Source organism: Pleurodeles waltl, chromosome 7 (assembly GCF_031143425.1).
Source record: "Pleurodeles waltl isolate 20211129_DDA chromosome 7, aPleWal1.hap1.20221129, whole genome shotgun sequence".
NCBI lineage: Eukaryota > Metazoa > Chordata > Amphibia > Caudata > Salamandridae > Pleurodeles > Pleurodeles waltl.
The window spans coordinates 821,384,268-821,456,356 of record NC_090446.1 but is presented as its reverse complement, the minus strand read 5'-3'; positions in this window follow the sequence as shown (position 1 = coordinate 821,456,356).

Genomic DNA, 72,089 nt, shown 5'->3' with positions numbered 1-72,089 from the left:
GGCCTAGCGCCCGCGACAGGATATGCCCCAAAACACAAGGTGGACATATCACAGAAAACAGAGCTGTTTTTAGCAAAGTGACTACCTGTAGATTTTGGCCTCTAGCTCAGCCGGCACCTAGGGAAACCTACCAAACCTGTGCATTTCTGAAAACTAGAGACCTAGGGGAATCCAAGGAGGGGTGACTTGTGTGGCTCGGACCAGGTTCTGTTACCCAGAATCCTTTGCAAACCTCAAAATTTGGCTAAAAAAACACATGTTCCTCACATTTCTGTGGCAGAAAGTTCTGGAATCTGAGAGGAGCCACAAATTTCCTTCCACCCAGCGTTCCCCCACGTCTCCCGATAAAAATGATACCTCACTTGTGTGGGTAGGCCTAGCGCCCGCGACAGGATATGCCCCAAAACACAACGTGGACACATCACAGAAAACAGAGCTGTTTTTAGCAAAGTGACTACCTGGAGATTTTGGCCTCTAGCTCAGCCGCCACCTAGGGAAACCTACCATACCTGTACATTTCTGAAAACTAGAGACCTAGGGGAATCCAAGGAGGGGTGACTTGTGTGGCTCGGACCAGGTACTGTTACCCAGAATCCTTTGCAAACCTCAAAATTTGGCAAAAAAAACACATGTCCCTCACATTTCTGTGGCAGAAAGTTCTGGAATCTGAGAGGAGCTACAAATTTCCTTCCACCCAGCGTTCCCCCAAGTCTCCCGATAAAAATGATACCTCACTTGCGTGGGTAGGCCTAGCGCCGGCGACAGGAAACACCCCAAAGCGCAACGTGGACACATCCTAAATTTTGGAAAAAAACAGAGGTGTTTTTTGCGAAGTGCCTACCTGTAGATTTTGGCCTCTAGCTCAGCCGGCACCTAGGGAAACCTACCAAACCTGTGCATTTCTGAAAACTAGAGACCTAGGGGAATCCAAGGAGGGGTGACTTGCGGGGCTCGGACCAGGTTCTGTTACCCAGAATCCTTTGCAAACCTCAAAATTTGGCTAAAAATACACATGTTACTCACATTTCTGTGGCAGAAAGTTCTGGAATCTGAGAGGAGCCACAAATTTCCTTCTACCCAGCGTTCCCCCAAGTCTCCCGATAAAAATGATACCTCACTTGCGTGGGTAGGCCTAGCGCCGGCGACAGGAAACACCCCAAAGCTCAACGTGGACACATCCTAAATTTTGGAAAAAAACAGAGGTGTTTTTTGCGAAGTGCCTACCTGTAGATTTTGGCCTCTAGCTCAGCCGGCACCTAGGGAAACCTACCAAACCTGTGCATTTCTGAAAACTAGAGACCTAGGGGAATCCAAGGAGGGGTGACTTGCGGGGCTCGGACCAGGTTCTGTTACCCAGAATCCTTTGCAAACCTCAAAATTTGGCTAAAAAAACACATGTTCCTCACATTTCTGTGGCAGAAAGTTCTGGAATCTTAGAGGAGCTACAAATTTCCTTCCACCCAGCGTTCCCCCAAGTCTCCCGATAAAAATGATACCTCACTTGCGTGGGTAGGCCTAGCGCCGGCGACAGGAAACACCCCAAAGCGCAACGTGGACACATCCTAAATTTTGGAAAAAAACAGAGGTGTTTTTTGCGAAGTGCCTACCTGTAGATTTTGGCCTCTAGCTCAGCCGGCACCTAGGGAAACCTACCAAACCTGTGCATTTCTGAAAACTAGAGACCTAGGGGAATCCAAGGAGGGGTGACTTGTGTGGCTCGGACCAGGTTCTGTTACCCAGAATCCTTTGCAAACCTCAAAATTTGGCTAAAAAAACACATGTTCCTCACATTTCTGTGGCAGAAAGTTCTGGAATCTGAGAGGAGCCACAAATTTCCTTCCACCCAGCGTTCCCCCACGTCTCCCGATAAAAATGATACCTCACTTGTGTGGGTAGGCCTAGCGCCCGCGACAGGATATGCCCCAAAACACAACGTGGACACATCACAGAAAACAGAGCTGTTTTTAGCAAAGTGACTACCTGGAGATTTTGGCCTCTAGCTCAGCCGCCACCTAGGGAAACCTACCATACCTGTACATTTCTGAAAACTAGAGACCTAGGGGAATCCAAGGAGGGGTGACTTGTGTGGCTCGGACCAGGTACTGTTACCCAGAATCCTTTGCAAACCTCAAAATTTGGCAAAAAAAACACATGTCCCTCACATTTCTGTGGCAGAAAGTTCTGGAATCTGAGAGGAGCTACAAATTTCCTTCCACCCAGCGTTCCCCCAAGTCTCCCGATAAAAATGATACCTCACTTGCGTGGGTAGGCCTAGCGCCGGCGACAGGAAACACCCCAAAGCGCAACGTGGACACATCCTAAATTTTGGAAAAAAACAGAGGTGTTTTTTGCGAAGTGCCTACCTGTAGATTTTGGCCTCTAGCTCAGCCGGCACCTAGGGAAACCTACCAAACCTGTGCATTTCTGAAAACTAGAGACCTAGGGGAATCCAAGGAGGGGTGACTTGCGGGGCTCGGACCAGGTTCTGTTACCCAGAATCCTTTGCAAACCTCAAAATTTGGCTAAAAATACACATGTTACTCACATTTCTGTGGCAGAAAGTTCTGGAATCTGAGAGGAGCCACAAATTTCCTTCTACCCAGCGTTCCCCCAAGTCTCCCGATAAAAATGATACCTCACTTGCGTGGGTAGGCCTAGCGCCGGCGACAGGAAACACCCCAAAGCTCAACGTGGACACATCCTAAATTTTGGAAAAAAACAGAGGTGTTTTTTGCGAAGTGCCTACCTGTAGATTTTGGCCTCTAGCTCAGCCGGCACCTAGGGAAACCTACCAAACCTGTGCATTTCTGAAAACTAGAGACCTAGGGGAATCCAAGGAGGGGTGACTTGCGGGGCTCGGACCAGGTTCTGTTACCCAGAATCCTTTGCAAACCTCAAAATTTGGCTAAAAAAACACATGTTCCTCACATTTCTGTGGCAGAAAGTTCTGGAATCTTAGAGGAGCTACAAATTTCCTTCCACCCAGCGTTCCCCCAAGTCTCCCGATAAAAATGATACCTCACTTGCGTGGGTAGGCCTAGCGCCGGCGACAGGAAACACCCCAAAGCGCAACGTGGACACATCCTAAATTTTGGAAAAAAACAGAGGTGTTTTTTGCGAAGTGCCTACCTGTAGATTTTGGCCTCTAGCTCAGCCGGCACCTAGGGAAACCTACCAAACCTGTGCATTTCTGAAAACTAGAGACCTAGGGGAATCCAAGGAGGGGTGACTTGCGGGGCTCGGACCAGGTTCTGTTACCCAGAATCCTTTGCAAACCTCAAAATTTGGCTAAAAATACACATGTTACTCACATTTCTGTGGCAGAAAGTTCTGGAATCTGAGAGGAGCCACAAATTTCCTTCTACCCAGCGTTCCCCCAAGTCTCCCGATAAAAATGATACCTCACTTGTGTGGGTAGGACTAGCGCCCACGAAAGGAAAGGGCCCAAAACACAACGTGGACACATCCATTTTTTTATAAAAAGCAGTGCCTACCTGTGGATTTTGGCCTGTAGCTCAGCCGACACCTGAGGAAACCTAGCAAACCAGTGCATTTTTGAAAACTAGAAACCCAGGGGAATCCAAGATGGGGTGATTTGCGGGGCTCTGACCAGGTTATGTTACCCAGAATCCTTTGCAAACATCAAAATTTGGCCCAAAAAACACTTTTTCCTCTCATTTCGGTGACAGAAAGTTCTGGAATCTGAGAGGAGCCACAAATTTCCTTCCACCCAGCGTTCCCCTAAGTCTCTCGATAAAAATGGTACATCACTTCTGTGGGTAGGCCTAGCGCCCACAAAAGGAAATGGCCCAAAACACAACGTGGACACAACATATTTTTTCACAGAAAACAGAGGTGTTTTTTGCAAGGTGCCTACCTGTGGTGTTTGGCCTGTAGCTCAGCCGGCCCCAGGGGGGGGGGGCAGAAATGCCCTAAAATAAATTTGCCCCCCCAACCCCCACCCTCCCCCGCCGGGAGCGACCCTTGCCTACGGGGTCGCTCCCCCTGCGTGACATTGACACCAAAAAACAAATCCCCAGTGCCTAGTGGTTTCTGCCCCCTTGGGGGCAGGTTGACCTAAACTCAGCCAATCTGCCCCCAAGGGGGGCAGAAATGGCCTAAATACAATTTGTCCCCCAGGGGAGCGACTTTTGCCTGATGGGTCGCTCCCCATCTCTAAAAAAAAAAAACAAAGAAAAAAAAGAAAAATTCTCCTGGCGCCTAGAGGTTTCTGCCCCCCCCTGCCCCCCGGGGGGCAGATCGGCCTAATAATAGGCCGATCTGCCCCCCGGGGGGGCAGAAATGGGCTAAAATAAATTTGCCCCCCCAACACCCACCCCTCCCCCGGGAGCGACCCTTGCCTACTGGGTCGCTCCCCCTGCGTGACATTGGCGCCAAAAAACAAATCCCCGGTGCCTAGTGGTTTCTGCCCCCTTGGGGGCAGATTGACCTAAAATTGGCCAATCTGCCCCCAGGGGGGCAGAAATGGTCTAAATACAATTTGCCCCCCCAGGGGAGCGACCCTTGCCTGATGGGTCGCTCCCCATCTCTAAAAAAAGAAACAAAAAAAAAAAAAAAAACACAAAAAAAAATTGCCCTGGTGCCTAGAGTGTTCTGCCCCCCCCCCCGGGGGCAGTTCGGCCTAATAATAGGCCGATCTGTCCCCCGGGGGGGCAGAAATGGCCTAAAATAAATTTGCCCCCCCAACCCCCACCCCCCCCCCCCGGGAGCGACCCTTGCCTACGGGGTCGCTCCCGCTGCGTGACATTGGTGCCAAAAAACAAATCCCCGGTGCCTAGTGGTTTCTGCCCCCTTGGGGGCAGATTGACCTAAAATTGGCCAATCTGCCCCCAGGGGGGCAGAAATGGTCTAAATACAATTTGCCCCCCCAGGGGAGCGACCCTTGCCTGATGGGTCGCTCCCCATCTCTAAAAAAAGAAACAACAAAAAAAAAAAAACACAAAAAAAAAATTGCCCTGGCGCCTAGAGTGTTCTGCCCCCCCCCCCGGGGGCAGTTCGGCCTAATAATAGGCCGATCTGTCCCCCGGGGGGGCAGAAATGGCCTAAAATTAATTTGCCCCCCCAACCCCCAAAGGGAGCGACCCTTGCCTACGGGGTCGCTCCCCCTGCGTGACATTGGCGCCAAAAAACAAATCCCCGGTGCCTAGTGGTTTCTGCCCCCTTGGGGGCAGATTGACCTAAAATTGGCCAATCTGCCCCCAGGGGGGCAGAAATGGTCTAAATACAATTTGCCCCCCCAGGGGAGCAACCCTTGCCTGATGGGTCGCTCCCCATCTCTAAAAAAAGAAACAACAAAAAAAAAACACACAAAAAAAAAAATTGCCCTGGCGCCTAGAGTGTTCTGCCCCCCCCCGGGGGGCAGTTCGGCCTAATAATAGGCCGATCTGTCCCCCGGGGGGGCAGAAATGGCCTAAAATAAATTTGCCCCCCCAACCCCCACCCCCCCGGGAGCGACCCTTGCCTACGGGGTCGCTCCCCCTGCGTGACATTGGTGCCAAAAAACAAATCCCCGGTGCCTAGTGGTTTCTGCCCCCTTGGGGGCAGATTGACCTAAAATTGGCCAATCTGCCCCCAGGGGGGCAGAAATGGTCTAAATACAATTTGCCCCCCCAGGGGAGCGACCCTTGCCTGATGGGTCGCTCCCCATCTCTAAAAAAAGAAACAACAAAAAAAAAAAACACAAAAAAAAAATTGCCCTGGCGCCTAGAGTGTTCTGCCCCCCCCCCGGGGGCAGTTCGGCCTAATAATAGGCCGATCTGTCCCCCGAGGGGGCAGAAATGGCCTAAAATAAATTTGCCCCCCCAACCCCCACCCCCCACCACCCCTGGAAGCGACCCTTGCCTACGGGGTCGCTCCCCCTGCGTGACATTGGCGCCAAAAAACAAATCCCCGGTGCCTAGTGGTTTCTGCCCCCTTGGGGGCAGATTGACCTAAAATTGGCCAATCTGCCCCCAGGGGGGCAGAAATGGTCTAAATACAATTTGCCCCCCCAGGGGAGCGACCCTTGCCTGATGGGTCGCTCCCCATCTCTAAAAAAAGAAACAACAAAAAAAAAAAACACAAAAAAAAAATTGCCCTGGCGCCTAGAGTGTTCTGCCCCCCCCCGGGGGCAGTTCGGCCTAATAATAGGCCGATCTGTCCCCCGGGGGGGCAGAAATGGCCTAAAATAAATTTGCCCCCCCAACCCCCACCCCCCCCCCGGGAGCGACCCTTGCCTACGGGGTCGCTCCCCCTGCGTGACATTGGCGCCAAAAAACAAATCCCCGGTGTCTAGTGATTTCTGCCCCCTTGGGGGCAGATTGACCTAAAATTGGCCAATCTGCCCCCAGGGGGGCAGAAATGGTCTAAATACAATTTGCCCCCCCAGGGGAGCGACCCTTGCCTGATGGGTCGCTCCCCATCTCTAAAAAAAGAAACAAAAAAAAAAAAAAACACAAAAAAAAAATTGCCCTGGCGCCTAGAGTGTTCTGCCCCCCCCCCCCCCCGGGGGCAGTTCGCCTAATAATAGGCCGATCTGTCCCCCGGGGGGGCAGAAATGGCCTAAAATAAATTTTCCCCCCCCAACCCCCACCCCCCCCCGGGAGCGACCCTTGCCTACGGGGTCGCTCCCCCTGCGTGACATTGGCGCCAAAAAACAAATCCCCGGTGCCTAGTGGTTTCTGCCCCCTTGGGGGCAGATTGACCTAAAATTGGCCAATCTGCCCCCAGGGGGCAGAAATGGTCTAAATACAATTTGCCCCCCCAGGGGAGCGACCCTTGCCTGATGGGTCGCTCCCCATCTCTAAAAAAAGAAACAACAAAAAAAAAAAACACAAAAAAAAACTTGCCCTGGCGCCTAGAGTGTTCTGCCCCCCCCCCGGGGGCAGTTCGGCCTAATAATAGGCCGATCTGTCCCCCGGGGGGGCAGAAATGGCCTAAAATAAATTTGCCCCCCCAACCCCCACCCCCCCCCCGGAGCGACCCTTGCCTACGGGGTCGCTCCCCCTGCGTGACATTGGCGCCACAAAACAAATCCCCGGTGCCTAGTGGTTTCTGCCCCCTTGGGGGCAGATTGACCTAAAATCGGCCAATCTGCCCCCAGGGGGGCAGAAATGGTCTAAATACAGTTTGCCCCCCAGGGGAGCGACCCTTGCCTGATGGGTCGCTCCCCATCTCTAAAAAAAAAAAAAGAAAAAAAAAAAAAAACACACAAAAATAAATTGCCCTGGCGCCTAGAGGTTTCTTCCCCCCCTGGGGGCAGATCGGCCTAATAATAGGCCGATCTGCCCCCAGGGGGGGCAGAAAAGGCCTTCCCAAAAAATTGCCCCCCCTGGGAGCGACCCTTGCCAAAGGGGTCGCTCCCCCTGCGTGACATTGGCGCCACAAAACAAATCCCCGGTGCCTAGTGGTTTCTGCCCCCTTGGGGGCAGATTGACCTAAAATCGGCCAATCTGCCCCCAGGGGGGCAGAAATGGTCTAAATACAGTTTGCCCCCCAGGGGAGCGACCCTTGCCTGATGGGTCGCTCCCCATCTCTAAAAAAAAAAAAAGAAAAAAAAAAAAAAACACACAAAAATAAATTGCCCTGGCGCCTAGAGGTTTCTTCCCCCCCTGGGGGCAGATCGGCCTAATAATAGGCCGATCTGCCCCCAAGGGGGGCAGAAATGGCCTAAATATATATTGCCCCGTAGGGGAGCGACCCTTGCCTAAGGGATCGCTCCCAACCTAAAAAAAAAGAATTCATCACAAAAAAAAAAAAAAAAAAAAGGTCCCTGGTGCCTAGAGGTTTCTGCCCCCCCTGGGGGCAGATCGGCCTAATAAAAGGCCAATCTGCCCCCAGGGGGGGCAGAAAAGGCCTTCCTAAAAAAATGCCCCCCTGGGAGCGACCCTTGCCCAAGGGGTCGCTCCCTTTTGCCAATTTCAAGAAAAGAAAAAAAAATCCCTGGTGTCTAGTGGGGTTTCAAAAGCCGGATTGCAAGCAATCCGGCTTTTGAAACCTGTGAGAGACTTCAAAGGGAAGGAAATACATTTCCTTCCCTTTGAAGCCTCTCGGGGCCTCCCCCATGGGATGGAAAAAGAAATGCAAAAGCATTTCTTTTTCAATCGCGCTGGAAGCTCTGCTTCCAGCGCGATGGGGGAGACCCTGTGACTAATCAGCGCGCGCTCGCACGCTGACGTCACAGGGGGGGTTGGGGGGGTCGGGGGTGGGAGGGGAAGGGCTTCCCCTTCCATCCCTGACTTGGGGGGGTGGGGGGGAACCCCACAGAGGGAGCGAGAGCGCTCCCTCTGGGCTCTGTGCACAGGACGTAATGGTTACGTCCTGGGCACAGCAGCACTGTGCCTCAGGACGTAACCATTACGTCCTGGGCACAGAAGGGGTTAAAAAAACAGTTCGTCCTTCATGATGACAACCCGTTCCTGGAGCAGATGAAACTATGGAAACGTTACATAGATTACATCCTACTTTCTGGACGGGCACCAGGGATCAGGCTTATGCTTTCTCTAACTGGCTTAACACTGCAAACCCCTTTTTGAATTTTACCATGCCCATAGGCGACAATCAATTGCCTTTCCTGGATCTACTAATCTATGAGAAAAATGGATTATTGGCCACAGAGGTCTATTATAAATCTCCAAATCGCAATAATCGACTTCAATTTCAGAGCTTCCAACCGAGGTCACTGCGGGAGAACCTCCCAGTGGGTCAGTTCTTACATTTACGACAGAACTGCTCAGATCTATCAGACTACAAAAAACATGCCCAAAAGCTGTCCACCAAACTGCAAGAAAAATATTACCCCACATATCTTGTCAGGAGAGCAAACAAAAGGATGCAGAACAACAATAGAGAACAATTGTTGCAACCCCTTGAAAACAAACCTAAACCGGAACAGATAGTGTGTGTGACTACATTCAACCCCCTATCTAACAAGATCCAGAAAATAATCGGAGATGACTGGAAATTCATGACATCTGGCAGCCTCCCCTTCCAACAACCAGTGCATACCTATAAAAGGGCCACAAACATATGTGACATCGTGGTGCACACAAAACCCACCAGGAAACCTCTCAATAAGCAGACAACACTATGGCATCTACCACCCCCAATGGGGCACCACCCTTGTGGCAACTGCAGCGTTTGCCGGTTCACACAGAAATCCACCACAGTGGACCTTGGTCTAAAATATCATGGATATTGAAATCACTCACAAATTGCAACAGTAAAAATGTATTTATATGATAAAGTGTCCCTGCCAGCTTAAGTACATTGGAATGACAACCAGGAAGGTTGGCACCCACATTTGTGAACATAGGAGCACCATCTGGTGCAAACGTAACGCCACTAAACTTACGAGCCACTTCATCTCAAGTAACCATTCCCCAGAGGAATTGGAATGGACAGTTCTAGAGCAACTACTTCCAACAACAAATAGCATGAAACAGAAGCTGTTTTATTATGAACAACGATGGGTCTGGAGACTACACTCAGATACCAATGGATTAAATGACAAAATTCCGTGGTCATCACTTAATAAGGGACATCACTAACGAGCATCATGACATACACCAGCACTCATTATATACCCCTACCAACCCTTTCTTTCACTTTTTCCCCCCTCTCTTTTCCCCCTTTACCCCTTCCGTTCTGTCTCCTCTATTGTCCTTCTCTCCCCTTCCTTCACCCTCTCTCCTCTCTTCTTTTTCCCTCCTTTTTTGTTTGTCTTTCCTCTTGTTGTCCACTTTTTGGTTCTGTTTCCCCCTTTTTTTGTCGTCCTTCATGTTCACTCTCCTCTTTTTGTCCCCTCGTCCCCTCTTCTCCTTCCCTTCTTTCTTTCTTCTCCCCCAACATTAGTATCATTTTCACTTTTCCATGTCTATTTTTATATTTATGTACTAGTCCTTTCATTTCAGTTTTATTTAATTACTTCCTTTCTCATTTTTTCTACTTTATTTTCATTTTATTTATTATTATTTTATAACTATGTTTCCCAGCTGGAGCTCGTAGCGGATTCACGTGTTCAACTCACATTGACGCCACGCCTCCCGCCGGCCCTGGGCCGCGAGATCCAGTCCGAGCCGGCGCCGCGTCACGCGCGCCACTTTCTCTTCTGTTTTTCCAGTCAAATACCGCCCTCACTCTTGACCGAGTACCTCAGGCGGTCCAGTGAGGGGACAGAGTAGGTGCAAAGCAAGCGCCTACTTTGGAGTTGTGAGTCAGCCTCCCTCTTCGGCACAAAGTGGTAACCTCCACGGCACCGAAAAGATCTTTTCATTTTGCTCTGCATTTCCGCAGCCAGTCTGTTCCCCGCAGGGGTTATCTAGCATATTCTGGCCATTTGTACGATCTATGGGATGCATGCATGATGTAACCAACTTTGTCATTTTTGTCTATATTTGTCTGTATTATAGACCAGTTCTCTATTTGTCTTTCACTGTTCGAGTTGGACTATAGATAAACAACCAGGCATTCATTTTTTGGGGGCTCACACCCCAGTGGGCCTTGACTGCAACCTTTCTAGTGTTCCCTGCTTTATCATATATTTCTATATTCTTTTATTAACTGCCTTCTCCTATTTTACCATATCTCATTTCCTTAGTGTGTGACTATAAGTGGACATTCCCCCTCCTGGCGACCTGGGGCCAGTAGCCTTCAGGTATAGGGTAAGATATTCATACTTCCCTGTAGACATGTGTTCTCCACGTACACATTTCATGACTTTTTGCTTGCTGTGTCACTTCTACGTGTGTTTTGCTGTGCAGTGTTGTGTCTCACGTATATGCCAAATTTCTTGCTCTTGTTTCCTTTAGGCCTCTATAAGGTAGTTCCGTTCTCACAGGTAGGTCATATATATATATATATATATATATATATATATATATATATATATATAATCCTCAACAGATGGAACATTATCCACCTGACAGCTGCACCAATCCCTTAGTCAAATCCAGATCATAGGGATGAAGTAAAGTTCAACAGTTCAGAGTTAATTTGTATCAAATTTATTCTGTATAATAGTTTCACAGAGTCCTGCAACGAGTGTCAATGCGTTTTGGCAAAACGCCTTCTACTGGACAAACTCGGCCATAAAACCAGCAACACATATATGAGTTAAACTTCATCATTTGTTTTCATTACATTCTAGTGTGACCTAATGTAGCAGCCATCTTTAAACATGCAAGAAACTTGAGTAGATCAGCACATAAATGCCCAGTTTTAACTCAACAATATTAAAATAGACTACTTTCAATAATCTGGACATTGAGCTATTACGTATCCCGCACATGTTTCATTGTTTCATAATAAATACCAATACTATGATAGAAACTTAACAAGTAGTTCTACATTTCATTAATATATTTACCTAATGTGCAACAAAGTCCTTACATGTGAGTCTATCATCATTATCTCAATGTCATATCAAAATACACATTTTAAAAGGCTTATATTATTGCACTTTTTAAACTACTGTCATCAATTTCTCTTAATTAACGATTTTCAGTCCAGTTTACCAAATAGTTATAAAAATTATTCTTCAATATTAGTTTTTATATAAACATTTTAAATATTTTAAAAAGTTTAAATATTTTAAATACTGTAAAATGTTATAAATTGTTGTTAAATACAATCCTATCAGCAAAATAGCTTAAATTCTATAATTAGATGCTAAAATCACATCCATTATTATTACAATTTTACAGTAAATGGAATCATAATCGTTGTTTAATTCATGATCCAAAACCAACAATAAAGTGTCAAGTGCAATAGATATATACAAATAGTCACGATATATAGTTAAACCTTGCTAAAAAATATTTTTTCCTTTCTATTTGGCCTCTATTTTTAATAACATCCTATATTTTGGCCCCCATATGTAATCATTCTGTTCTTTAAGTACTAAATTTACCTTAGCCCTTCAAAATGTCTAAAATTACTGACCTAGGAGAGATAAAATTATTTTGTAAGGCTGATCTACTCTATTTCAATCTTTATTACAGGATTATAATTTATGCACGCATTAAAGATAAAAGAGCCACAAGATAAAGTGCAAAGTGCTGATTGGACAAAGCCACTTCTATATTAAATTATGTGTCTATCACAAATGAAAAAAACAGTGATGGAGACTTATATCTATACATCTACTCTCCTATAAATTTAAAGGGAAGAAAAAATCTAAAGGGAAGAAAAGTCAAAATCAAAATCAATTCTTCAAAATCACATAAAACATTAAAATCACCCCTTGTGAATGGCGATTATGGAAATTATATTATATACAAAATTCAATGGAAGCAAACTTATATAACAATTTAAACCCATCTCCTAATATTTCATGAATGGAATACATGTCCTATACTTTATCATAAATGGACATGTAATTACGCATCAAGATTATGCCCCCAGGGAGATTCTGAACCAAGTAGTAAAATCATCTTATATATATATATATATATATATATATATATATATATCATTGGTTGCAATGCATGACTATGAGGGTTCCTAGGCCCTGAAAATGCCCCCAGACCTCCCTTGGCTCTTTTTAGTGGGCAGAAACATGTTGGCCAGTAACTTTTAGATAGGTGACCCAGTGAGTCCTTGTTCTCACAGTGGCGTCCCATCCTTGCTCTTAATCACACCAGCTGACACCACTAATAAAAGTGTATGCTTACACAAGTGACTGTCTAGGTGTTTTTATCTCTACCCTAGTATAGCTGGATCCCATATTTTTCCAGACAAATTTAATTTACGCACTCCCTCCTGTTCTTTAACAGAGAGGTCGAGTCCGCCCAGGTGGCATTGTCCTACCTGGGTGGGGCTAGATGGTCATATGATGAAGCATGACACTATATAGTGTGTGAGACCACCTAGTCCGTAAAGGAAACCCCTCCAACCCTACCCCTCACCACCACCACACAACCCCCCACAGCATCCAACACTACAACTCAGAGTGAGTTCAAGGAGCCCCAGGCAAAAAAACCCTGTCAGCGGCTCCTCAATATAAGTGAACCCCATACCTTTGTGTTTATGGTTCTAGTTATAGGGAGAAAGTATGGGTTGGTTCCTTTTGTTTTGTTTTACTTGTTCTCTCCCTGACTCTCTGTATGTGTTTAGATACATACACATAGCTGCATTCTCTGTGCTAAAGAAGCCATTTATTGCACCCATGACAAAACGGTAAGGATTCATAAAAAAGTTTATGTGTGAAGGCCTGAAGGAAAGATGGTTTGGATTTAAACTGATGTAGTCTAGTAGAAAGAGCCAATTTCTGCCACTGGTTTCCTGGTGTCTGCCCATGACTTTGAGTTTGTTATTCAAAGGAGGAGGTAAAACGGTGTGAATTGTGTAATGTGTAATGCATGGTATTTTGAAGTCAACTCTTGCTTCATGTGGTAACCAGGAAAAAAACGTTTGAATTGATGACTGCTGGTAATAAGATTGGGTTTCTTCACTGGTGCAACTAGCTGAGCAGTCACAAAGTTATAGATTGAAACAGTGTGGTGGTGGATTTTGAAAGGCTTCCAGGCTGCCATGAAAAATGAATCATGAAGAAAGAGATAATTAATTGATTTTGGGAGGCAACAAACATTTCATGTAATGAGATCAAGAGCTAGGCCTCTCACACCTTCTTCAACAAATAAAATCCATTCAGTTACCTTCAGTTGCTGCCCCTTGTTATGCGAGTATGTGTACAACTATAGACAAGTTCATTTTGAGGTACCGGTCTGAGTTGGAGGCACAGTGTAAGGGTAGTCCCAATTTTTCCATGCATACAAATAAATACTAATCATAGGATGTAGTTTAGTCTATGAATACAAACCCTCCTCTTACTGCACTAAGTAAAATGCCATTTTTATAAACAGTGGAGAAATATGTGAGCACAACCACATAGCCACTAGCCAGACAAAAATGTAATTATATTTTCATTGTCAAGGTATATAAATCAACAGTTAGTGGACCTCTAGCCGTGGAGCCTGATTATGACACTTGGGAATTTCCCTGTGTATACATGCATAACTGGTATTGCTAATTGTAATGCATTTTATGGGATGGTTTGGGGATTTTTATAGGACATTACCTGTGATGCATTAGAGTCAGACAGTAAGGGATAGTGGGGAAGGATCTTGCTTGATGTTTATCAGTCAGCGCCACTCACCTATATGTAACTAAATTTTAGGCATGTTTGTAAAGTGTATGTAGGAAATTGGGTTAAAAGTTGTGCGGGATTTGAGAACTACAAAAGTAATAGATCTACAATTTCCCCTTACTTTGAACCAAGCACATAGGAGAGATAGGTTCAGAAGTTCCGCTTTTAAACACAGGTGCCTATGGGGCTCCTACAGTCCTCAGGCAGTTTTTTCTTTGTAAGGTTGTATCGACCATGCCTATTTTAGGGCCACCACAAAACTAAACGATCAGCCAATTCAGGAGCGGAGAGCATTATGGGGAGTTCCCTCTGAAGAAAGATGAATGCTGAGTAAGGGGTCATGACTGTAGTGACCCCATGCATGCGGCTCTTTGCTGCCCAACTCTGTGATCTCTGGGGATTCCTGGTCTCACTCGGAGCACCCAAAGGTAAGTTCTCCCACTTCTTTGTGAGTGAAACAGAGAGAGGAGCCCACCCTGGTGAATCCAGGCTGTTTGTCTACTCAGAAGACACAGAGGTGTGTCGGAACAGGAGTCAGCATCCTTTCTCTCCCTTGGACAAGAGTTTTTATATGAGTGTGGGACCTGGCTCTTTTTGCAGGGTTATCTCCAAACTTTTTGCCTTCTTCCTCCTATCTTTTCTGACCTGGTTTTGTTGTCTTTAGGACTCTGGGCACTTTACCGCTACTATCCAGTGATAAAGTGCAAATGCTCTCTGTCCAAAATATATTGGTGAAACGTTTCTCCATGATTGGCATCTTTGGCTTACTAGTAAGTCCCAAATACAGGGCACAGTGTGTGCCCAAGGCCTGTAAATCAAATGCTACTAGTGGGCCTGCAACACGGGTTGTGCCACCCACAAGTAGCCCTGAAAACATGTCTAAGGCCTGCCATTGCAGTGCCTGTGTGTGCAGTTTTAAACTACCATGTCTACCTGGCAAGTGCACCCACTTGCCAGGCCCTAATCTTCCCTTTTATTACATGTAAGTCACCCTTAAAGTAGGCCAAAGGAAGCCCCATGGGCACGGTGCCGTGTATTTAGCAGGTAGATGTACTGGAGTGCTTTACATGTCCTGATAGTGAAAATACTGCTAAACTCGTTTTTCACTATTGCAAGGCCTATCTCTTCCATAGGGCAACATAGAGATTGCCTTGAAATATCTTTTAAGTGTAATTTCCTATTGGCCGCAGACAGTGGAATAGAGTTTGTGGGCTCTGAACACACAATTTAAGAATACATCTTTTGGTGAAGTTGGTTTTTTGAACTAGAAATTTGAAAATGCCACATTAGGAAGGTGGGCATTTCCTTTCTTAACCATTCTGTGCATCTGCATGTCTGCTGAATGCACATCTGGGTCAGGATGATAGTTGGGCTGTTTGTGTATTCCCTCTAGGCAATCACACAATGGGAGCTGAGGTGTGCCTTGCATATTCTTATGGCCCATCACCAGGCTGGTGGGTCTTCCTGAGGTAGAGTGGTGGGACGAGCTGACACCTGCACCTGAATAGAACTGTGTCTGCCCAGAGCAGAGAAAGGCAGTGACTTGTGCACTACAATGACTTTTCTTTGATGTTTGCCTACTTCAAAGATAGAAATGGGTATAAATACTGGACCTCTGACACCACAAAGTTAGAACACTTCTGGACTGAGGACATTTTGCAAGGAAGACCTGCTAGATGCTGTAGAAGGGACTGCCTGTTGCTAGGCCTGGGCAGAGCTCATGGAGTCCGACTCCGTGAAATTCAGCAGAGTTTTAAAAAAACTCTGTGGAATTCCATGGAGGCAGAGTTCGATGACCCGCGGAGTTCTGAATGTGTCCAATCTCAGTAGCGCTAAGCAGGGTCAGGCCTGGTAAGCCAGGCCCGACTCTCCTTAGCGCTTCCAAGATCGGGCGCATTCAGGAGAGGGCCTTGTCAGTATATTATGCCATTTCAGGCCTCTTGTGCACCGGACTGTCCTGTGTGCATTGCACACGGGGCAGGCCGGTGCACAAGAGGCCTGTAACTGCAGCTTTCTTTTGGTGCCTATGGCCCAGGCTTGAATTCCGACCATGGCCGTAGGCAGTGAAAGCTGCCTAGTCTCTTGTGCACCGGCCTGCTCCGTGTGCACTGCACATGGTAAAGGCCGGTGCACAAGAGGCCTGAAATGGCAGCTTTCACTGCCTATGGCCTTGGCCTGGGCCATAGGCAGCAAAAGCTTCCATTTCAGTGCTTGTTTGTGCACCAGTGTGCATAAACAATGATAAAAAGAGACTAGGACTTACCTGGGTCTTCCTGGGGGTCCTCCTCTCCTCGTCGTCCGATGGCAACAAGTGCCTCCCTGCAACGGCTGCCTCCCTCTGTGCTCTGGTGCGCACTGAAGCGCACCGCAAGCACAGACTGTCTGCGCTTGCGCTGTGCAGCCCATACTGGGGTGCAGCACATACCAGGTGAGCACCGCTCCACTGAAGGGGCTAGCTGAGTTTTTTGACTTACTCTCCCCTCCAAGCAGACCCCTGAGTCCCAAAACCTCCATTACCTCCGCCAGCAGAGCAGAGCTCCCTGCACAGGCCTACCTGTTGCTTTGTTGTGCTGGCCAGCTGCTTGAAGCTTCTGTCCTGCAAATGAAAGGACTCAACTTTGCTTTTTACATCCTGCTTTACAAGTTCTCCAAGAGCTTTAACTGAGCCAGCCTCCTGTTAAAAATTCTCAGGGACATCAAATCCTTCATCTGCCGGTGACTGGGCTCTTTTGTTGAGAATCCACACTTGCCAAGTGGTGCCAAGGCCAGCCCCTGGGCCCTTGGAAAAGTAAGCTGGTGACCTGAAGGAACAAAATTAACACACTGACACACTGCAGATGAAAAATCAATGCAGCATCTGCCCGGCCTCTGGAAAATTGATGCAGCTCACATCACACAGCTGCAGAATCAATGCAGCACCTGTTTCACCATGGCTCCATTAACAGAGTGCATCTGGATTTTCCACACATCGTTCCTAGAGCAAAAATTAATTCTTGACCCTGAACCACAGTAAGTAACCTAGGCTGCATGTCCAGAAATCAATGCAGTGACTTTCCTGCAAGGAAAGAATCGATGCATAACCTCCCTTGCCAGTAAGGAACTGACACATTGCCTAACCTGCGAGGAAAGAATCAAATTACCTCCCCTGTGCTGTAAGGAACTGATGATTCACTTTGCTTTTCAGCACCTCACCTCTTCTCTGTCCTGAATCACCTTTGTTTTTGACGCATCCCAGTTACTTTGTGCTAAAAAGATACGACAATTCATTCCAATGGATTGACTCATTTTAACCTTTAAACAGTGCTATCTTTACTTGAGTATGTTGGATATTTGTTGTTTTGGTCTTGTTTTACTCAGACAAATATTGTTACTGTGTGTGTGTGGGTGTGTGTGTGTGTGTACAAATTCTTTACACATTGCCTCTGAGATAATCCCGACTGTTCCTGCCAAGCTTCCAAAGGGGTGAGCAGGGGTTATCTTAGCTGTGTGACTCCCCTACTCTGACTAGTGTGAGGGTCCACACTTCCACGGAGTGCAAACCACTGCCAACTAGAGACCCTATTTCTAACAATGGAGTAGACGGTTCTAGAAGGAAAGCACCCCTGGCCAATCCTAGGGTACCACATCACCCCTCAACCCCTGTCCCAAACATCCTTCACAGCATACTGGGACATTTCACGGTGGCCAAACCAGAAGTCACTGGTCACATCTCCTCTGGGAGCCTTAGCTCTGCCCCTATCTGACATCATTGTCAGTGTCTTTCCCATCAAAACTTTAAGGCGGAGTCCTGTCCTGTGTTTTCTCCAATTGCCTTGGCTTCCCTCCTTTGTTCAGTGGCCTGGGTTGTCCCAAGCTATGGTACTATGTGACAGCTTTTTAATAGATGCAGATTTTCTTTACTACCCCTTCCTCCTCAGGAGGTAGAAGCACTATTATTTACTCCTATTATATTATATGGGGAGGCCTTTGTTCCCTGTGCTGCAGAGCAAAACTATGAACTTTGCATAGCAAGATGACAAAAGGCCTGGACCCTGATGCAAAGATGAACCAGAAAAATTCAAAAATACAGAATAACCCATATGATGTTCATATATCTGTTCGTGACTTGCATATTTGAACTGGTGAGCGCTTTTCACCTTTTCACTTTGTAGGCCTGAGGAAATCAAAACAGCATTTTAAGGTAGATTCCCCATATATGTAAAAATCAGTGTCAATGAAGAGAAAACAGAAAAGTCCTACTGACTTTACCTATGAGTGCTCACTAATATTACAAAGGCCTACCTCAAGTTAATATCCAACTCTGGAGAGTACCCTGCATTAGGCTACCTGTGCACAGTCAATGGCCTTACCTTGAGGAGAAGCTTTCATTTATTGAGAAAATATTCCAATATAGTGCACAGTGGGAGTCTGGGTAGTGTAGATATTTTGGATTTTTCTCTCAGTAAGACTCATGGACACTGCAGGTAACTCTAAATGTATTCTTTGAATCTTTCAAGAGACAATGAATTGCTTTTAATACTGTCTTAATGTGGTTGCAAATATAAAATTGCATGCAAATTCTGGCACAAATGTGCGACCAATTTAGACTTGGTAAATGAGTTTCCTTTCACCCCTGCATAAAGGACATTGGGTAGCTCATGTATGCCATGATAGGCATTCTTTTGAGCTCTTCTCTGTGTTCTTTTTGCAGAAGAGGATGTTTTTTATGGCTAAGGTGAGGTATATGTTGACCCATTTAACGACTGTCTCAAGTTGAAACATTAAAGTCAATTGTGAGGTTATTTACCTTTGATGAAGCAGAAGGACTTGCTTCTTGGCCTGCCAGTCGCAATGTGCTATCTTGGTCTCTGTTACTAATATCAGGATTTTGGTAATTAAATTGATATTGCTTCAGTAGCTATGCCACAGGGCTATTTCATATTTTGAAGAGTAGGCAAGATGAGGTAATACCTAAAGTACACCAAGGCCCGAATTTATACTTTTTGGTGCAAAACTGCAGTAATGTAGTTCTACACCAAAAAGTATAGCGCCGGCTTGCGCCATTTCTGAGTGCCAGCTGGGTGCCAAATGGAATGTTGCACGCAGGTGCTCAGTTTGGGCTAGCGTCAGCTAAAAGTATGCTAGCCAGGAGGGGGCAGTAGGGAAGGAGGAGGTTGTGCCCCAAAAAATTACGCTAGCCTGGTTAGAGGCAAAAAAATGCCTCTAACCAGACTAGTGCCATTACCTGGCACACAATCACCAAAAACATGACTCCTGTCTTAGGAAAGACAGAACTTATGACCACCTCCCCAATGGCCAGCACAGGGGACAAGTGTCCCCTGGGAATGGCCATTGCACCCTGTGCCATGCAGGGGGCCCCAAGTTAGGGCCCCAGATGGCGCTTTAAAAATAAAAAAAAACATGCTTACCAAACTTACCCTACTTGCCTGTAATGGGGTCCCCATCCTCTGGTGTGCCTCTGGTGTGGGTGTGGGTGTTCCTGGGGCTTGAGGTGGGCACCTGTGGACCTATTCCATGGTGTCTGACCATGGAAATGTGTCCACACGTCCCCTAGCGCCTGGTCTGACCCAGGGGTTAAACAATGGTGCTAAACAAGCTTTGCACCATTATTTAGCCCCTCCTCCCACCAGTGTATCATTTTTGCACAGGGGGATAAATATGGGGCTAAGAGAATAGCACCATTTTTTGGATGGGAACGCCTACCTTGCATCTCATTGACTCAAGGTAGATGCATGCATCCAAAAAATGGGGCAAACTGCTAGATTTTGATGTTAGATGTGTCTAACGTCAAAATGTAAATATGGGGTTGAGTTTGCACAAATTTTAGTTAAAATAATGACGCAAATCTGGCACACATATGGTATAAATATGCCTCCAAGTTCCTTGATAGTCAAGGTAATCTTGACCAAAATACTTCTTATATTTGGGGTGAGGTTGATTTGAAAGTATTAAATTAAGCAAGGGGAATTTTAGGCACACATATTGCATGTTCTAGATCATGTTATTGAGGCTTTTTGTGTGTGCTCCTCAATGGAGTGGAAGAGATCGTCTTTGCTGCTGAGGATTGATTCTTTGCCCCTTCATGATTCTGAGTCCTGACTAGTGATCATAAAGAGGTGATTTGTTTTCAGTTGGAGCCATCTCTTACCTGCTTTCTATTATTTTACATTAGATGGGTAGATTATGGATTTGTCATTGTTTGCCATGGTATTCAAATCTGCTGATGTGTTTTTTCAGGAGTTTGGTGACAAAAACATGATTAAGATAGTTAAAAGATATTGGGCCTGATTCTAACTTTGGAGGACGGTGTTAAACCGTCCCAAAAGTGGCGGATATACCACCTACCGTATTACGAGTTCCATAGGATATAATGGACTCGTAATACGGTAGGTGGTATATCCGCCACTTTTGGGACGGTTTAACACCGTCCTCCAAAGTTAGAATCAGGCCCATTATATTTAGAAAGGCATATGTAATGTTAGAGCCTTGCCTAATATGCGAGGTAAGGAATTTTTATTAATATGTCAGAGGGCAGTTCTCTATGTACTACAGATGCTTTAATCTAATGTGGCTGACTGAGACCTGATTCTACAGAGGTCTCATAGTTCTGAAGTTGAAGAGATGGAGGGGATTGCTGTGAGTTGGTACTGAGTTGTCAAAGGTTGAACCATAAATGTTTCATATTTTGGACTCAGAAATATAGAAGATTGTTTCAGGCTTATTGTGATTGACAGGGATTGTTCTGGAGAATGTCTAGACGAGATATGTGTTGCAAAAAAATAAGTATATCTCCCTTACTTGGAGATATCTTCAATTCATTTTCTAAGGTATGCATTTTAGGTTACATCAATAGAAAACCTTCCCCCAACTTTTTGCCTGCCTCCCTCCCTTTTACTGATCTCATTTTAGGACTCTGCACACATTCCCACTGCAGACAATATTCAAGTACTTGTGCTTTCTCCCATGGTAACATTGGCTCAAACCTAATAGTCATCTTTAATTTACCTGTAAATCCCTAGTAAAGTGCACTAGATGTGCCCAGGTTCTGCAAATTAAATGCTACTAGTGGACATGCAGCACTGATTGTGCCACCCGCATATGTAGACCATTAACCATGTCCCAGGTCTGTCATTGCTAGCCCTGTGTGTGCAGTTTCACTGCCACTTTGACTTGGCATTTTAAGATACTTGCCAAGCCTTAAATGTCCCTTTTCTTCATAAGGTAGACCCTAGGTAACCCACAGGGCATGGTGCTATGTAAGTAAAAAGCAAGACATGTACTTATAAGTTTGCATGTCCTGGTAATGAAACCCCCAAAGTCATTTTTCACTACTGTGAAGCCTGCTGCTCTCATAGTACAGTTTTTGAGATTCCCGTACATGCTTTTAAGTGGTAATTTATGATGTGAGAGGAATAGACTTGTCTTATTTGGGATGGTTGGAATGGTAGTAAGAAATCTTACTTACTAGTGAAGTTGGATTTTACAGTACTATTTCAGAAATGCCACTTTTAGAAAGTAGGCTTTTTTTCTGCACTTACTGCCATCTGTGCCACACAGCCTGTCTCCAACCTACATCTGGTGTGTGCTGATTCATAGCTCCCCTTGTGCATTCCACTGAGATAGCCATAAATTAAAGGCACTCAGCTGCATCTGCCTTCATCTGCATACAGATGGGTATATGGGCAGGAAAGGTGGAGAGGCTTCCTCTTACACTTCAGAGGCCAGCGGCCTCCCCTAACACAAAGGACTGATAACCTGCCACAGGGCTCCTAGCAGAGAGGGCTGGGTCGAAAGGGAAACATGTAAACTTCAAAACCACTCTTTGAAGTTTCCTCAAGGCACTTTTCTGTATATATATTGGGTCTGTGACCCAACCCAGATCAGACACTTCTGGATGTACAACTGGACTCTGTCAGAGGCACTGCCTGGCTGCCCAAAGGACTCATCTGGACTGCTTTGCTGAAAGGATTGCTGGCCTTCTTGGTGTCCTGCTGACCCCTGACTCTGCAGGAAGTACTCAGCCTTCCTTCTCAAGTGATCTCTAAGGGCTTGGATTGAGCTTGCCTCCTGTTCTGAGGTCTTAAGGCTATCAAAGACTTCACCAAAGAGAAAAAAATCCAGCACATCAGAAAATTGACACAACACCTGCTGGATCGACTCTGCTCAATGCAATCTGGGTTTTCTATGCATCGTCCATGGGCTTCAGAATATCCCTGCATCACAGTGAGGAACCCAGGCTGCAATCCTGGAAACCCGTGCATCCCCTTGCAGAAACAACTCACCGTCTTTCCTGCACCTCAAAAATCGATGCATCACTTTACTTTTCAGCGCATCTCCTCCTCTATGGCCCTCTGTTTCATTATTTTTGATACATCTCAGGTACTGTGTGTTAAAAAGATACAACTACAGATTCTTAAGGATTGAGACCCATTTAAACTTTTACAAAGTGATATCTTGACTTGTGCATATTTGTCGTTTTGGTCTTATTTTATTCAGATAAATTATATCTATTTTCCTAAACTGGTATAGAGTATTTTTGTGGTATTTTCACTGTTTTCCTGTATGAGTTATTGCACAAATGCTTTACACATTGCCTTCTAAGTTAAGCCTACCTGCTCTGTGCCAGACTAACCGAAGGTGAGCACAGGATAATTAAGGTTGTGTTGTGACTGCCCTGACTGTGATTGTGGTCTTTACTTGGACAAGGGGCATACCTCTGCCAACTAGAGTCCCAATTACTAACAGTAGTCTGGCCTATGTCTCATACAGAATAGCTTGTCTACTATTAACATTGACTTACAGTTTGTGGTCCAGGGTGTAGGTGATTCATTCCAGCTTATATAGGGGCATATTTAAGAGCCCCTAAAGCCGCCGGGCATCACTTTTAGTGGCGCTCTGGTGGCGCTATGCACTGCACCGTATTTACAAGATGACGTTAAGCCACTTTTTGAAGCTTAACGCCACTTTGTATATACGGCCCCTTCACACGCAGCACTTTGCGTGGTAGGGGCGTGCAATGAGTGTTGCTGTGGGTGTTCTACAGCAACACCCATTTCATTTTGATGCTGCCTAGATATACAAATGCTTTCATTTCTCCTCATATTTTGCTCTTTCTATGTGTGCTGCATTTTGCAGCACACATAGAAGGAATAAATTGTCATTAAATATTGTTTTTGTGGAGGAAGGTGGCCCTTCTTGCACAAAAACAATCTCCCCTTCAACACAGCCAACCTTGCATTGTGTTCAGACTTTCTCTGTTTTTAGGAAAATCTCCAGCTAGATGAAGCTGCAGGCTGTAGCCGATGAGTGCTCCATGAGGACAGTTACCCCTTCCATGAGGAACCGCTGAGCAGGAGTTGATGCTGCAGAATAAATCAAAGTAGGGGCTGCAGCAAAGTCAGGGTGAACGGTGATGCACCTTGGGCTGATTGGTGAGCAGGTAAATCCCACTTCTTTTTGGTTCTCAAAGCACTTTTTGGCTGAAAATATTTCCAAGATTTGGATTTGGGCTATATGGGCACATTTATCACTACTTCTAAGGGTCCAGGACTGGAGGGGCACCCTATGGGGGTCAGCATTCACTCAGGTAGGGTCCAGGTGTGATAGTTGGACCCTTTTCTGTCCCTGAGTCTCTAATCAAGAGGCCAGGCAACTAGCCATTGGAGTCAATCTGAAAGTCATGGGTTCAAGAAGAAAAGCATGGCTGAAGCAGCAGTACAGACCTCTGGGAGCTCAGTGAAAGTTTCAGGCAGCTGAGCAGTCCTTCTTGGTGCACAAAAGCAATCCTGCAGTCCATAGCAGCAGGCATTCCTCTGAGAGTTCTTCTGCAGGTCCTGGAGTGGACTGAAGAGTGGGTCTCAAAGTCCTATTTTTATACCTGGTGCCTCCTTTGAAGTGGGAAAAAATGTCTGGAGGCTTCTCCTCATAGAAGTGTGTGGAACGTCCTGCCTCCCTGACCTGGTCCAAGTCTGTCTACAGACACAATATGCTAGAGTGAGGTTATTTGTGTGAGAGCAGGGTACTGTCTAGTCTATTGATGTACAAGCAGGGCTGTGCACAACTCTGAACCCCCTATCCTGCATGAGGTGGCCTATTCAGGTGCACCTAGTCCCCCTGCTGTGTGGCAGTCTGGAAGGAATACACAAAGGTTAACTACCAACATCACCCATTCATATGACCTAGGAAAGGGCAGTAGGCACCAAATGGTTAGGACAAGAAAAATGCCAACTTTCTAAAAGTTTTATTTTCAGAACTGTGACTTACAATCCGACTTTACCATGAAAAGGGATTTCAAATTACAACACCAAAAATGACAGTTACAGTTCTGCCTGCTTTCAATCAAAAGTTATCACTTATTAAAAGTGATATGGTAAGCCAGTGTTATCGTACGAGAGAGGCAGACCTTGATGATTTTGTGAATTTTCCACTACCATGACATGTAAAACTTCAAAGTACATGTCTAGTTTTTAATTACAGTGGAGTCTGCCCTATAGGCTGTCTAAGGCCTACTTTAGTAGTGTCATGTAATAAAAAAGGAGACCAAGGATTTTGGAAAGGGGTTATTTTGCAAAGTCAAATTGCTAGTTTAAAACTGAATACAGGTTCTAATGGTACACTTGGGACATGTGTTAAGGACTACTTTAGTGAGTTGAACAATAAATACTGCAGGCCCACTAGCGGCAATTAATTTACCAGACCTGTGTATATGGCATTCCACTTCACTAGGATTTATAAGTAAATTAAATTTGCCAATCAGGTGTAAGCCAATTTTGCCATGTTTTAGGGAGTGAGCACACAAGCTTAATCACTAGTTTGCACAGAGTCCTAAGGCCAACAGAAATGAAGTAAGAAAAACACATGGGGTGAAGGCAACACGTTTAGGGGGAGGCAACTCTAAGGCTGGCATGTCTAATAGACGTGCTGCACAAATGGATGGATGTATCCACTTGCATGCCTCCAAAAGTAAAGTAACACATCCTTGTGGTCATACGTTTTTCGCAATGCTCTGTTTTAACGATAATGATGTTCCTGATATGTTTATATAAAGATGGCCCATGATAAATTAAAGCTTTTAACCCTCTTTAATTTGCGCCTATTTGCTTTTGGCATTACACTGCATTTACCCTCTGTTGCCTAACAATAACTAATGGCTCAAGCTCTGGTACTGTACATCATATGGAGTTATGAGAGAGCTCTGTGGTTTCAGTTCTGATAAAATCAGCATCGCATCGTTAATAACAATAGAAAGAAAAACAATTCCCCAGAGAGCTAGTCCACCTAATTATTCTAGATTAGATGCCAAGGAAAATTAAGATATAATGTCTCCTTCCAAAAGCTAAAACTGATACTACAAAATAAACTGTTATTATTACTATTGATTTAAAAATGAGCTGGTAGTTTATATGGCTAGAATGCATGGTTTAACAAGTTCATCAGTTTTACAGTATCAGTAACATAAACGACCTGAAAACGTCCCTTCTGCGCGAAGTTCATCTAGTTAACCCCAGAACTACTGCGAGTGTCCTCTACAATAGCCGCGGTGTAATTACTAACCTGAACCAGGCGGGCTCCACTTAAGCGCCCGTGGTGTTTGACATTGGCGAGAGAGGAGAGAAGGTCTCAGGGATAGATACTACTGTAGTTGAACACTTATGAGAATTGTAACTTGCAGGGTGCGGTTAAACAGATCAACAATTCCAAATAAAGGCATGGCGGCGAAGCACAAACCGACTTCTCGCAGCGTGACGCACAGAAACTACCCTCAAATTTAATTACTTGCTAGTCGAGAAAAGGCAACCCAAATACCGAACACAACAGAGCACTGCTTAATTTGTAATCTAAAGGTGCCGGTGCCCTAAGCTCTCCTTTGAAACACGCGACTGCTGCAATTAAATGTGCCAGCACGGAATACTGATGCAGGGTAATATTGAACACATCTCGAGTCTCTTTAATCCATATACAGGCACCTTCAGGTCACTATTTCAGTTTTCTGCTTTTTCCCTTTGTGACGCTTTTTCTTTTATGTCTTCCTCCGTAGTATTTCCCATGTATCTTTTTGTCGCAGTAAATGCTTGAGTCAGAAAATAAGTGCCAGCCCTCAAAAATACGTTCTAGTGCCCGCACCGGAAACCACTGGCTCAAATTAAGTACTACAACAGAGGTATGAGGCCTTTTGTGTTATAAACTAAGGGGCACTGTGACAGGGTGGCTCAATGAGGACAGATAGCCAGTGGTCAGATACGTCGGTAAGTTCCTTTATTTTGTTATGAAACAATACTAAGCAAAAGAAAAATTAGATTGTCTTCTGTGGTTGGTTGACGTTCCTTCTGAGACTCTCTCCTTCGTCTTCTCTTTTAGGGCTCCCAGGAGGCACATGCGGGGAAAGAGTGAAAAGACATGGGTAAGTGATTTGTTCTCTGTTTAGTTTCCTTTATTCCCTTTCAGCCCCCCCTTTTGTTTCTCCTATCCCTGGTCCTGTCTTCTTTTCTTTTTAGATTCTTGTCCTTGCTGTCTCTTTTCTTCTCCTTTCTGATTTCTTTTTATCTTTATCTTTTATTCTCTCTCTCTCTCTTCTTCTCCTTTCCAGTTTCTTTTATCTTTATCTTTTATTCTCTCTCTCTCTCTCTCTCTCTATCTTTCTGTCCTTTTCACTTCGGTCTGTCTCCTGTCCTTTATTCGGGATGGAATGACTTTAATGCGCTTTGCTATCTCTTTAACTCCCAATGAAAGTCTGTATCGTAATGGGTATGTATCGTCCTGGTTGTCTCTCTCTCTTAATGTGGCTAACAGGATTATGGCAAATTCAGAAATGTACCTTGAAGAGTATATCATCCATTAAACAATACTTTCCTTCGCCCCCCTCCCCTTCCTCACTAATCACCCTTTTTCCCCGTTTTCCCCTTTTAGAGGCACGCACATGCAGAGGCCACGCTGCCAGGGAGGTTTCCGGTTGGGTCTTCTGTCTGACTTGTAGCGCCGTCTTCCTGGTCTTCGCCTTTCTCCACCACGAGTCTCCAGCTTCCCCGATGCCACACATTCCCCTCCTTTCCTTCCAAACTGTTCCGCTTATGGAGCCGGGGCATGGCGCAAAAGTTCTTACCCTGTTCCCCATGACCCGGGTATGGACCGGGATTGGTGCTGCCCTATTAAGGAGTGTGCCTTATTCAACATAATATGATGCATTTCTAATGTTTCCTTTCGTTGGCGCCCTTTTTACTGCTTAGCGCCAATGCAGGTACTCTTGTGCTGTGGTTCAACAGTGCCTGTGTTGCAGGTAGGATTGTTTTTTTTTTAAGAAAGGGGCTCCTTCCAGCACAAAACAAAAAAATTATCTAAGGCATTTTCCCAATGCAGGGCACATAGAAAGAGGAAAAACATGAAACATTCCCAGGTCTACCAGCAGTGGTAAATCTGGAAACACCCACACGCCTTCCCAGGGAAGAGTAATGCAACACAGCGATTTGAACTGCTTTGCTTTACTCTAGATCTGTCAAGCCATGCAGAGCCACGCAAGGTGGCTTTGCCTGGTCTGCTAAATCTAACTTAGTAGTTGAGTCAGCCTTATGCCCCTTAGCACGGCACAAGGGCAAAGCAGTTACTTGATAAATATGCCCATCACTCTCCACCCACTCTAATGAGATAGGCAGGCATACAATGCAGTTGCCCTCTCCTCTACTGCCAGGCAGCGTTTTCACATTGAAGAAGAAAGGGTGAATACAACAAGTGCTTCCGAAAAGCTAGCTAGCCCTTTCTGCATTAGTGCTCTGCAACAGAATAACACTGCAATAACATTTTCATTAACAAACGATACACTAAATCCATGCTCTCCTATCTGTAAGGAAGGGGAGAAATTGTTTTAAATTACACAGATTCACTTGCTTAAATGTCATTCACTGAATAAATTGGTAGATTTTCCTGAATATTGTAAGAAATGCTTCATGATATATGAATGGTTTCCTTTCTTGACAGGTTCTTCAACTCTCCTTTTACCAGTGGGCTGCAGCACAAGGCTAAAAGTCCTTCCATTCCAGGCATTCCCAGCGGACCCTAATTAATATACAAGAATCAGGTTTAATTATTTGAGCTGCAGTAATATCCAATTATACATCCTAGGTTTAACGTCTGGAATGTTCTTGACCTTTTTCCATCGACTTGTAAGGATTCAGCAAGAAACGTTTTATGTTAGACACAAATTTAGTCGCAGTCTGAAAAAATGCATGGTTTGTGTAACTGGTTGACATAACTCAGCATGTTGTAACTATGCCTGACTAATAGTAATCCATTTAAAATTAATAGAAAGTCTACTTATTAACAATTGCGAAGGCAGAAACAAAATGAAACATATTATTATGGTATGTTGCAGTAGCCTAGAAAATATTGTAAGAAAGAGATTGGTATAGAAAGAATGACTCCTGGTAGAGAATAGGACAAAAAGACCAGGTGCGTATTTATGAACACCTTGCGGTGCCAGAGTGTCACTTTTTGTGATGCTTTGGTGGCGGAAACTACAAAATCATATCTATGAGGCCATGCAAAGCCACTTTGTGTGGTCTTGTATGGCCTCATAGAAATGGAGTAAGTTAAGGCACCGTAAATTGCTGCATTGATATTCTCTGTGCTCAGAAGGCCTGCCATGGGCTTTGTGGTGGGCGTTCCCATGCATCACCGAAGGTATTGACGCGCCCCCAGATTTACAAAACAATGTAATCCTGAGGATGTGCCAAAACCTTATGCCTCCTAGGGTGAGGTGTAACAAGGAGAAATATTTGTATTTCTCCTTGTTTTTACCTCTTTCCATGTGTCCTGCTTTCTGCAGCACACATAGAAAGAGGACAAAACCTCCTGGGATTGTTTTTGTGCAGGAAGGTGACTCACCCCAGGGTGGGTGGGTCCAAATTTGGCAGGCCACCAATTGGAGTCTCATGGTGAGGTGCTCTTGCCAAAGATCACTACTTCTGATTGTCTGTGTTGAACTTGAGACAATGGTTTTTATCTAGTTAGTAGCAACTTTGGTGATACAAAGGGTGAATATATTTGTTGTGTTGGGGATTTTGTCCAAGAGGTAGATAATGAGATGCATGTCACCTGCGTAGGAGAGGATGTCTATGTTGTATGTGTGAATGATGTTGGCAGTGAGATCATATAGGTGTAAAAGGAGGGGCTGAACAATGAATCTTGAGGTACTCCGCAGATGAGTTTGGGGGCTTCCAAGGAGTAAGGTGCCAGGCTGACAGCTTTTGTTTTATTCATTAAGAAGGAGCAAATCCAGAATAGAACGGGACCTTGGATAGCAATGCTGTGCAGGTAGCTGATGAGGATGGGAAGTAAGATGTGTCAGATGCTGCAGAGAGGTCCAAAAGAATGAGGGCTGCCATGTCTCCTGAGTGAGTGCCGTTTCTGTACTGTGGCTGGGCCTGAATCCAGACTTCATGGTGTTGAGGAACTGGTGGTTGCTGAGGCAAGGATTAAGTAGTTTCTCTATGTCCTTTGCTGGCTATGGTAGGAGGGACATGGGTCTGTAGTTGGAAAGCATGGCTGGGCTAGCAGATGTTTATTTTGAGCAGTGGCATGTGGGTGGGATGTTTTCAGGTGTCTGGGGTTTGAGGATGGGTGTTAGTGCTTCACTGATTGATAGGAGATCGTCAGTGACCAAGTGGTGTGGGCAAGAGTCAGATGGAGCCCCTGAGTAAGTAGTAACTATTTTATAAATAATGACAGCAGGCCACAAGGTCAGTGTTCGTTCATCAGCAGTGATGGGAGGTTGAGTTGTGACGGAATCCGATTGAGGTCTGAAGTTGATGTATATGTAGGATATTTTTTACAAAAGAATTCCAAGAGCTTGTTTCAAAGCTCTTGTGAAAGGGTGTAGTTGGGGGTGGCAGAATGAGCAGTGAAATCTTTGGTGATGGCAAAGATTTCCTTGCTGTTGTTAGTGTTGGTGCCAATGCAATCTGAAAGAGTTGTGCACTTGGTGCTCTCCATATACTGGTGGCAACGACTTAGGGCTGATTTGCAGATATCTTTATTTGAGGTAGCTCAACCTGTTTTCCATTTGCACTCCAGTTTCTGTCTGTGGTTAATCCCTAGCCTGAGTTCCTCTGTGTATCATCTGGACTGGGGTTTGGCTCTTGCTTTTGGGTTGTGCTTGAGGGTTCCAGGGTGTCAGTGCATGTGGTGAACCAGCTGTTGACATTTTTGATTACTTTTATCAAGTCACTGCTGAGTGCAGGCTGGTGCTCTGAGAGTAAGGAAGCCCCCTCCTCTACTAGATGCTTTTTCAGCTGCTGCAGGTGGTTTCAGTGGTGGTATGTGTGTAATGGTGGGTGATGGGTATGCTGAAACTGAAGGGGACATAGTTTGTCCATGTCATACTTTCTGGCTTGTCAACGGTGATATTTTTGTTTGAGGAGAAAATTGGGTCAAAGAGGTGTCCGGCAGGGTGGAAGGGCTCAGTATCATGCTGGGTGTGATCAAGGTTTCTGAGGATTTCCTTGGTGGGGCCATAGAGTTTAGGCTAGTGTGGGCTTCGAGGTGAAAGTCAAGGTCACCCAAGGAGGATGAAGTAGTTGGCATTGACTATGAGGGTTGCAACGAAATCCATGATGTTGCTGGCAAAATTGCTGTGAGGTCCTGGTGGTCTGGATACCATGGTTCTGCCTATGGAGAAGTTGTTTGTGATGCATTATTTGAATGTAAATTGATCAACGTACCTGGTGGGGATATCTGAGTAGGCACTGGAGCTGATGGTATCTTTAAATATGATAGTGACTACTCTACGTAGGTTCTTGTGCTAATGGTTTTGCCATTGAGGATGGCTTTGGCAATGTCCCATTCTAAGGGTGGGTTTAGCCATGCTCCTGTAAGAAAGAGCAGGAATGGATCATGGTCATGCCGTAGGTCCCATATATCTGTGGTGTGTTTGGTGAGTAAGCAGGAGTTGAGGAGCATACAAGTGTGGCATGCTGTTTGGGTGGTGTTTGATCTGTGTGAGTGTGAACACATGGCTGGTTTATGTGTGTGTGTGTGCATGTGAGGTGCTGGGTGCTGTTGGTGTGGGTGTGTAGGATGTAGGAGAGTGCATGAGAACTTGCAGGAGGTGCAAGTGAATGCTACTTTCATGTTGTGTGGTGTGGTGTGGCAGTAGTGCAGTGAGCGGTGCCTAAGGATAGAGCATGGAGGTGGGCAGCAGGGTATCAGTGGTTAGTGGGAGAAGCAGGATTCCAGGTGCATCTAAGTTATGACAACCACAGACTTGTGCAGACGGGTTTGTGTTTTGCATGCTCATGTTATATCTGAGCACAGGGTGCTGTGGGTGGGAAATCAGTGATGTCACCTTCTGTGTAGATGGATGATGGGAAATCAAGTAGTATCACTTCCTATGCAGATGGATCGAATCCAGTGATGTCACTTCCTGTGCAGCTAGGCAATAAGAAATGAAGTCCTCTTTCCTGGCTTCTTCTTTCATATTGTGTCCCTTCCCGTGCAGGTGGATGGTGGGAAATCCAGTGAGGTCACTTCCTGTGCATACAGACAATGTAAAATGCAGTGATGCAACTTTCTTTGCAGATGGGCTCTGAGAAATGAAGTCCTCTCTCTTGGCTTCTTCTCCTTGTAAAGACAGATTTGGCAGGAAATTAGTGATGTTTCTTTCTGTGCAGACGGATGATGGAAAATATGATGAGCATACATGTGAAACCTAGTAATGTATCTGTTAAGAATTGTTATGAGGGGTGCCATGGAAATGTTCAAGAGAGCTGGAGATGTGGTGACCCATTAGGAATTCCACAGTTCAATTAAGTAATCGTTGATAGGAGGAGACCACCTTAGGTGTGGTTGTAAAGTGAATGATATAATCACTGTAGGACAACTCCTGTTTGCCCAAATGTGGTCTTTAGTTGAAAAAGAGCTGTGCTGTGATCAAAAGTGTTGACCAATATTGATAGATAAATGAGAATCAAAACACAACATTCTCCATGGTCTTTGGCACAGCCAAAATGTTCTCTAATGTTTCATTAATATAATATTGTTGCCTCTCCTACATCTGACGCCTGATGAGAAGTAGGTTTCTGGGTTTACAGGAAGGCAGAGTTGGGTGTTGCATGGTCTGTGTGGGTGTGAGCACAAGGCTGGTTTGAACATGTGTGAATGAGTGGGGTGCTGTGTGCTGTCAGTGTGGGGGTCTGGGAGAGTCCATGGTGATAGCACAGATGCTGGAGTATGGTCTATAGCACTGTGGCGATTTTGGTTCATATGCAGAATTCTCGAAGGCAGGTGTAACAATAGTGCATTTAAGTTTGTTGGCCACTACTCCTGTCTGGATGAAAGCATTGATGAAACCGATGATGAACAGTAATATGGCAGGGTGAATGAGTTTTTAAAAAAAATTGCATTGCAGGTGTCTGAAAGGATGCTAGCAAGTTTAAGCTTCTTAATGATCTTTTTTATCATATTTATACTAATTGAGACATATGAATCTCAGGAACAGCTTGGGTGTGTAGAGAATTTTGTTTTTTAGTAGGGGGGAGGAAGGTTTTAAGTTTAATCAGAGGAGGATATTGAAAGACAACATGCATTGTTTGCTGAGTTGCTGAGAAGAAAATGTAATTGACGTTTGTAGAAGGGGTTGTGAATGTTTCTTTGTGAATCTAGACCAATTATTTTGATGAAGTACTAGCTTGAATTATATATGACTGATTGTAGCCAATTGTCTGTAAGCATGGATGTATTCTAGACTGTCATGGTTGAGACTGCTAATCTTATTAAGTGGGAGGTGGGACATTTTCCACTATCTTTAGAGAGATTTACCTCTTTGTTTTTGGTGTCTTTGCAGTCTGGAGAAGTATTTGCTGTGCTTGAGTTTGGATGATTTCAGTTTCTTTTTAGTGATCTCATCTTATGCTGTAGTGATGATATGGAGTAGGCAGTGCAGGATGTTTAATGGGTCGTCAGAGGATGTGAAACCCTTAACAGCAAGATTAGGAAAGATCATGCCCAGATCATATTCTAGGTTTCTTTTCAAAAGTGAGAGGAAATGTTTCATGGCCCACTTACAAGTTGAATAGTACTGGTGGGGTGCAAGCCTTACTTCCATTACCACTTGCCTTGTAAAACAAAGCTTCATTTTTCAGTTGACCCCCCTAATAATAATATTCATAGTGAAAGGGATGCTACTGGCTGCTGATTTGAGCAGGTTGGAAATAAGAGCACAGTGCCCATGTTGGAAAATGGGTTATTGGTAAGGGCAGGTAGGTACCTACACTTAGCAATAGGCCACTAACCTCCACTTAGGTCTGTTAGGTTTCAGTAAATTGAACCCAGCTCAACCCTTGGTAGCTTGGCAACGAGCGTCAAGGCTTAGCTTAGGAGACAGAGTGTAAAGCATTCAAATATCAAAAAACAGTAATTAAATAAAACACAGGAAATAGTTTAAAAATCCAGAACCAATTTATAAATAAAGATTATGGCCCTCATTACGACCCTGGTGGTATAGAACCGCCAGGGCCGCGGCACGCGGGAGCACCGCCGACAGGCCGGCGGTGCCCCGCGGGGCATTCTGACCGCGGCGGCTTAGCCGCGGTCAGTAAAGGGAAACCGGCGGTCTCCCGCCGGTTTCCCGCTGCCCCCAGGAATCCTCCAAGCCGGCGCAGCAAGCTGCGCCGGCTTGGGGATTCCGACTCCCCCTCCCGCCATCCAGTTCCTGGCGGTTCTCCCGCCGGGAACCGGATGGCGGGAGGGGGAGTCACGGGGCCCCTGGGGGCCCCTGCAGTGCCCATGCCAATGGCATGGGCACTGCAGGGGCCCCCGTAAGAGGGCCCCTACAAGTATTTCACTGTCTGCTTGGCAGACAGTGAAATACGCGACGGGTGCAAATGCAACCGTCGCACCTTCCCACTCCGCCGGCTCTATTACGAGCCGGCATCCTCGTGGGAAGGGAGTTTTTCCCTGGGCTGGCGGGCGGTCTTTTGGAGACCGCCCGCCAGCCCAGGGAAAAACTTATAATACCCTCCGCGGTCTTCTGACCGCGGAGCGGTATTACGGAGGGCGGAATTCTGGCGGGCGGCCTCCGCCGCCCGCCAGAGTCGTAATGAGGGCCTATATTTTTATCTTCAAAATGACACAAAAACGAATAAAATCGGATAAGGGGAACCGGAGCTATGAATTTTTAAAGAATTATTGTTTTTTAGCACCTAGAAACAAAAAGCGCCAATCGGGTCATCTGGTTGCATCTCGACCAGGGCAAAGTCAAAGTTTAAGGCCGACCACGATGGAGCCCTGCTCGGCTACAGGACGCGGGAGGCCTCGGTTAAAAGTTTACCTTCGTCAGAATGACCCCCTTAGTCTCTTTTTCGAAGATTTTCTTCAGCGGGACGAACCTGCCATTCCAATCCGGCCTCCTGGAGCCCTTCTCCGGATACGCGATGCGGGAATCCTCTGTGGAGATTTTTACCTTCGGACTTAGTCATTTTTTCGAGGTGAAAATCCTTCGACCGGGGTAAACCTGGATCTTGATCCGACGTCCCTGGAGCCCTCCTCGGATCCGCAGGCTGGGAGGCCCCGGTCAACTTTTTACCTTCGGACTTAGTCTCTTTTTCTGAGATTTTCTTTACCGGGACGAACCAGCAAGTCAGGCCGGGTCGTGGTTGAGGCAAGCCGGCTAGAGTTGCTGCGGCGGGTCGGTCCCTCTATGGAGCTGTTTATCAAAAGTTGTCCAAACTTCTCCAAACTTCTGGGGCTTCTCCCAGATGTCCTTTTAAGGTTATTTTGAGGTCCACAGCTCACCCCAAGGGTCCAGAAGTTCTGAGATGGTCCTTGGGGGTGCGGACTACAACTCCCAGAATTCACCTGGCGCAAACTCCTTTTTGGCCACTGGACAGTGGTGAGCTGGTCGCTTTCTTCAGGAGTTGGTGCAGGGGACTCTGGTTAGCAATTGTTCACCTGTAGCAAGCAGGGAGTACCTCCTTGAACCAGTTGAAGCCAGGCAAAGTCCTTCTTGTGGTGAAGCCCAGGTGTGCAGCTGGTGCAGTCCTTCTGAGTGCAGGTTCTAGGTGCAGGCCAGGGGTCCAGTAGGGCAGTCCTTCTTCTTCTGTAGTTCTTCCTTGTTGGATGTGGTAGGGAACTGAGGTGTGGGTGCAGGTCTGCCAGTTTTATCCCTGCTCCTGGGTGAAAAGCAGGGGGGTCCTGGTTCTCCAATCAGGTGCAGGGTCCTTCCCCCTGTGATGACCACTTCCTGGGAAGTATGGCAAAAATCAATCCCAGGAGGCAACATTCTCCAAAAATCCATCATGGCTGAATCTGATTTTTGGAGGTTACATCTAGCTGAGCCCACCCACTGGTGTGGCTAAAAATCATAAACACACCCCTCTCCCGCCCTCTCCTAATCTAATCAAGGGGGCACCTAGTTGTCTGGGGTTGCAGGATGTGGGGGTGTTGCTGGTTGCTCCAAATGTCATTCTCTGCCTTTGAAGACCAGTTTGGCAGCCCCCCCCACTTCCTGCCTCACCATCTGCTGAGGGGAGATTCCCTCCCACAGGCACATTCCTTTGTGTGAAGCCAGGCCACTTCACACCTCATCAAGGCAGCCTGGCCAATCAGAGCACAGCAGCAAAGACAATGCAGGGCTGAAACTGGCAACTTTTCAGGTAAAGTTTAAAACTCTTTACCTGAACAAGTTATATTAAATCCCACAGCTGGAACCTGTGGGATTTATTACAACAATTAATTTGATACCAAACTCTTGGTACTCATCATTTAAGGGGACTTTAAACATTAAAATAAAGTCTCCCCATTCTAGCCTATGAAGGCCATTTACTACAATGAGGGAAAAACAAATTTGGCTATTTTTACCTCACCAGGGCTTATAAAACTATTTGTATAAGGTCCCTGCGTATAGCTACATGGCACCCAGCCCTAGGGGCACATAGGGCACACCTTAGGGGTGACCTATATGTAAAAATAAGGTAGTTTAAGACTTTGGAACTACTTTTAATTCCAAAGTCGAATTTGCATATAACTTTAATTTAAAAGCAGCCAGCAAGGCAGGCCTGCCTTAAAAATGACACTGGGCACCTCAGCAGTGCACCTATGGGTGCACTACCTACGCTGTGGTCCCTAAACCTACATGCCCTACCATATACTAGGGACTTATAGGTAGGTAAACTTAGCCAATTATAATTAGCCTAATTTGCATATTGATTTTACACAGAGCACAGGCCCTGGGACTGGTTAGCAGTACCCAGGGCACCATCAGAGTCAGGAAAACACCAGCAAAAAGTGAAGAATGGGGGTAAAAGTTAGGGGGCCTCTGCAATCAGCCCTGTTTTCTCACACAAGCCTCCCCCAGCCCACACGCCCAGGAGACTCAGCCCAACCCTGGGAGAGTCTTCCTGGCTTGTTAGGCGAGGAAGACAGTAAAGAAAACTGGCTGTCCCTTTGCAGGGCCTACTCTGCCTTACATCCTCCTGCCATGGTCACTCCCTCTGGGTAGTGAAGCCATCCCAACAGTGAAAGGACCCATCTCAAACTGAAACTTCCCTCTAGGGGGTCTTCCTCCTCTCTCTCTGCCAACTTGGGTAGTGAGGTGCCCACCTCCCCTACTCCTAGCTTTGCTAGGGCAACACCTAGCTTACCCAAAGAGGTCACCCAACACTTGAGCAACCCCACCATGACCAACAGGGTCAGGGGGCCTACTTTGCTTTTGGCCCTGGGGTCTGCCTCCCAGGCCAAGGGCAGTGCTACCAGGAAGGCTAGCACCCAGCAGAGGCTACTGACAGCTGTCAGTACCCAGAACCATACCCTAAGCTCTCCACTGACAGGTGGATGAGCTGCTTTAGGGGCAACTGTGGGGTTCTGGCACCCCTCTTGCTGTCTAGAGTGGGGGGCTACCACCTCCTGTGGCAGACACCCTCCTTCCACCCTCCCTTCTGTCAGTGCAGGGGCAACACCCTGCATCTGGACAGCTGCCTGACTACTCAGGACTTCCTTAGGGTCAGGTGAGGCCTCCCCAGTGCCAACTCTGGGCTCCCCCCCATACTGGGGCAGAAGGCCTTTGGCTCCTTGGAACTCTCTTTAAGAGTGGCCTATGCTTCCTTTTCTTCTTTCCTTTTCTTGGGGACCCCTGTCTCCTAACTGTAGGGACTGACTCCCCAGGACTTTGGGTTGGGGGGGCGCCCTGGGTGACCCCCCCATCTGGGACCAGACTCACCTCTGGGATACAATCTAGGGGGAGGTCAGCACTGACTACCACCCTAAACCAGTCAAGGATACCCTCCCTCTCTAGGGGTACTATGGCTACAGGTTTGGAGGTGACCTTCCCTGTGGCTATCCTGACTTTCCTGCTCTCTCCTGGGACATACATGCCTGGGGTCACTAACCGGTCACTCACCATAGTGTGACTGGCACAGGTGTCTCTCAGGCCAGTGGTAGGGATCCCATTCACCTGAATGGGGTGGAAGTGCCTACTCCCACCCTCAGGGATCACCAGCTTACCATCTGGTCCTGTCTCCCAGCTCAATGCAAGGAGGACTTCATCATCTGAGGAGCCCTCCTCCAGGGCTACACTGGACAACCCAGTGCTAACCACCTTCTTTGGACAGGCTGCATCTCCTCTGAAGTGACCTGTCTGCTGACAGTCAAAGCAAGACTTACTGTCCAAGAGCTTTTTTAACCCTGGGTCTCCCTGCCTCTGCTTGTCAGAGTGGGAGTGGGATTTACTCTCCTCCTTCTTAGGGTTCTGCGGTACAGAGGGTGTCTCTGTGGTGGGCTTACCACCTCCCTCCTTAGGTTTTGGGGGACCTGACCCCCCCTTCTTGGAGTCTCCCCCCTGGGACTTGACAACAACCCTGGTTCTCAACCACTCATCAGCTGCCTCCCCTAGCTCTCTAGGGTTGGTCAGCTTAGAGTCCACTAGATGTTGGCGTAACCTTTCTTGGGTACAATTGGTCAAGATGTGCTCTCTCATGATCAGATTGTATAACCCCATTTAAGCATTTACTTTGTTACCAATAATCCAGCCCTCTAGTGCCTTAAGTGAGGTGTCTACAAAGTCAACCCAAGACTGGGTACTGACCTTCTGGGTGTCCCTGAACTTCATTCTATACTGCTCCGGGGTCAGATCAAACTTCTTGGCTAAGCACCTCTTCATACTAGGGTATGAGTCTGCCTCCTCCCCCCTTAAGGTCAGAAGCCTATCCCTCCCTGAGTTGGGGACCAACTCCCATAAAAGTGAACCCCAGTATTGAGGCCTAACCCTTCTCATTTGGAGTGTCCTCTCAAAGGCCTCCAACCACTTGTTTATATCATCCCCCTCTACATAAGCAGGAACCACCCCCTTGGGTAATCTGGGGCAAAAACCCCCACCCATGGACACTTCAACTTCTCTGTCGCTGCCACCATCTCTTTTCTCTCTCTTTGCCCACTTTTTCTTTTCTAGGGCCAGCTTCTCTGCCTCCAAAGCTATGAATGCTAGCTGGGCCTCCAGCTCTCTTTCTCTGATAGACAGGTTCTCTCCTCCTGAAGGGACCCCCTTCCCCCAACTAGCTTTGGGTCTGCCCCTAGTGACTGTATGTAATGAGGACCGGTCTTCCTCATCCTCACTTAGGCTCAGATGCCCTCCCTCCCCTGAGTGGTGGGAGCTAGCATCCTCCCCTACTTCTCCGTCCTCTGGAGCTTCTTCTGAGTCGACCTCTTGGGCCTCAGCCCATGCTGTCAGGGATTTGATCAGGACATGCTTCCTGAGGTCAGTGGTTGCAGGCAACCCTCTTCCAGTACACAACCCCCTAAGCTGGACTACTGTCAGTGTGGGTAGGCTAGCCAGATCAAGCTCCATGGTTCCCTAGTTTTGTGTCAACAAAAACTTTTTGCAAAAGTTGGAAACAAGAATTTAGAAAAATCACAAAAATTCAATAATTGAAATTAATCCAAATTAAAAATTAAAAACAATTTTTGCACTAGGACAATTTAAAGGATTTTTAATTTGTTTTACTTAAAACTGTAACGTGATACTGAACACAAGTACAGGATCCCACTGCTGCCACCAAAAATGTTGGAAAATGGGTTATTGTTAAGGGCAGGTAGGTACCTACACCTAGCAATAGGCCACTAACCTCCACTTAGGTCCAGTTAGGTCTCAGTAAATTAAGCCCAGCTCAACCCTTGGTAGCTTGGCAACGAGCGCCAAAGCTTAACTTAGGAGACTGTAAAGTATTCAAATATCGCAAAACAGTAATTAAATAAAACACAGGAAACAGTTTAACAATCCGAAACCAATTTATAATAATAGATTATATTTTTATCTTCAAAATGACACAGAAATGAATAAAATCGGATAAGGGGAACCGGAGATATGAATTTTTAAAGAATTATTGTTTTTTAGCACCTAGAAAGAAAACGCGCCAATCGGGTCATCTGGTTGCACCTCGACCGGGGCAAAGTCAAAGTTTAAGGCCGACCGCGATGGAGCCCTGCCCGGCTACAGGCCGCAGAAGGCCTCGGTTAAAAGTTTACCTTCACACTTAGTCTCTTTTTCAAAGATTTTCTTCAGCGGGACGAACCTGCCAGTCCAATCCGACCTCCTGGAGCCCTTCTCCGGATATGCGATGCGGGAATCCTCGGTGGAGATTTTTACCTTTGGACTTGGTTGTTTTTTCGAAGTGAAAATCCTTCGACCGGGGTAAACCTGGATCTTGATCCGACATCCCTGGAGCCCTCATCGGATTCACTGGCTGGGAGGTCCCGGTCAACTTTTTACCTTCGGACTTAGTCTCTTTTTCAGAGATTTTCTTTACTGGGACGAACCAGCAAATCAGGCCAGGTCGCGGTTGAGGCAGAGTTGCAACGGTGGGTCGGTCCCTCTATGGAGTTTTTTTTCAAAAGTTGTCCAAACTTCTCCAAACTTCTGGGGCTTCTCCCAGATGTCCTTTTAAGGTTCTTTTGAGGTCCACAGATCACCCCAAGGGTCCAGAAGTTCTGAGATGGTCCTTGGGGGGTGCGGACTACAATTCCCAGAATGCACCTGGCACAAACTCCGTCTTGGCTACTGGACAGTGATCAGCTGGTCACTTTCTTCAGGAGTTGGTGCAGGGTACTCTGGTTAGCCAGACAAAGTCCTTCTTGTGGTGAAGCCCAGGTGTGCAGCTGGTGCAGTCCTTCTGATTGCAGGTTCCAGGTGCAGGCCAGGGATCCAGCAGGGCAGTCCTTCTTCTTCTGTAGTTCTTCCTTGTTGGATGTGGTAGGGAACTGAGGTGTGGGTGCAGGGCTGCCAGTTTTATCCTTGCTCCTGGGTGAAAAGCAGGGGGTTCCTGGTTCTCCAATCAGGTGCAGGGTCCTTCCCACTGTGATGACCACTTCCTGGGAAGTGTGGCAAAAATCAATCCCAGGAGGCAACATTCTCCAAAAATCCATCATGGCTGAATCTGATTTTTGGAGGTTACATCTGGCTGAGCCCACCAACTGGTGTGGCTAAAAATCATAAACACACCCCTCTCCTGCCCTCTCCTAATCTAATCAAGGTGGGACCTCCCACAGGCACATTCCTTTGTGTGAAGCCAGGCCACTTCACACCTCTTCAATGCAGCCTGGCCAGGCTGCTAAAGGCTGGCCAATCAGAGCACAGCAGCAAAAACAATGCAGGGCTGAAATTGGCAACTTTTCAGGTAAAGTTTAAAACTCTTTACCTGAACAAGTTATATTAAATCCAACAATTGGAAGCTGTGGGATTTATTACAACAATTAATTTGATACCAAACTCTTGGTATCCATCATTTAAGGGGACTCTAAAAATTAAAATAAAGTCTCCCCATTGTAGCCTATGAAGGTCATTTACTACAATGAGGGAAAAACGGATTTGGCTGTTTTGACCTCACCAGGGCTTATAAAACTATGTTTATAAGGTCCCTGCTTATAGTTGCATGGCACCCAGCCCTAGGGGCACATAGAGCACACCTTAGGGGTGACTTATATGTAAAAATAGGGTAGTTTAAGACTTTGGAACTACTTTTAATTCCAAAGTCGAATTTGCATATAACTTTAATTTAAAAGCAGCCAGCAAGGCAGGCCTTCCTTAAAAATTACACTGGGCACCTCAGCAGTGCACCTATGGGTCACTACCTATGCTGTGGTCCCTAAACCTACATGCTCTACCATATACTAGGGACTTATAGGTAGGTTAACTTAGCCAATTATAATTAGCCTAATTTGCATATTGATTTGATACAGAGCACAGGCCCTGGGACTGGTTAGCAGTACCCAGGGCACCATCAGAGTCAGGAAAACACCAGCAAAAAGTGAAGAATGGGGGCAAAAAGTTAGGTGGCCTCTGCAATCAGCCCTGTTTTCTCACAGCCCAGTTGATGGAGGGTGTCGGAGGGGAGGGGCAGGAAAGAATGTAGACTAACAGGGAAGATTTTGGGCTCGCCTCGCTGTATGATGGGGTTCGCCAGGTGCCGGGCTTCAATTGTACTTGTTGTCTTTGCCTGGTCCACATGTGCTTTCACTCTCTGAATGTTCGGGTGGGTAAAAATAGGCTCCCTGTTCCTACATGTGGAAAATCTAGGTGTTGGAAGACAGGACAGTTTTAATTAGTTGGAGTGATATTCCACATGGGACTGATCCTGCATTGCACTATTAAGTGAACAAGAGAACAGTCTGATCTGAATAGCAGTCTCTAACTGGTGATAAGGAGATTGGGTACTGGTGATTGTAGAATTGTTCCAGATACAGGAGGATTCAGATTTTTTTAAGGGGAGGCATATGAATGATTGTGGACTAGAAGCATAAAGAGTGACTGGTTACACGTTTAATAAGAAGTTCTACAAAGGAGCCATAGTTCTTGGCTATGGGTTAATGAAAGCCCTCCTCCATAATGAACATTTCCACAGTATTTGAATAGTATACTGCGTCCTTGAGCTAATATATCTAATCAGGCTGGAGTAAGGCACAAGGTTAAAGAGCATATGATCTGACGTTTATTTAATTGCAGATTTACATGTGAGGCAGTGGGAGCTAGTTTTTTTCTATTTTAATATGGGAATAAATATGAGTATAAACATTTTGGATTGTAGTTTTTCTATTGGGCTCAGGTGCAAGTGTGAATGTGATACCAGTAAGGAACTTAGGGCCATATGTACAAAAACATTTTCCCATAGACACAAAATGGTTAAAACCCTTTGCTACATCTGGTCCTTAGATCGAGCCTAGCACTCATGAGAAGCAGTGATGAAGCATGCCAATGGTGGGGGTTGGGATGGCGGAGCCTGAAACAAATTTCAACACTTCAAAAGTCTCTGCTTTAACAATACATTGCTTTGTTGTCCATGGGAAAATGGACTAACAAAATTTAATTTACCACTGTTTACACCTGTTTGCATCTCCAAAGATCAACAAAGATCCCAAACTTCTCATGCAGCTCGATACACAGCAATTTGTACAAAACATCAGTTGGGCACATAACGAGATGCATCAATGTTATAGTTTACATTTGTGCAATGGAGTGCCCAAATTGACCATGCATCTTGCTCTCTGCCTGGAAATATTGAAAGACAATGTTGCTGACTATTAAGTTGCCCTCTGACCTAATGTGTTGAACTAACTCGACTTTGAATCGGATTGCTTGCACTTCCTTAAAAGGTGATATAAAATCTCTCATTCCCATGTGTTAGGATCTTATTAGAGTCTTTTAGGGGCATGACAGGCTGCCACCGAACATACAGGGACACCGAACATCGAGGATGCGAAGGAAAAGTAAGGCCCATAAGAATATCTTTATCATTTTATCCCCATCCTATGCACAAAGGTCTATGCCGAACTAGATCTTTTCTACACCTCCACGAATGCATGGTTCGTCTAAACCCAGATATGGCTGAATCATTCTATTGTCGAAGCTGCTATACACCCGGCTCCGGCTGTTAGAGTCACACGATAGAGATCAGATTAATCTTTAGTTTACAGAAATCAAAGAACCTTTTTGTCAGTGTGCTGAAAACCATGCTGGCAGGTCTTCCATTATAGTATGGATACACGTTTTCAGTATTACAAGCTTCTATTACAAACTGCTTGAGAGCGCTTGGAGAGAATGCGAAGCACAATGTGGAAAGGTTACTAGAAATGGCACAATGAACATCAACAAGTGTGCTCTCAGACTTCACAGGCCAGCAGCACAATGGATGCATTGGTTGCAAAACAGGCAACAATGTAAGAAAAATTCAAATCAGGCCCTTGTAATATCATATTTTAACATCCAATTCACTCCTAACAGAAACAGGTGATGGCTTAGAACTTCATCATTCCACACCACGTTTCATTACCTCCTTCCTTTCATAACCCAGAAATATTTATTACCATGCAGGAAGCGTGATTTGATTGTGAACATGTGCATGCCTTGGTCTATGCCATGCAGGCTTGCACAAAGATATGTAACAGATTTTTTACATCCATTCTGACGATAAAATGTGTATGGCAAATGATTACAATCTCTCGTAAAAGATTTATCAATTCTGGTTCTACATTTTTCTAAGTATTTCAGCTCCACTTGACTACATTCTATATTCTTATTCTTGTATTTCATTACTTTAATTATTTTTACATTGACTTTGTACTCATCCCAATCTACTGATATTTTTATATATGATGTGCAAAATTCGAAATAGTACTTTGAATGTTGCCTAGTAGGTTCTTTGCATGGTGCCAAAAATGTAATGATCATGGGAGTTTGCGCAAAGAGAGTAGACACACGCAAGGATTTTTAACTCCTGTTCTCTTCTCACATGATGAGAACGAGTTGGTAAGTAATCTGATATAAATGGAATCTGCTGCTTTGGTTTGACTATGCTTGCAAGCATAGATAAAAAACCCGGCACGTCAGCCACAGCCATGGTGGGTTAGGAGGAGACTATTTCAGTATCTAAGACTGATATACAAGCTGTGATTGATGAGTCTGTCACCCCCCACTTTGAGACAATCTCCTGCAAAAGGGTTAAATGTAAAGAGGATGAGGATGACCCTGATTTAACTCAAAAAGAGAGGTATGTACAAGGATTACATTTCTGAAACATGATAAAATATAAAAGAACTGTGTTGGGATTTGAGCATAAATAGGCCCAGAATAATATAATGAGTTTCTTGCACAATGTAAAGCCCCAGAGGTTACTGATCTGCCAGTTTATGAGGCTATTGAATCTATGTATTTGAAAGACTGAAAGGAAATCAATAAAACTTACTTTCCAAGCTTCACCTCAAAAAGATATCATTACATACTTTTGAAGAGAAATGTCCTCAGTTTCTTAAAATGAAAACTCTATTGGTAAGCATGTCCTCACCATCTTCCTTGGCATCGAAGGATGCCTCATTATCGAATCCTTTGGGAAAAAAGGTGGAAGCCTCGATCGGTTAATTTGTGCCAAGGAGTCATCTTGTTCGGAAACTTGAGGAAAGGGTGTGCTATTGATTCCTTGGTCCCAGGAAGCACTATGGCCCAGATGTATGAACCCTGTTGGCATTTCTTAATGGACGGAATTGCTATTTTGGGCCGCTAAGAAATGAAAACTGGGCTTTTCTTGCGTACAAAGCCCTTTAAGGAATCGCAAATTACAATTTCTACCCTGTAGAAATTGGAATTTGCGATTCTCAGAATAGGAAACTGCAACTGGGGATTTCCTATTTGTGATTACTATTCTGATCTACCATTCATTTTCTAAATGTGACTTGGGCATTTAGGAGATGCAATTACCATCAACTTGAAGTCCATGGTAACCAGGTGCAAGTTCAAAAAAGCACTCCAAAGTATTGATTTTAATTGTAATAGAGCACACACATGCCCCTTAGGTATATGTGTGCTCTAGAGGCGCACCCTTATTTTTGGGGTGCACCAAGGGTCCCTTGTGCCCATTGCCATCCTTGGTTTTGCATTTTCTAAATAGCAATGTCACTATTTAGGAAATGCAAAACAGGTCTGTTGACTCAAATGCAATGGGATTTCTTAAGAGCGATTTCATAATAGAGATTCCGACTTTGTAGGAATTCCTACCAGGAAATCAGTATCTTAGTACATTGCATTTTGTATTTCTTAAATAGCGATTTCTATGAAGTTTCTGTTTAAGAAATGCACAATTGCATTTTTGTACCTCTGGCCCATTATGCCTTCCTGTCTATTTCTATTTCCCCTATTTCTCCTTCTCCAGATGGTGTTTCAGGGGATTCAGAAGGAATTGACAACAGTGGTACTAATTGCTCTTTTCTGGCCAAGATGAGTTTGGTTTCTATTATTGACAAAGTTGGCCAATCTTCCTCCTTTGACTCTTCCCTTTGATACTGAATCCTCTTCAATTGCTCATTCTCTCATTCAGAAAGATAATCTTGTTGAATCTAGTTTGAAAATTGAAAGGATTGTGTTACAAAGATTAGGCTACTATAGTGCTATTGCAGCAATTATTCAGGAATGGAAAAAAGATTACACTCTTCAAGCTTATGTTAAGCATTGGAAACATTTTTACTTTTAGTGTTTAGTTTACGGGTTTGGCCCTGTTTCACGTGACCCCTTTAGCATGCTAGACTTTCTATGAGATAGGTTTGCAAAAGGTTTGGCTCTCTGTATTTTATCATTCCAAAGGGCGCCTATTAAGTCCTGTAGGGAGGCATGAGGGAACCACATTCTCTTTGGTGAGGAAGTTTCCTAAATGCTTTGAAGTCTGTAGACCAATGATCACTCCTTCAATACTCTCCTGGGATTTTCCCACAGTTTTGGAGGGTTCACTGAAACCTCCTCTTGAACTTTTGGATCAAAGTGACATTTCTTGGCTTTTGGCAAAAATGGTTTTCCCTATGCCATCGCTTCAGCTAAGAGGTCAGGGGAATTTACTTCTCTGTTAATCTCCTTTCCTTACTTGAAGTTTTTTTTTTTTTTTCATTTAGGGTGATTTTCAGGCCTGACCCGAAATTCTAATGCAAGGTGCAATCTGTTTTGGGAAACAACCTTAACAACTACGTTTGAATTACTACTTGCTTTAACAACGAATCTTGAAGAACTACTGGGTCTTAACAACGAAGTTTTGAACAACTACTGGTTTAACAACGATTTTACCTTAACAACTAATGCCAGAACAACGAATTTTAAAGTTAGTGAATTATTTTTTGATGAATTTTAAGGTGAGTTTTGTGTTTTGTTTTTTATTTGTTTAGGGTTTAATTATTATATGTTTAGTTTTTTAAAGTATATTGTGTGGATTAAGTAATGGATTCTATGGGTTGTGGGTGTTATGGGTGGGGTATTGTATTAATACTCAGGTATTATTTTAAGTACTTGTGTTTTTTATATGGTGTAATTTATGTTGTGGGTTTAGGGGCGGGATATATGGGATGTAGGGGTTATGGGTGGGGAAGTGTATTAATACTCAGGTATTAATTTAAGTACTTGTGTTTTTTATATTTTGTAATTTATGTTGTAGGTTTAGGGGCGGGATATATGGGATGTAGGGGTTATGGGTGGCGAAGTGTTTTAATACTCAGGTATTAATTTAAGTAATTGTGTTTTTTTATATGTTGTAATTTAAGTTGTTGGTTTAGGGGCGGGATATATGGGACGTAGGGGTTATGGGTGGGGAAGTGTATTAATACTCAGGTATTATTTTAAGTAATTGTGTTTTTTAATATTTTGTAATTTATGTTGTAGGTTTAGGGGCGGGATATGTGGGATGTAGGGGTTATGGGTGGGGAAGTGTATTAATACTCAGGTATTAATTTTAGAACTTGTGTTTTTTATATGGTGTAATTTATGTTGTGGGTTTAGGGTTGGGATATATGGGATGTAGGGGTTATGGGTGGGGAAGTGTATTAATACTCAGGTATTAATTTAAGTACTTGTGTTTTTTTATATGTTGTAATTTATGTTATTGGTTTAGGGGCGGGATATATGGGATGTAGGGGTTATGGGTGGGGAAGTGTATTAATACTCAGGTATTATTTTAAGTAATTGTGTTTTTTTATATGTTGTAATTTATGTTGTAGGTTTAGGGGTGGGATATATGGGATGTTGGGGTTATGGGTGGGGAAGTGTATTAATACTCAGGTATTAATTTAAGTACTTGTGTTTTTTTATATGTCGTAATTTATGTTGTGGGTTTAGGGGCGGGATATGTGGGATGTAGGGGTTATGGGCGGGGAAGTGTATTAATACTCAGGTATTAATTTCAGTACTTGTGGTTTTTTATATGTTGTAATTTATGTTGTGGGTTTAGGGGCGAGATATGTGGGATGTAGGGGTTATGGGTGGGCAAGTGTATTAATACTCAGGTATTAATTTAAGTACTTGTGTTTTTTTTATATGTTGTAATTTATGTTGTGGGTTTAGGGGCAGGATATATGGGATGTTGGGGTTATGGGTGGGGAAGTTTATTAATACTCAGGTATTAATTTAAGTACTTGTGTTTTTTTATATGTTGTAATTTATGTTGTGGGTTTAGGGGCGGGATATATGGGATGTTGGGGTTATGGGTGGGGAAGTGTATTAATACTCAGGTATTAATTTAAGTACTTGTATTTTTTTTATATTGTAGTTTATGTTGTGGTTTTAGGTGCGGGATATATAGGATGTAGGGCTTATGGGTGGTAAAGTGTATTAGTAATTGGGTGTTAATTTACATAGATGGGTATTTGTTTTTTGTTTTGTGAAATTGGTGTGGGGTAGTATATTTATTTTTGAGTATTTTATTAGGACTTTAAGTATTTTTTTATCTTTTATTAAGGGTATATTGTGGATTAATTTTTGGAATGTATGGGTTGTGGTTGTTATGGGTGGGTCAGTGTGTTAATCCTTGGGTATTAATTTAAGTAATTGTATTTTATTAAATTTTGCAATTTATGTTGTGGGTTTTGGTGTGGGATATATGGGATGTAGGGGTTATGGGTGGGGAAGTGTATTAATACTTTGGTATTAATTTAAGTTATTGTATTTTATTAAAATTTGGAATTTATGTTGTGGGTTTAGGGGTGAGATATATGCGATCTAGGAGTTATGGGTGGGAAGTATATTAGTAGTCTGTTATTATTTATTATATTTGGGTATTTTTTTATTTTTTTTATTGAAAGTATATTTAGAATTAGGGGTGGGATATAGGGGATGTAGGCTTGTTTTGTTGTTGTTATTGAAGGTGTAAAAATAATTGTGTTTAAAAATAGTTATGTTTAAAAATTTATATTTGATTTTTTAATAGTATAGTAGTTGGTATAGTAGATTTTGGAATATAATAATGTTACATTTTTTTATTTTAAATATTTATTAGATTTAAAAAAGAAATTGTGATTTTTAAAATTTGTTAAAATGTTTTTTTTTTTTTTTTTTTTTTTTGATCTGATGTAATTAATATTATTCATATTCTGTCATTATTTTTTTGGATGTTTAATTGTATACATATATTAATTTGTCTTAATATTATTTCTAAAAATTAATTAATTAAATAATTATTTGTAGATTATATATAGAATTTTTTTTTTTGGTGTTAGAAATGTTTGCATTTGCAATAATGTTTTTGTTCATGTAAATGTAATTTAAAAAAAATAAAAATACCATTCTTTTTTTTTAAATATTTTTTATTTTGAACATAATCAAGTTTAAAAAATGCAAAAAAATGTTTTTAATTATTGTTTGATATTTACAGATTTATAGAATTTTTTTATTGATTTTTTTATATTTCTTTATCAATTTTCTGTGGTATTTTCTTATTTTCCCTATTATAGTCTATGAGTGAAATAGTCCGTTTTCTATTTTTAGTGCTCTTCCATGTTTAAGTTGTTTGACGTCTTCTGTGTTCAGTCGGTGGAGAGTCGCGGTCAAGATAGGACGGAAGCGGAGACCTTGTTCAGGTAAGTGGGATTATAATTTTTTTTACAGTATGCAGTAGGGTATTTTTGTAACAGAAATAGTTGTTGGAGGTAGTTATAAGGTAGGTAGTAGATTTTCGGTGTTTGTTATGTTTCTTATGTTTAATTATTTGTTATCGTATATTTTTGAATACGATAGTGGTTTCGTAAAAGTAAACAAATTTGTTTAGCAGTGTTTTATCTTACAAATGATTATACTGCTTTTGTAGTAGTTGGAAAGAAATGTATATTTTTTTGATAAATTTAGTTTTGGGATTAATAGGTTTTGTGATTAATTTTTTATTTTGTGTTAGTAGTATCCTTTATATTGTTTTCATGTCTTTTTCTTGATAGTTAATGTTTTAATTAATGATGTGGCTTTGGTTAGTAGGTGATTAATTTTTTTACTTTTTTTTGGTAAAAAAAAGTATATTTGGTATTTTACGTTTTTTAGATATTTCTCGAATTTCATGATTTGGTAAAGTATTATATTTTATTTCTTTCATTGTTTTTATAGTATATAGAGTTGTTTTTTGTATCATCCATGTAATATGAATATTTTTTATTTGTTTTTAGATGACTAATGTTTTTTTTTTCTTTTCTAAGTATGAGATGCTTCTTTCTATATTAATGAAGAAGATTTATTCAGCATCACATGTTTGGATAAAGACATGCAAACTTGAAAGGTAAGAACAATTTTTGTTGTGTAAATTTAGTGTAAATTTTTTTTGAAAAATGGCAATTTAATTGATGGTATTTGGTGTTTTTTAGAACTGGCAAGTAATTTTTCAGTAGGTTAGTGGTTGTTAGTAATGTAGAATAAATGCTAGACTGTTGAGATACTCTGATGGTGTTATTGTATCAAATTGTTGTATTTTTGCCAAAATTCTTTCGGTCATTTCTTTGCTTTTTTTACTTGTGCGTGGGTTCAGGTTACCTGACAGTGATTGAGCAAGTCTCATTTCTTGGAAACTTTGTTCCTTTTTCAAAATTTCCAAGAAATGATACAGGTTTGGGTGGGGTTTACCTATTACTTTATTGAAGGCGTTGTGCCATCCTTCAATGGCATTATTAGTCTTTGCACCACCTTCTAAACAGGTTTGGTAGCAGTTCCACCATTCTATTGGAAATCTTGGTTTTCGTCTGCGACCAGATCTGTTTAGGTGTCCAATCCAGGTTTCTTCGAAGTAATTGTTAGTTCTGGGGGGATGTTAATGTCTTCATAGGTTTGTGGTGTTATATGTTGGGGATTACTTGCCAGTCTTTCTCGTTGAAATATTCTCCTAAGGTTTGGTACAGAAGGCATGCTACCAGAAATCTGTACTGGAATATATTGTACTACCTCCCTTATAACTTGTCCGCAGGAGTCATTGGAGGTGTGTGCAATGTTTGAATTTTTTTGTATGTTTTCTCTTATCTCAATTTCTATTGCAGAGGCAGAGTGGTTGTGATCTGATGTCTTAACAACTGTGTTTTCTAGAGTTACAGCTCTGCCTCTACAATGTGAAGAGTAGAATTGTACACACCTCCAATGGCTCCTGAGGTTGACAACCATGTCTCTGCAATAAAGATAACCTTCATATTTTAGTAGCTGGTTTCCGGTTCTTGAGGTTATGTAACTTGCTTCTCCTTGCGATGCCATTTGTGAAATATCTGTAAATAATATAAAAGAAATAGGTTAAAAGAAGTTTGCAGTTTTTATTATTAAATTTGTGGTGGATTTATTTTACTACTTAGTAAGTTATTTAATATATAATGTGTTCTATTTGTAAGTGTTTGGTGTAGGTGGTTTGTTATCTTTTATATTTGGTGATTGTGTGTTATTTATTGAGGTAATTAGGTTAGTGGGGGGTTTTTGGTTTTGGGGAGGGGGTGGGGGGTTAGGTGGTTTTAGGTTTTGGGGTGGGGTTGGAGGGGTGGGGCGTTTTTGGTTTTGGGGAGGGGGTTGGGGTAAGGGGATTTTAGGTTTTGGGGTGGGGTTGGGGGGGTGGGGCGTTTTTGGTTTTGGGGAGGGGGTGGAGGGTCAGGGGGTTTTAGGTTTTGGGATGGGGTTGGGGGGGTGGGGCGTTTTTGGTTTTGGGGAAGTGGTGGAGGGTGAGGGGGTTTTAGGTTTTTGGGTGGGGTTGGGGGGTGGGGCGTTTTTGTTTTTGGGGAAGTGGTGGAGGGTGAGGGGGTTTTAGGTTTTGGGGTGGGGTTGGGGGGGTGGGGTGTTTTTGGTTTTGGGGAGTGGGTGTGGGGTCAGGGGGTTTTAGGTTTTGGCGTGGGGTTGGGGGGTGGGGCGTTTTTGGTTTTGGGGAGGGGTGGGGGTTTGGGGGTTTTAGGTTTTTGGGTGGGTTGGGGGGTGGGGCGTTTTTGGTTTTGGGGAGGAGGTGGGGGTTAGGGGGTTTTAGGTTTTGGGGTGGGGTTGGGGGGGTGGGGCGTTTTTGGTTTTGGGGAGGGGGTGGGGGGTCAGGGGGTTTTAGGTTTTGGGGTGTGGTTGGGGGGGTGGGGTGAGGGATGTAGGGTGAATGCTGATTATTAGTAATGCTTTTATTAAGAATGCTTTTACAATGAAATATTGTTGTTAAGGCATTTGTGGTAAAATTATTAGTAGTAAGAACAAGGTTGGTGTTCTGTCCTTGTTGTTAAGGTACTAGTTGTTTTGGAAGTTGGTGTTTTGTTGTGAAATTTATTTATGTTTATAGTCCAGCAGCTGTTTACAGGTAAGTGTTTGGTGGAGTTGTAATAGTTATTTTTTTAATATAATATATGTACTGTGTTTGTGAAGTGTTTTTAATTTTATTGAATTTATGTGTTTGGTGTTAAGTTAAGGGGTATTTGAATAAGAATGTTTGTTTAGTTTTATTTAACTAGAAAATCTGGTTGTATGTTATAATGAAAATATTATACTTACTTTGAGTTTATTTTCTTATTTCAGATGTTATTTTTTTTTTAATTGATTTATTTCACTTTTTTATGTCTTCTGGTGTTTTTTGGGGTTCTTGGAGTCTGTAAGAAATAAGAAAGAGTGTATTATTTAGTTTATTATTTTGTTTTATTAATTATAAATTTTTTGATTTAGAAGTAATTTTTTTAGTAGGTTTGAAATTTGGTGAATAATATTTGGTTTTTGGTTAAATTTATTAGGTGAATGAATTTTTATTTTTAACTAATTAGTAGATTTAATATTTTATATATATATTTTAATTATATTATGGTATTCGTTATTTAACAATTTTTTTAATGCAATTGTTTATGGTTTAGTGAAATTGTTTTTGAATAATGGTAATGGTTTACCTTTGATGGTGAAGGTGTGGTGTTTATCTTTTTGGTCAGATTCTTGATATTTATGCCTGTAACAAAATAGTACGAAAGGTACATTAATTATATATTATTTTAGCTGTGGTATAGGTTAGTACATTTCTTTATATTTATTTATGGATATTTTACCTTGTTATCTCAGTAGATGGCGGTGTTGGATGAATTATATTTTAATTCTTTTCCGTAGTGATATGCTCGTCTTCTCTGTAAGTTGTTCGGTTTAGTAATGAGTAGAAAATGGAGGTCGTTGGTATTTATATGTGTTTTTGTAAGTATTGTTTTATTTGTAAATTGAATGTGTTTTCAATGTGTTTTTTTATTATGAATTCGTTTGTGATGTTAGATATATATAATTGTGGAGTGTATTTGTTTTGTAGTTTGTATTTTTTTTTATATTCGTTCTCGTTTGTTTATTAGAGAAAGTACTTCCTGGGTCATGTAGAAAGTGTTGTAGGACTATCGTTTTATGTAGGTGTTTTTTTTAGTGTTGTGTTTGTTTTATAATTATTTAAGTATTATTTATTTTGATTTAAAACAGTGTTTATATGTTTTGGATTTTTGTGATGTTTTGTTTTTTGTATGTAGGAAATATATTGTTATTTTCGATTTCGTTTATTTTTTACGCAGTACTGTAGTGGTTTAAATATTTTATTTATTAATCGTTATTGTTTAGTTGTGATATTAATTATTAATATTTTTCGTTGTTTGGAGTTCGTTTTAAATATATTAGGTGTTTAGGCGTTTTCGGTGTTGGTTAGTATTTGTTTGGGTATTCGTTGTTTGGCTAGTCGTTTGTTTGGGTAGTAGTTATTTTAGGATTCGTTGTTTAAGTATTCGTTGTTTGGGTAGTAGTTTGTTTGGGTATTCGTTATTTGGGTAGTCGTTATTTAGGTAATATTTTTTTTGGGTAGTCGTTGTTTAGGTAGTAGTTATTTGGGGAGTTGTTGTTTAGGTAGTCGTGGTTTACATAGTAGTGGTTTAGTGGAATATTCGTGATTTAGTGGTTTTCGTAGTCGTTAAATAGGTGTTCGTTGTTCAGGAATAATTTAGTTAATGTTTTTTTTCGTTGTTTAGACTTCGTTGTAAAATAATTTGTTTTATACGTTTTTTCGGTGTTGGGAAGTCGTTGTTTAAGTATAAGTAGTAGTTGTTTAGGTAGTAGTGGTTTAGTGTCATATTCATCTGTTTTTCATACCTCATGTTAGAAATGGGGTCTCTGATTGACAGTCAGGTTACCCCCTGTTCAATCAAGGATCCTTAGGTCAGGGTAAAATAGAATCACCCTCAGCTAACCCCAGCTTGCCCCCTTGGTAGCTTGGCAGAGCAGTAGGCTTAACTTGAGAGTGCTAGGTGTAAAGTATTTGTACCAACACACACAGTAACTCAATGAAAACACTACAAAATGACACAACACAGGTTTAGAAAAATAGGAAATATTTATCTAAACAAAACAAGACCAAAACGACAAAAATCCACAATACACAAGTCCAGTTATTAATAAAAAGGTAAAAGAGTATTTAAGTAGTTTTAAACAGACACTAACACTGTTAGTGTGAAAAAAGTACCTTGGGTGCGTCAAAAAAAAACCAGCACGGGCGAATGTGCGTCAAAAAGGCCTTGCGATGCATCGATTCCACTCACAATCGGGACCTTGCGTTGTTTCTCCTTTCATTGGGTCGGGCGCTTCGTTTCTTCTCTCTGTAGGAGAGCGATGCGTCGATCCGGTCAGCACTCTCAGGTCCGGGCAGGCCATGCATTGTTTTTACACGCCCAGCGGTACTTGCATCGGAAATCCAGCCGCACGATGATCCGACAACCACGCAGCGTGGGTTGCGATCTCCCAGCCTCCGTCAGCGAAGCTGTGCATCATTTCTCCTGCTCTGTGCGTCGATTCTCCAGTCATGTTTCTGGCAAGAGTCGATTTTCAGCTGCGGAGCTGGCGGCGCGTCGTTCCTTCAGCTGCAGATCGGAGTCGCATCAATCTTTTCCCCACACAGCACTCTGTGCGTGGATTTCTTCCTCTTAGGCTGCCAGCTTCTCCTTTCAGGGTCCCAGGAACTGGATGGGCACCACAGGGCAGAGTAGGAGTCTCTCCAGAGACACCAGCTGCTGGCAGAGAGACATCTTTGCTGTTCCTGAGACTTCAACAACAGGAGGCAAGCTCTAAATCAAGCCCTTGGATAGTTTCACAAGATGGAAGGCACACAAAGTCCAGTCTCTGCCCTCTTACTCTGGCAGAAGCAGCAACTGCAGGATAGCTCCACAAAGCACAGTCACAAGCAGGGCAGCTCTTCTTCCTCAGCTCTTCTTCAGGCAGAGGCTCCCCTTGGTTTCCAGAAGTGTTCTAAAGTCTTTGGTTATGGGTGCCCTTCGTATACCCAATTTCTCCTTTGAAGTAGGCCTACTTCAAAGTAAAGTCTCTTTTGAATGTGAAATGCTGCTTTGCCCCGGCCGGGCCCCAGACACTCACCAGGGGGTTGGAGACTACATTGTGTGAGGGCAGGCACAACCCTTTCAGGTGTAAGTGACCACTCCTCCCCTCCCTCCTAGCACAGATGGCTCATCAGGAAATTCAGACTACACCCCAGCTCTCTTTGTGTCACTGTCTAGTGTAAAGTGCTACCAGCCCATCTGGCAAACTGACCCAGACAGGGAATCCACAAACAGGCAGAGTCACAGAAATGATATGAGCAAGAAAATGCTCACTTTCTAAAAGTGGCATTGTCAAACACACAATCTTAAAATCAACTTTACTAAACAATGTATTTTTAAATTGTGAGCTCAGAGACCCCAAACCCACATGTCCATCTGCTCCCAAAGGGAATCTACACTTTAATCATATTTAAAGGTAGCTCCCAAATTAACCTATGAGAGGGACAGGCTTTGCAACAGTGAAAAACACATTACTATATGTCCTACCTTAACCATACAATGCACCCTGCCCTTGGGGCTACCTAGGGCCTACCTTAGGGGTGCCTTACATGTAAGAAAAGGGAAGGTTTAGGCCTGGCAAGTGGGTACACTTGCCAAGTCGAATTTACAGTTACAACTGCACACACAGACACTGCAGTGGCAGGTCTAAGACATGATTACAGAGCTGCTTATGTGGGTGTCACAACCAGTGCTGCAGGCCCACTAGTAGCATTTAATTTACAGGCCCTGGGCACCGCTAGTGCATGCACTAGAGAGTTACTAGTAAATCAAATATGCCAATCATGGATAAACCAATTACATACAATTTACACAGAGAGCATATACACTTTAGCACTGGTTAGCAGTGGTAAGGTGCTCAGATTTCAAAAGCCAACAGCAACAGGTCAGAAAAAATAGGAGGCAGGGGGCAAAAAGATTAGGGATGACCCTGCATAAGCAAAAAAGTCCAACACCTCATAAGAAATAATTTTTCCCATCTTGGAAATGTCAGATTCTGTTTCTTCTTCCTTAGACTGGTCCTTATGATATACCTAAAAAGGACTAATGATTTTCAGGTTTCTCAATCACTGTTTGTTTTGTTTGGTTCAATTGGTAAGGGTGAAAACATTTCCATTCAAACATCTACTATATGGGTCAGGGAAGTGATTTTCCAAGCTTATGATTCAGTGGAGAAGGTGGTTCCTGGAAGGTGATGGCAGGATTGAGTATGGCGGTGGCAAATTCTTGGGCTGAGGCAGGGAGTGTCTCGCTTCAGGTAATATGCTGTGCTGCATCGTGGGCAAACTCTCAAACGTTTCTCACTCATTCTAAATTAAATTGTTTTCTAGTGTTACAGATAATTTTGTTTTTTTCTGTTCCCAAGACAGCAACAAATACACAGAATTTCAGCAGCACATAATTGTGCCTGTCAAATTACTGCTTGGGTATATCCTCAATCTGTAATTAATATAATGAGCAGGAGTGTGTATGGGTAATGATCCTCTTATGTCCGGTAATCTTCACACTTTAAGTGATTTTTCAATGTCTAAACTAGTTTTCTGTGCCATGAAATACTTTTCCTTAAGTCGCCTTTCATGAGGGGAATTCATGGGTAACTTCACACATAATTTCCATATATGCCCTTTCTAGGTTAAAAGTAGACAAAGATTTTCTCCATAAGGTTGACACATCACGGTTTTCTTAAAGATGTTACAAATTTTTGAGATAATCTATAAAGATATAGAACTGTGCAAATTAAGAACATGAAACATAAAAAGATGATGGACAGGATGCTGAACATTGTCAAACATTTAATCTATCATTATTTTGTTCCCCATGCCATTCCAGTTTGGACCCAGCCATATGCAAATCAGCCTTGACCCTGAGAACAGTCCATCACGAACTACCAGGCCAGCTCCTCCCTGTAGAAGAAAACAAGCATCTTGGGACTGGTTTTGGGGTGTCACCCATCATCAGATAGGCGAACTTGAAACTGGCAGAGTAGTGAGGGCATACCCTTCGCACGTTGGGTGAAAATTCAGCAGATAAAGATGAAGGTCGGAATGCTGAACATTGTCAAACATTCATCCCCAGTCACAGATCTGGGTTAATCCATCGCTATTTTGTTTACCACGCCTTTTGAGTTTGGACCCAGCCATACACAAATCAGCCTTGACTCTGATCCCAATGGGAACAGAGTAGTCCGAACTGCTAGGCTACATCCTCCCTGGACCTGAAAACAGGCATCCTAGGACCGGTTTTGGGGTATCACCCCTCATCAGCCAGGCTACCTTGAAATTTCCGGTGTAGCGAGCACAGGACTGAATTCTGGGCATACCCTTCCCACTTAAGATGAAAATGCAGTCACCAGTAGGTAGTTATAGTTAGGACCATGTTGCCATAGAAAAAGCATTTTTGGACTTGCCTGTATATTTGGTGCCATTTGACAAATCTTCACAAAATTTTGATAGAAAGGATGGGTCAAAAAAAGTGTTTTTCCCATTATAATTCCCATAGGGATTTTGAACATGACTACAGCCCAAACTGCTGGACAGAGTTACGCAAAATTTGCCAGAAAGATAGTTTTTTTTTCCCAGACCAAAGCCTTTTTCTTGTTTGGTGTAAATCCGTTTCAGAGTTTTTGAGATTTTAAAAGAAAACAAAATGTAGATATCTGGAGGCGCAAAGAGGTGCAAATACTCCTGATCTCATGCTGAAATCTAATTGGCTGCCAACACTTCAACTAGGAAATGTTGGCAACCATCTTCAGGCTCAACATCAGCTGAGTCCTAGACAAAAAAAAAAGAAAAAAAAGATAAGGTGGCAGGGTTCTAGTGTGGAACCCCACCAGGGCAAAAAAACATATTTTAAACATTTTCACAGCAAATCGCAGAAGATCTGAGGATTCAGCAAAAAGTCAAAAACAAAAAAAAAACAAGCTCAGAATCCTGAGCTTGTTTTGAATAGAGCCCTTGGGTTGGCCATATTCTGGGGCCTATTTTAAAAAAGAAAGGGAGTCCTTTTGGTACTACCACACCCCAAGGACCACCACCTCCCGGTGCCAATCTCATTGGAGGGGGGCTGTGCAGCCACTCTCATGGAGTCACTGATAGCCCTAGGGACTGCCACCCACCAGTGCCGGTTCCTGCAATGTCCCGAAGATGCCAGCTTCTGCTGTGTCCCAGGGATGCAAGCATTGTGCCACTTTGTAAATACGGCATGGGGGAAACGCCACCCTAGCACTACCTTAGTATAAAAAAATGACGTTTTGGCAGCGCAAGGTGATGCTAAGGGCTTATAAGTATGCCCCAAAGTCTTGTAGACGCATAGGTTTTTTCCATTCCCTTTGTGATCTTACTTTTAAACCATCTGACAAATACTGATCACAACCTACCTCAACCTTTGCCTCCTGCTCCACTGGATAGTACTGTGCAACCCTGTTGAGATTCCATATCCTGTGATCACTTGTTTTCACAGCATTCTTGAACAATTTCAATACTTTGAAAAGTTAACTAAGTTTTGAAGCTCAACCATTCTTCCACGGAGACCTGACTTAAATCCAGTCTCCCACTTGCACAGGAGTTTCTTTCACAGCTTATCTCCAATCATACAGATATGTTCGTCTCTCTTTTCTCACCCATTCTCTCTCTCTCCACCCCTCAACATTACCTACTTATTCGTCCCCTCTTCCTTCGTTCTATTACCCACCCTGGTGATGCTTCACAAGTAGGAACCCTTCCTTTGAATAATTGGAAAGGAGAGACACTAGTGATAGAATGTAGAGTAAGGCAACATTTTCTCACTTTTTTCCTCAACTCTTTTTCCCATGCAGCCCCACACACAAGAGACTGTTGCAAATGTCCCTTGAGGACTTTGATAAAGTGATCAACAAAACCCATTAGACTTGGGGTGATAAAACACTTCCTTTTGTGTTTTATCCCTTATTCTTTCAAAAACGTTTCCACCACTTCAGAAGTCAGTTGGACAACATTGTCAGTGATTATAGAGGATGGGAAACTTTCCCTCTCAAACAGTGTTTCCAAAAACCCTATATACACACCTGACTCTACCTAGTTTACAAATTTAATCTCAGGAAACCTTTAATACATGTCAATACAAACAATCACAGACCTCTCACATGACATCATCTTGACTGGACCTAAAATGCCCAAAGCAATATCCCACCACAGCCTGGAAACTTCCTCTCTCACCCTCATGGGCTGAATTCTACATTTGTGCACCTTATCACTCCTCACACAGTTCCAAACAGTTTCTCACCTCTCTCTCAATCAACAAATCCATGACCATCCTCGAATTAGTTTCTCTGACTCTTTCCTTGTACTTATATATGCCCATATGGCTGGCATGAGCATGGTCCACTATACCTTTCCTTAAACTATGTAGTGGAACCAACTTAGTGGCCCTCATCTGCAACCCATTTACCACCACTAACTCACTCTTCATCTGCCAATAACCCAGGATGTCCTGATCACACTTGTATTTTGTACTCTGTCCTCCCGAAACTATATCTGTCACTTTTTGTAATACTATATCATCTTGAAGTTCTTTTTGTGCTCCGACTCCTGAATCACTGAATCACTCCATCAGTCATCAAGTAGTCCTTCACCGCTTCATGAAATGCCTCCCCAGCAAAATAATCTTAATCATACTCATCACTTACTAAGTGAGTATGGCACAGCCTGGAAAAAATGTCAGCCTGTACAGTACATGCCCTTGATACATAAGACATCACAGATTTGAATTCCTGAAGTGCAACTACAATTTACAGATGCAATAGAACACCAAATTATTTTTTTCTTACAAAAAAACTCTTTAAGGGCCTTGTGATCTGTCTTGATCTCAAACTTATGTTCCCAGAGGAGCTTGCTGAGCTTCCTCACAGCCCAATACACACCTAAAGCTTCTTTCTCTACCACTGGGTAACTAAGCTCTGCTCCTCTCAAACCTCTTGAGATAAACTAAATTGTTCAGTTCTGACCACCAGACTTCTGAATTAGTACAGCCCCAAACCCCGGGAACTGACATCCATCATCAATATGCTCTCATCCTTGATATCAAGGCTACCCAAATCAGATGCGCCTTCCTGACTGTTCTTTATATCCGCAAATTCCTCTTCACAAGATTTGCCCCAAACACATTATTTGCCTTTGCCAAGCAGTGACCCCATGTTTCTAGTTCTTTCAGCAAATCTTGGAACAAACTTATTGTAAAATTCAGCCATCCAGAGGAATTTCACCAATTCTGCTTTGTTTTGGGGAGATGCAATATCCTTAATAGCAAAAAGAACAGATTATGGACAGAATTCTGAACAATGCAAACATTCACCCCAGTCACAAAGATCTGGTTTTAATATCCATCAGTTTTTGCCCACCACACAACCCCATTTTGGACCCAGCCAAATGCAAATCAGTCTTGGCTCTGTTGCCCATGGGAACAGCCCAGGCCAAACTACCAAACCAGGTCCTCCCTGTACCAGAAGTAAGCATCCTGGGACCGGTTTCAGGGTATCACCCTTCATTGTACAGCATCTCCTGTGCTGCAAACTCGAACAGCTCCTTTACCACACCCTCAATTCCTTGAGCTGCGACTGTCACCACCACAGCATACATTTCTCGAGAGCAGGCATGTGCCAACTCCTCTAGGGCAGGCCCACAAACTCCATACACGATCAGTTGAAATTACCACTGGGACTGGAAATGTTTACTAGCTTCTAGTATTCCTTTTCTCGTTGTGTTGAGGCCCCGCTTTGCTCTCTGTAGAAAGCTGGTAAATCTGGACATATGTTCAAAAAGCATGGTAATTCATGGGTACAAAGCTCCACTTGTCACTCATCACCAAAAGCAGAAAGTATCCTCCAGACGATGAGGGTTGATAAGAAGAGTCTTTATTTAAATATATCAATCACATGTGAGGGAGCGTAGCATTTATACTCAAAATTAACATGAAATGTTTATGAACTAATGCATAATAGTGCCACATAAAACATTTATTAATATGTTATTGCTATACACACGCTTGAAATGTGCCCACGGGGAGTGGCCACCAATGTTTACACTGACTAATGAAACTGACTAGTAATAATGAAAATGAGATGTTAAAGTACGATTTTACACTAATATTAAGAGTTATATGTTAAGGTTTTGCTAATAAATCAATAGGCCTTAGTTAGCATGAGTCGAGGCCTAGCGGCCCGGTTTTCATATTAAATGTTTTTTTCTAACGTGCAGTGTGCTGACTTGCTGAAGGACATGTACTCGTATTTTTCCAAAGCTAAAGGATGAATGTAACCGTAGTAGATCCGTTCTCATGAAATTCGAATTACTAGAAGAAACATTTTTGCGAAATGCAACACTGTAGACTAGTTACAGGTACAAGGTCGTCTGAACCGGTACGGACAATGGACCTACTGACTGAAGATGCAAGAGGACCACGAGAGTATGAAATTATACCGGACATTCTGCCCGCTGGAGACGTCAATCATAAGAACCAATAAACTACGCGAGAACTGTTATGTGGTGACAAAATTTGATACTAACACTGTAAACCCATTGGATGCAGATAATAGTGGGGTGCCAACCCTAACCAATCAAGAATCAGGGGACTGTACAACCGAAAAGGGATAAAAACCTTTGACACGAGGAGCCAGGAGGAAATGCCATTGCAAACCTTTGTTATGACCCAGACACTTTGTCACTCTGCATAGAGACTTTGCTGTTTGGTTCTTCAAACCATCCTTGCCTCGCCTTGCCCGTTATATACTTTTCCTCCCTATGAGGGAAGTGCCCCCTTCTTACCCATCTTGCTGAATTCCCTGGCTGATGGCGAATCAACTGATGTCCTGAGGACGAAGACTGAATCTGTATGCTGACCCATTAAGGAGGGTAACTATATGATGATGAAATTGTAATTGACTGATTGCCTTTCCTTTCTAGGTACCAACTGCTTCTTTTGACAGAGACCATAGTTAAATGTTTTCCAAATTCGTGTTACCAAATTGTTTTGCATGAAGCCCAACATGGCAATGCTAATTCGAGGTTAGTTAAGGGGTTCACTAAAACGGACGTAAATAGACAATGACTGAAGCAATGATTTGTTGAATAATGCTCTAATGATACTCTGCTAAGGATAACCTATGTTGACGCTGTGTTATGTTCTAATGTTTGTGATCTTTGCTTTGATGAAATCTCATTCGAGTTGCCATATTATGACAATGCTAATGTGTTTCATGGTTTTGAGACTAATAAACTTGCTAGTAGAAGTGTAATCAATAGGGAATAAACATCACAAAATCGTACTGGTGTGGTTATTCATGACTGAAAGGTCATGGTGGTTTCTTAGTCTTATTGAGGAGGTTTTTGACTTGTTGATTGACATGTTGATCAGTTATCTCATCCTAAGGTGTCTTCAATCAGGGTCAAAAGATTAATTGCCTAAAACGAGTCCCAGAGTGAATAAATTAATCAGATTGGGACGCGTTAGCACATGTGTCACCCACACAAGCAGATAGAAACAGGTCTGATCTTCCAGTCACAGCCAAACACCGTCCCTTACATTCCAGAGATGATGCTGTCATTCCAGAGCACCACAGCATCACTTGGACACAGAACATCATATTTCTCCTCCCCATCCCATGCTCTATTCCCCCATCTTTAGTGTGCTGAGTAGCTGAAGTAACAAGACACTCCACTAGTCACTTTTCACCCATTAGAGCTCAAGAAACAAAATATGGTACACCCACTGTAATAATATTGCAAACATATTGCATAAAACAATATCCTGTTTTTATATATATACATTGATTATCATAAAAGATTCCAACCTCTTAGGAACATAATACCGATTGGCTCAATTATTTTGCATTTTTATTAGAAGTGTCCTAACTAAAAGTTAATTTTTTAAAAAGTGCAGCAATCAAGATTTGCATAGCAAAATAGACAATTGTAGGCTCATTTCATGATGACTTTTTCATGATCATCTTTTCTATACTTATAAAGTGAGAAAAAGTCAGCAAGAGGCCCTTGAATTAATGAAAACCAAGGTGATTACTATAACCAATTGTGCCTATATTATGCAATGTGCGGGTTGGCACGTCAGAGGTTTAAATAGCTAAAAACAATGCTGGATGTAACAATGGAGTACACTTCAGGTTTATATGGACATCATATGTATGGGGCATGTTCCATGCAAATGAGGTACACCTCCTTTTGGGGCACCTATGAGTGGTCAAGTTAACCTGCATGCTGCTGCGTTAGGGTTCCAAAGGATTCCTCATACCTCTCTTTAGGAGTGGCCCATAAACTCTGATTCCTGAAAGGTATTTCAAAAAACGAATAATCACTTCTCTGTCCCCAGATTTAAGAATACATGATAACAGCGTTTCCAAGTGGTGGGAAGCGAGTATTGTCAGCGGAAAAGGAATTGGGCCAGTGCCACCGATGGGGATACCCCCTACTCTTTCACCCAGGCCGTAGTATTCGGATTCGTGGCAAAAGTTCGTTTAAACAACCTCAGAAATAAAATGAGATTTCCTTGTAGTGCAATTGCTGCCTGCTTGGGTGCCACGAGGCAATAAGAAGAAAATGATTCTGCGCCAGTGTGTCGAAGTTTTCCGTAATGTCTTTACAATTCCATTTCTAGGATTTTAAAAACATACATATAAGCTAAAAAAACAAATTATAACGCTTGGCTGAACTTTTTTGTTCATTGCAGAAAAGGGGATATTAGACTTTTCCTCTGCCTACTTCACTATGTTTACACGTGCCCCATAAAATGACCGTTACACAAGGGAGCTTTTGGGATTATGTAAACATGTGTGGGGAGAAATTTTCAAATCATTCAAGCCATATGCCCATTACAATATAACTACATGTGGCCTAGAATACAATCCAATCACATTATATATATTGAAGAAAGCAGGCTGTTGCACAGCACATTCGATGAACATGTGCTTAAGTGAATTGGGGGTACTGATTCAGACGTTTATACGTTTCATCTTATTGTTTTAGATTGACGGGTTACATCATAAAGTATCACCCTAAAAATAAATTAAGATTACTACATACATTTGGGTTTGTTCATCTGACAGTTTTTTTTTAAATAAAAGGTATAATTTCATTTTGAGGCGAAGCTCTAAAGCAGCCCACTGCCAGGTGTCACATTCCTTCCTTCTTGATATTTCAGCCTATAGCACTTTGCATACTTGAAACATAACATCAGAAGCAAAACTACTAACCCCAAAAACAATATCTGCACCAAGACCCTCATCTGAATTGTCTCCACCAGGTCTACAACAATATATTCCTTAGTAATTCAATCTCCTGGGTCATAAATTTACAATACGTTAAACACAGTCTGTTTGCAGCTGCTCAAGTCAGTCAATTTCATGCAGCTCATCTCCTAACCAAGCTGACGAATGGGATTCGCCCTTGAACTTTTTTTTACACTTACACGAAAGATCGTTCATTCTGCTGTTCCAAACAACATAAGACCAAGTTCAACTCCATCCTTCGTGTAACCATCCCCTTCTTGTGGAATGTGGAAAATGGTGAATACCAAATTGACGAATAACCATTATTGGTCCGGTGGTACTTCTGTTCATGCTTGTGATTTCCTCAGTGTGTGATGATATCATGCTACATTTTCTCGTTGCTGCCATGTTAGGAAAATGATACAGATTGACTCAATTCTCAAAACGCTCCACCTTCCCAGGGGAGGCAGAAACTAAGAGAAATATCTTCATTTCTCCTCGTTTCTTCTACTTCTGCAGCACACATAGAGGAGTGTGCCTCAGGGGATTGTTTTAGTGCAGGAAGGTGCCCCTTCTGCCCCTTCCTGCACAAAAACAACAATGCAGGCATTGGAGGCACTCTTGCACCATGGTGCAAGGGTGCCTGTCTTGGTGCCAGGCAGCCCATTGTGCGCCAGTGCTGGGGAAAAGACAGGAATGGACCATGCTGAGATAAATTTGATGCATTCCTACCCTTTCCCGTGTCACAGCACAGCGTAGCCTGATGACTTGCTATACTGCACCACATCTTTATAAATAGGCCTGCCCCCTAGTGCTTTGCAAAACCTTGGTAGGGGGAGGGAACTGAAACCTCTCACCAATTGATGAGAGGCCCGTTAAAAAATGAATGATGCCAAAGATCCGTTGCATGTAAATTCACTGGACCTGTCTAATATGTAAACATCTGCCTCGCCTTCTTCTTTCATGCTGGATATTATGTTGGTAAGGCAGAAAACATTCCTTGTGATATTAGATGCTGTGGTAATCAACTATGATAACTTTGAGATTTAATGCAACATTTCTAAATTCAATAAAACAGGATTTAAAACAAATCAGATTTGGTATGCTTGCTTTGATAAACCATGTATATGTATATATGGATACAAAACAAAGAAGTATTGTTTCATCTATGTCTGTAGGACCATCTATTTTTGACTCCATCAAATCTATGTTAATTAAACAAATATGGAGAACATATTTTATTTCTGCAGGTATACATTTCCAGAAAGATGTCCAGTGATAAGTAAAAAGGACAAAGGCTTTTGGCCTTTAAAAGTTCATCTTCCCATATCCACTAAGTTCATGGCAAAGAGTAACAATGCTGGTACCAATCTTAGACATACAAATTCTAGGTCTGGCTTCAACGTCGAAGAATATACTGGCAAATAAGAAGAGGGACTGCACATATAAGACATAATTAAATTAGCTCCAAGGGAAGTGTATTATACTTCCACTATGCAAGGCATAATAAGAAAACCTTAATTGATTATCCCGGAAACCTATTAGGTGTAAGAAAAGAGCAATAGTTGAAGAGCAATACCAGAACACAGGCGATGAATGATACTAAGAAGTATGCAAGAAAGTTGGGAGTTAGTCCAGTATCATTTGGCAAGAAAAAAAGCCATGGAAATAGTACAGCATCAAGAGGAAAAGAGATTTTGCCCAAAGCCTCAGCAGGAAAAAATCATTCATATATTGATACTCTTAGAGTAGGCAGGCGAGATAAGAAACTTGTGGCCACATGTACAAAGGTAAGTGTTTGTGATTGCCAAATAGTGAATGTTTGTGATTCGCTATTTGGTAAATGCAAAGACCCATGTACAAATGTGTGATTCCTTATGGGTCACAAATATACTTATCTCATAAACATTAATGAGTTAGGTCTCGGTTTGCAACCCATTTGGAATCGCAAAAGGCACAGGGATAGTGACCAGCTGGGGTCAGCAGACCACCATGTCTGTGATTGTTTTTCAATAAAGCAATTTTGTTTTTAAATGCCTAATTTTCCTTAAAGGAAAACAGGATGCAAAAAGACATTTCCATTTTTAAAAGTGGGACCACTGTCTGCTCCCAAAGAATGTTTTTACAGTCACAAAGAGAAAAGGGTCCCTCAGGGCCTTTTCTCATTTATGAATGGGTTACCATCTACCTGAAGTAAGTGGTAAAATACGAATATTTTGAATCCACATTCTTGCATTCCACTGTGATTGGGTATTAGAAAAAGATGCCCTAAACACGCCCCTTCCCAATACCAACTCCCAAACCTGATTTGTGATTCGGTGATAGGTTACCAAATGACAAAGAGGGCTTTACACATTTATAAAAGCTTTTTTGCGCTCACAAATGCTTTGTACATGTGGCCCATTGTTCACTAAATTATTCTTAATTACTAAAGGCACTTGAACAGATCCCAACAATGCCTGGTATATGTTCAGCAATGACAAATGTATAGGATTTATAATTGGAATCTGAGGGTATGAAGTGTGAAAGATAGTGTTCTTGCATGCAATTGTAGTGCTTTTATACCAGGACATAAAAACTGGGAATTACTTTAAAATAGAAAGAGGAGATTGCAGTGATTAGTGACAAGAATACACCCTTGCTAAATCACTATGGTGTTCTCTATTCCATGTGACTGGTTCCAACTTGAGACACAAACCCCCCACCCTTCAATTATGAAATCACTTGCAAACCAACCTCAAGAGAATCTTATAAGAACAAAGAAAGTGAGACATTCATCCCAAGATTAGTTTTTTCAATTATCCAACTGCTAATCTGTTCTGGCAAGTGAAAAGTGGCAGAAAGGACTTCCATACCTCTAAATGATGTAAAATAGGAAAGATCCAACTTCACAAACCATCATCCTTGACTCTTGGAAAGTGTTTGGTATAATTAAAAATTAAAAATCTGAAAATCTATTTAAACTGCTGAAGGTTAATGACATAATATGTCTCCTGGAGACATTGATATGCTAACAGTCTGCACTGATTAAAAGTTTCATATAAAAGAGGATTAAATAAATGGAAAAATATGTGTGGTCGAACATCTGGAGATATTTTGAATTTATTATCAACAAGGATAGCCAAAAATGTCTCTAGCATATAGCCTAATTGTGAATGGTAACTTCCCTAAAGAATGTAATCTGTACAATACTGTAGTAAATTGTGAGGCTATGGTGACAATCATTGCGTATCTATTCTTAGTTGATACCCTCATAATGATGAACAACTTTCTAAATAGGATGAAGAGCGACATGTAAGCTTAAGATATTTTCCAAACCACATGTGGTAGTATTGGGAGATTTCAACCTCGGTTTAAAACTGTTGTGGCATGAAATAATGTTAAATGACATTCTAAATTTCTTAGGAATTTATGTGGCCTTCATCCCCAAGGTGAAAATAGCTTGCACATGGGGCACAAAATGGCATGGTCCCCCTCAAGGGGTGTTTTCCTCTGATAAACCAATTGGAAAAAGTCTTGTCCTATAGAATACATGTTTACACAAGTGTTGGACTTCAATGGCTTTATTAAATTTAAGCACCTCTTATTGGAAAGAAATGTTCACCATTTGTTAGTTTCTTCAATTCATGTGGACGCTATCAAGGACCCCAATACTGTATTGTCAATTGAAGCTATCAATGGGAGAGTCCTTATACCTTGTTCTAAAACACTACTGGCACAGCTTCTTTTTCTACAGCTTATCATACCTCCTAAAATCATTATGGAATCTTGTAAAATTAACATCTGGTGTAGGAAGATAATAACTCATGCTGTGAGTTTTTTTAAAGTTCACATTAGCAAAACGCTTCACATTTAAAATCAAATTCAAAACTTTATAAAATGATGTTCCTTGGTTTGACACAGTGTGTCAGGAAGCACAAAATACCTTAAGAAAATGACAAATAAGGTTGAAAAGGAGTCAGATGAAGATGCTGAAGCTCAAGCAACAACAGATTATAAATGTCTTAACAATAAGAAACAGCATGAGTCCTTCCTCGGCAGCTGGCTGTTGATGACAGAGGTGACTGGCTCACATGAGATAAGGGGTGTCAGAAACTGGCAAAAGATGACTTTAATGGAAACACAACCAGATTAAGATGTGTAGTCGCAGAGGGTTTTGGATGAAGGTTATGGTTCCTACAGCTATTCTCTTTGTCAGCAGCGTAAACAGTGATCATGTCTCTTTAGTTAACAAAAGCTGCAGGTCTGCATAATTTTCCAGCAATTATCAAAACAGGAACCGTAAGAATTTGAGTTACTGGTTCAGGTGGTTGACACCCCACTAAGGAAACAACCACAATTCTTGTCAGGGTGAACCACAGAAGTTGCTAAATTAACCTATGCTTAACCCTGTGATAGCTTGGCACAAAGCAATTAGGTATAACTTAGGGGCAAAGTGTAAAGCATTTATGCAGCACACAAACAGTAATAAAATAAAAACACAACATAAGACAAATCCCAATCCTATTTGGAGACCTAGAGTGAATTTTAGTAAATAAAATGATACAAGAACAACAAATTCCAAACAGTACAACTGGAGAAATGTAACTTTAAAATTTTAGGTAGATATAGCGCCTTAAAGCACAAAGTGACAATCGCCAAGTTCAGTTCACTGTGGAGGAGGCTGCGAGGAGCAGGGAACCCTCACGGATAGTCACCAGTGTAGTGTGAAGAGCAGGCCTGGTGTCTTAGATGGTCGTCACTGTAGTGTGAAGATTTGGGCAGGCATCACAGACAGTTGTTGCTGGAGCTTCACATTGGTAGTAACTGCAGGCTGTCATTGTTGTAGTGCAAAGTGAAGATCTGACATTTCCAATTGGCGCTGTTCTGCAAACAGTCGGGTTCACCAGAGTTTTACATTTGCGGTTATTCTGGACTGCGGAGTTTTGGAACGAACGGGCCCATTCACGATTGCAAAGAGCACAAATATCAGGTTAGCAACTTTTAAAAAAGTTAACTTCTTTTAACTTTTTTTTAAATTTAACAGAGGAGTGCACTCTGATGCTGACCAGGGGTCCATGGCTTGGGAAGGCTTCTCTTGGGGATTAGGGACTCACACTACCAGAGATCAGCAAGGTTCAGGCACGTCCAGTTGCAGGTCCAGGTAATTCCAATTGCAGCAGGTCAGCTGGGCAGTTGGAGAGAGGCCCCTGTAACTTGTTGTATTTCTGGAGCCCAGAAACGTAGGTCAACCAACTGACCCTTGGAGGCACTCAGGATAATCTGGGATGAAGGCAGCAGGTTCAGCATTCCTTCTTAGAGAGAAGGGCAAGCCTCAAGCAGCAGGGTGGTTGTGAGAAAACTGGACTGATTGCCGAAGCCCCCTAACTTTTTGTCCTCATTTTTCTAATGGGGAACTGGTTACTGCTAACCAGTCCCAGGGACTGTGGTCTATGTAAAATGAGTATGCAAATTAATCTAGTTATAATTGGCTATGTCAGCCTACCTATAAATCCTAGTATATGGTAGGACATGTAAGTTTGGGGACCCCAGCATAGGTAGTGAGGTACTGAGTTTTTCAGAACCGGTACTGATCCGGTAACCCAGTGGTGCCAGGGTACACCCAAAGACCTCGGGTACTTTCCTGATTCAGACCACAGAAACTCAGAGTCTTCTAGGTGAAGTCAAAGATCGAATTTATTGGCTGCAACCAAGTAACAAGCGTCCTAGAAGTACAACAGCACGGTTTGTATGTTCTCAGGAGACTGTGTTTCAATGCAAAGTCAGGTTTCCTTACATACAGTTTTTTAAGCTTCAGGCAAACATTCTTGACATTTTGGTTGGTCATTCACATGTTTTCACTACAAAGGAAAAAACAGTGTCATGATGAAACCTCATATTTCATCTCATCCAACCCATAATAAATTACCCGGCAAGGCCTAGTATTTTACATCAGATAAGTGTGGACCCCCAATAAAAACGGGCACCTCCCCCTCGTAAAGTAAGAAGAAGAAAAGAGCAGGTGCAGGTGTGAGCAAGATTAGGCAGGGTGTGTGAGCGATAATAAGGGTTTTATGGCATGGTGTGTCTTGATGCTATCTGATTCGGCCACTGGGAGAGGGACTGACCAAACAGGTTTGGCCTGAGGCAATGGTTCCAGCTTGCCCAGGTCAGAGAAAAGTCAATCAAGGTGTACGTGTCCTTGGAATCAAATCTGACTGTATTATAAGCCTATGTGAGGGCAACTTTTAAAAATGGCTACCGTGTATAAAATGGGAGCCACGAGTGCAGGACGAAAATGGTGATTTCGAGGTGAAAACGCTGCTGGAATTGAGCGAAAATGCTCATGCTTAGTGCACTAGTCATTATTGGTCTTTTGATACTAAAATCGTACTGCTGTGGCAAAGTAAATTACATGGGTCCAGAATTTTTAGAACCACAAACCCTCCTTTTGCCCTTACATAGGCAATAAACCTATTCTCATGCTAATCTGAGTCCAGGTCTATGTTTCTAAAGTCGTTGAGATGTTGCTGTAACATCATCCTAGTATTTAGCTCGTCTCTTGGTGCAGGTTTCCTTATGCATGATGTAACACAGAGGCCACATATCGCAGGAGCACACTGCACGCATAGACAGAACAGGAAAGGAATGGCCAAGATCATCCCAATGACCATCAGTATCTTCCATCCCCATGCTGATATCAGTTCCCAGAACCATCCCATTAATGACCAATCTCCTCTATCTAAATGAATAGATTTGGAAATTCTATGCAGTTTGGAGATGGCCTGGTATACTGTTGGAGCGTTATCTGGGACAAAAACACAGCAACTCGATTGGATCAATGTACATACTCCACCCCGGTCTGCAAGTATGACATCTAATGCGACCCTGTTCTGAAGGGTCATAAGACGATCCGACTGGAGCTCAGCAGTCAAGTTACCAAGGGCACCAGCGGTTTCAGCCACGGTGGATTCAACCACTCTTATCAATTGCCTTATGCTCCTGCTGTTACCTATTTGTCCCCAGAACGGCAGAAAACCCTTTACGAAGTCCCCAAATTCTTGTCCTGCAGTGTCTTCTTCACTGAAGACGCATCTAACTATCCTTGTCTTGTGGTAATCTGCCGCTGCTGTGTAGGTAGGGGGCAACAGGAACGAAACGAAGCATGTGCCCGAAAAGTCAGGGGGCAACCATGTAAAGGCTCTATCATGGCAGATGAAATAGGTACCCTTAGCTGCCAAGAGCGGAGGGGAGGTCTGAGATGCGAAGACATATGTCTCAGTGCAGACGCTTTCCCCTAGCTGAGCTCTGGGATTCTTGCCAGTACCTTGCAGACACAGGTGACCCTGATGGGGTGCAACCCAAATCAGGGAAGATATCTTAGCTTGCTGTTTCTCACTCATTGTGGCTTCATATCCGGTCATGTTCCATCCTATATATGCTATTGTCTCATCTCTGGGGATAGTCTCGTAGAAGATATTGTCCTTCATCATGTCTATGATACCTTTGACTAAAGCATTTTTCTTAGGGTTGTCTTTCGCAAAACGTAGGGGGTAGTGTGCATAGATGAATATCGTTCTGAATGCCCACACGGAACCATTGTGGCTGAAAGGCAGGATCAGATAAGGGATACCTTTATCTGCTGTGTGAGGCATAAGGCCACACACCCAACAGTTAGTTGTATTTATCACTAGTTGGTGTTGGTGCAAAAGCTGGATGAAGGAGTTATTAATGAACTCTAGTCTCCTAGCAGATTCATGTTTAGGGAGGAGTTGAAAAGAATGTGGGGAAACAGTGGAAGGAGGAGGTGTAGACGAGGTAGTGGGTGCCAATATCACGATAAAACAGAATAAAACATATCTTATAAAAAACATAAGTATACTAAATAACATAAAAATGCACAGCAGCAAAAACCGTTTCCTGGTTATCGTTTCACATATTCTCTTCTTGAAACTCAGCCTTTCAACATTTTCTCCATTTTGGAAAGATTCCATCCTCTAACCGTTGCCGTTCGTGGCGGTTGGTTTACTTCACTTAGGAGTGTTCTGAATGTTCCAGGCCGCCCTAGAACAAACCAGACCTGTAGACCTTGTGTCCACAGGTTACCCCCCTAAGTCTTTTCAGCCACGATCCTACAGCTGA